Consider the following 71901-nt stretch of genomic DNA (forward strand, 5'->3'; position numbering starts at 1 on the left):
TCATAATATATAAGTTCCATATTCTTGGTTCGATAAAAAAAGAAAAAAACTTTCATATTGTTGGGTTTCTATATTTGGATTTGAATTTCTCTATTGTCTAATTGTGCAATATAAATTCAAAAGTTATATATAAATCATTCATTATATATACTCACTTCACACTATAAAAGTATCACAAATTCAATATTTTACTCATATCTCAACGTACAAATCTCTATATATTATTATAAAGGGAAGCTGATTCGTTTAGGGGTGCGGTCGGCATGAAATGTCCTCATGTTTTTCGAATTTCATGTTTGGATTGAGAAAGGACCATCTTCATTATACTATGTATTTGTATTGAATGTTTCTCATCTTAATTTATTAAATAAAATCCATCTTCTAAAAACAAAGAGCATAAAAAAACTGTAAAAAAAAACTGTAAGTGGACAATTTATTATGTAATATATATATAATATTGTTTTTTCTTTTCTATAAATAAACAGCTATTGACAGGCGTCAGGCTCCATAATATTCTAGAGAGAGAGAGAATATAGTGGTGACTGGTGAATGGGTGATGCACTTCACTTACAAATTACAGCCTATACATGCCATAATACATAAAATCATAATAATAGTAATAATAATAATAATATAATTAACGCACACCTCAAAATTTGAGAAAGAAAGCTCCGAGTTCTCACCGTACGTGTCTGATATCTCACTGACTCACTGTATATATATACATAATACACACACCTTTGCCTTTCTTCAACGCTAATATTCTTCATATCACGCCCAGATTCAGAAACCTCTCAGAGAGAAAGAGAGAAAGAGATCGAGAGCACCCAAAACAGAGAGACCTATCTGATCAGATCAGATCAGACGGCCCAGCTAGCTAATAGAGCTTCTTAATTAAACTAAGTCAACGTACAGCAGTAACTCATAGTTTTTCAGAGGAAGAAGAAGATGATGAAAGAGCGTCGTGCGCTTGTGGAACCTGGGTTCGTCTTCCAGGAAGACACCCATCTCACAGTTTCCAAGACCTCCCTCTTCTTCGCCGGCGACGGCTTCACCGTCTACGACTCCACAGGCCACCAAGTCTTCCGAGTCGACTCGTACGGCCCCGACGCCGGCGACGCCAGTGAACTCGTCCTCATGGACGCCCAGGGCCGCTGCCTCCTCACCGTCCGCCGCAAGGTACAAATACCAACCCAACGAGTCCACTCACTGAGTCAACTCACCGTTTTGTTCAGATTTCCTTGTTCAATGTCATGCACGTTGCACTGGAAACCGTTTTGTTTCTTATTTCCATTAATGGGTCTTAATTTTTTTCTATTTTTGCTTAATTTTATGACCCGTCCACGAAAATGGATCCTGGACTCACCGAGTTAACCCAAGCTTAATATTATTTAAACTTAGTTGACTCTCTGAGTCAACGCAGCAAGTTATCAAATATGTTTTGCAGGTGCACTGGAAATTATCAGAAAAATTGAAAATTAGTTAATCATGTTTTTATAATAACATTTTAGAAATTTAATTCTCAAGTTGTGATCGAGCAGTATTGAATGGTGTTCGAATATTTGACTGGAGTTCAAACACTTTTTGACGGAACTCGAACAATTGTCAATAATTAAATTTTTAAATTTCTTGATGAAAACAAAATAGACTAATTTTTAGAATTTCTTATTTTCAAATTCGTGTTGATGAATGAGTCCTAAATCCTAATTAATTTTTTTCCATTTAAACGGTAATAACTGAAAACGATTCCCGAACTCAGTGACTGTATTGTGTGAATCAGAGGCCGAGTCTGCATCACAGGTGGGAGGGGTTCGTGGGGGAGAGGACGGACGGCCAAAAACCCATCTTCAGCGTGCGTCGATCGTCGATCATCGGACGGTCCAGCGTGACGGTGGAGGTGTACGGAGACCCAGGCGAGGAGTACCAGATCGAAGGCTCCTTCGCACAACGTTGTTGTACGATTTTCGACGCGGACAAGGAACCGATGGCCGAGATCCGACGCAAAGTGGATGCTTCGACCCACGTGGTGCTTGGGAAGGACGTCTTCGCGCTCTGCCTCAAGAAAGGCTTCGATGCGGCCTTCGCCATGGGATTGGTGCTCGTGCTCGACCAGATCAACGGTGACGATTACATGGATGACCACGATAATGCGGTTGGGTTGGGCTCCACCGCAGCGGATTAGAAAAGTGACACGGTGCCGTTTTGGGGGTGTAATTTGAGTTGAGTGTAGTGTACGTGCTGTGTCTGGCTGGGTTTTTGGACTGGTTTAACAGCTGAATATTTGGGGTGTTTGCGGAGAGGGAACCTCTTGTCTTTAGATGTGGATCTCTCTCTCTCTTTGTATTTTTGTTGTTAATTTGCTAATTTGAAAAAAGAGATTATGTATAAAATTATACATTACTTTACGTGATCTCACTGATCAATATAAATTAAAAATATTAACAAGCACAAAATCTCATGTGGGATTGGACTTCGAGAACATCACCCACATGGATGGGTGTACAATTTTTTATGTTTGCATAATATATAATGAGTGCTGTTATTTGTACATCTTTTTTTTTTTGCACGTCATTTTCTTATTTTTTTCTCACTTTACACTCTACACTCTTCTCACAATTGAATTTTCTCACACACACACCCTTCCCAATTACCCTAATATCCCTATTTTATCTATTTAAAAAAAAAAAAAACCTAGCTAGCCCTCCCCCTCCCTCACCTGGCCACCTCCCCCCTTTACATGACCCACCCACTCACTCTCTCTCTCTCTCTCTCTCTCTCTCTCTCTCTCTCTCTCTCTCTCTCCACTCCGAACATCCACTTAAAAAAAAAATTGCAGGTTGGGCTGGACTTAAGCTTTCCGGTAGGTGGGGGTGGCTGACCGGTAAAGGGAGTTCTGGGAAGTGATGGTCGACCTCTAAGGAGTATTTTCTGACTGGTGGGGTGACTAGTGGTGGCCAGAGGAGGGAGTGGTGGTGTCGGGATAGCTGTGTGCGTTGGCTGGAAGTGGAGGCTGGGTTGGGGAGTCGATGAAGAGAGATGGATCTTTTGGCTGGGTTCTCGTCGGCAGCGAGAAAAAAGAGGGGCTGAGACTTGTAGAGAGAGAGTGAGGGGTTGGGGTTAGGTTTCGGGGAGAGAGAAAGAGGAAGGGACATGGTGGGGTGGTTAGCGGGTAAGAGGGAAGGAGAAAGAGAGAGGGTCGGGGCGGGGCTGGGGTGGTCGGCATGTGGCTTCTCACGGGGGTGGGGTGCTGTGACAGGGAGAATGTGGGAATGAAAGATAGAGGGATGAGGTTTTGGGTAATTTTATTTTGGGTGTTTTTTGTTATTTCACAAATTAAACTTTTGAGGTGTGCAAAGAGAAAAAAAAGAAAGAAAAAACGGTGTGCAAATAGCAGCACTCTATATAATAACACAACTTGGAATTTGAGTCAATTGACACACATTTTTTATGTTTACATAACATTATAAAAACACAATTAACTTGACTACTTGGAATGGACACAAGTATTGTTATTGGATTAGGTTTGGATATAAAAAAAAGGCATAAATTCAATTTAGACATATAACTATATAAGCTATTTCAACGGGGTCCATGAACTTTAAAATATTTCAAATATACACCCGATCTATTATCTAAATTGAAAAATGAATTTTTGTCCATTGATTCGTTGAGAAATCAGTTAAATGACAGCTTGGCTTTTGCTGACCGGGATTACTTGACTACGTGGCGCTATCTCAGCAAACATTTCCCGCCAAATGAGCGACACTTGCCCACAATTTAATAATAAAAAGAGAGTGAGAGTTTGTGGGCCCGTGTCAGGGGTTAGGTGGATCCGTGTCGCTCATTTCCCGCCAAATGAGCGACACAGGTCCACCTAACCCCTGACACGGGTCCACAAAGTCATCATCTCTTTCTCACTTGTTGAACACAAGTGAGAGATTTATATTCGAATTTGGGGGAAACGTGATGTTTTTTGGAAACTAAATGGTCAGGAGAGCGTTCGACGAGCGGGAAAGAGGTGATGGGTGTGTGGGCCCATGTCAAGTGGACATGTGTTGCTTATTTGGTGGGAAATGTATGCTGAGTTGGTGTCACGTCGCCAATTAATCCCCGTTAGTAAAAGTCAAGCTGACATTTAAGTGATCTCTCAATAAATTGATGGACGGAATTTCATTTTTCAATTTATATAATAAATCAGGTGTATATTTGAAATATTTGAAAGTTCGTGGATCCCGTTGAAATAGCATATATAGTTAGTGTCTAAATTGAATTTATGCCTAAAAAAAATTTTATCTAATTTTTAACCATTTATGATTATTAACGATTAGGATACTTTCCACATTGTATAAAAGTAATGTTATAATTAAATGGTGTGTTTTTTTGTCAATTTCAGTTGAAATAAATAAAAATTTATAATCACAAGTATATCATTATTAAAAAGTAAATAACAACGTAGACAAAACTTTGACATGCCATATTCACAAACTTTGACATATTCACATTGCTAATATGCAAGGAAGATTTGAGTTTCTCATTGATGATTTTTTTTTTTCAACTAACAAACACATTGAATGATGATTTGTATGAAGGTCCTTGAAAGTATACCTTATATAGCAAGTTTGAAACCAATCGCTCACGAGAGCGAGTTGTCAACTTGAATTAATGAGGCCTTCGATCATATACCTAACACCATTTTTTAATTTAAAATATGTCGATCAACTATGTTCTGATTAACTAGTTTAGAAAACGCACGCCAAGTTCTAATTCTTATTTAATTTATAATAATCACACTTACAGTGAGGACATACGCCTGCCTTTTATGAAGGTAGACTCTAAAGAGATTTTTTACACTATCATTTTAAAAAAGGATCTTTTAATTAGAAATTTAAAATAAGAAAGAAATTTAACCAGAACCCAAGCCGGCCAAAAATTTAGTAGAAGTCTAAACTGTTTACCGAATACTCGACAATTTTTACCGAGCGCTTGGTGGTACATATCGAGCGTTCGGCAATTCTTGCCAAACACACGACAGATGCATCTCCAACTTGCATCTGAAAAGCTCCATCTACAATCTAAATAAGTCATCTGCAACTTAAAAAAGACATGCAACCTAAAAAAAATGCATATGTAACGTAAAATTGTGCAGATGTAGGATGCATCTACAGTCGCCGAGCGCTCGGTAATTTCTTTTTTCACTCCGCATGCGCGTTCATAGACAGATTATGATTGAACTTAATTTTTTATTTGGCTGGATTTCTAGTTATAAATCTTTCAAAAACAAGATTTGAGAATAATTTATAATTTTAAAAAGGACTATGTTTTTTCCAAATTTTTTTAAAAAGTTTACAGTAGTTTTAAATCCTATCTTTAAAATTTTATATTTTTTGCTTTACTATTAAACTTCATATTTATGTGCTGGGCCAAAAAAAAAAATTCATATTTATGTGATCCACATACTTGAAAAGACTCTAATTTTCTACACCACATAATTTTATACCTTAACCTTAAATAATTGAACTTAATATTTGTTGTATTAAAGTTTCTACACGTACAATGTTTTGTCAATTGGGAAAATTGTTAAATGTTTTTGTGCCATTATCAGGACTTTTCTCACACATTTTGTTTTCTCTGTATTGTCTTTTCCTAATTAGTTTTGTCCGAAGGTATCGAACTTAATTAACCTGGATTACATATTTCTATAAGCATACTTGTAAAAGTGGTCACCAAATAAGTTGACTAATTAAAGCAGATATTTTCCCAAAATCATTACCATCGTTGAATCTCAGCCACAAAATTAAAATTAAGGATTATATTTCATGGTAATTAACGTTCAATTCTGAAGGCTAATTTGAAAAATTAGAAAATGGTAACAGGCAACATACTGATGGTGATACAAATGGACTGACAACATAGATTTCAAAAGGAAGTCGGGACATTATGCATTAATGCAACCAAATAAGATTAAGGTTTTCCAAACTGATCAGCATTCATAATGTACAGTACTTTATCCTCTACCCTCTTATAAATTTTTCTTTGAAAATTTCTAAACTTGTAATATATGATGCAGATTCAAAGTCAAATATAATAATAGTAAGATAGACAAACAAAATCGTTTGGAAATCTCTTAGCTCTATCATACCTTTTCTTTTCTGTTTTTTCTTTATAACCATAAGATTCATTTGCAAAATAATTATCTTTTTCTCAAAAGATATGCTTTTGTCATTAATAATAATTGTATGTGGTAGGCTAGCTGTTTTGAATATCAAGGCAGGGAGGGACAAGAAGCATTTCAATGGGCCAAGCTTTGTATGTATCGTCTCTTTCCAGTTTTTGGTCAATTAAATTGCATGTGTAGACCGATTCTCCACACTGTTTACAGTCCGATTCTTTGGAGGGACGTACGGTTGCTGTGCCGTCTCATATCACAAAAGTAGGATGTGCTTCACACGTATGAGTCGGTCGTGCATGTTTGTTAGATTTATTCTTTGATAATTATAATTTAAGTTTTTAAAATTTAGTGATCGTCTAACATATATGTTATCAGAGTTAATAGTTTCAAAAAATTCAGATTTGAAACTTTTAACTTTTCATCCTTCACTTGTCATTTATCGTATTAACCAATAGAATGAGGTTATACACTTATACCCATACTAATTACTTATGGTCTTATTTTGTACGCACATGATGAGGTTATATATTCATAAAAGTTGGAAAATATTAAATATTTAATATACATTGTTAGTTGATTGAACTTGATTCCCCGAAAATACCTTACTAAAAATTCTCATTCTATTTAGAAATTAGAATTACTTTTTGGCACCTGACATTAACACCACCAGAAGACCACAATTAATTGGAGAGGAAAATTAAGCAAACTGTTTCTGTTTTGATTTCACTTTCAAAAAGCAAATATGAACCCTACTTTCATTTTTTTTGGTATAGAACCCTACTTTCTATAATTGCTAATTGCATGGCAGTCTCGGGATCTTAAACGTGTGAGGAGCAATATATTTTGGCCAACATAAACAAAACTAAAAGGGATCGAATAGAAAAATGCAAAGCCAATGGTTTGGTTCATGGCGTATATAATATATACATATATATAGGGGCCTTCTAATGAGAGATTCTTCATTTAACGCTAAATGAGGGATTCCCTTGTGGAGCCCACACGAGTCATTTTATGTCAATTTGAACCGTTCATTTTTTACATTTCCATTGATAGATCATTCTTGTAAAAAATTAGCTAAATTGAAAATCATTTGCCTATTTAACTTTAATAAAACAAATAGATGGTTTCATCGAAAATATTTAGTTCGTCTATTTGTTTAATCAAAGTTAGATAGACAAATAATTTCCGATTTGACTGATTTTTTTGCAAGGATGACCTATCAATGAAAATGTAAAAAATGAACGATCAGATCGACACAAAACGACTCGTGTGGGCCCCACATGGGGATCTCTCATTTAACACTAAATGAGAGATCCCTCATTGGAAGACCCCTATATATATATCAGGCCCCTTCCGTTAATATATACCTTATCTCAAACATGATGAGGTATGGTTTGTGGGACCCACTCCGCATTGTAATTTGATGATCGAAACCGTCTTTTTTCTAAGTCTCTATATAATGATCATCCTTGCAAAAAATTAAGTAAATAAAAAACCATTAAGACACCTAATCGTGGTAGAATAAATAGATAAACATAGTGATTCCGTAAACACTTGAAATGATGGCTCTTTAATCAAATGATTAAACGATTTCCGATTTGTCTAGTTTTTTTGCAAGGATTATCCTTATATAGAGACTAAGAAATTAGACGGTTTCAATTATTGAATTACAATGCGAATAGGGTCCCACAAGCCATACTTCATCATGTTTGAGATGAGATATACCTCAATGGAAGGGCCTATATATATGTATATAGTAATGATTACTCGCTTATTACATAGTGGGGAATTTAATTTGCCCACTCACCTAACCACCTAATAACAAATTTCAATGATCAGAAGCATTCATATTTTAGGGCATCGTGTAAAGATTACCCTTGTAAAAAATTAGCTAAATCGAAAACTTTTTAGTCAGTATATTACTATTAACATCATTTTAACTTTATTTGACGAATTGTATTTATTTGCATAATTTGGATGATCAAACAATTATCGATTTAGCTTATTTTTCACCGGTACATTATTTATATTAATGTATAGATACGTATTATGTAATATTGAATTGTTAATTGCATGTTAACAAGTAACACATTTTGGAAGGTTAATTTGGTAGTATTGTGGGTTTTGTTTAATTTGTGTCACTTCTACATTGCAAAATTGGTAATTAAGATAATGCTTAATGGTACATATATGACCAAATTGATAGTACAAAATGGTACTTAATACATGCTTCTCTAAAGATAAGGAAGAAGTCACATATATACGGAAGTCATATGTACACTACTAAACAATCGGTCAATCGCTAGCTGTTAATATCCACATGTATATAAATACTTAAAACACTCACTCAATTAGACAAAACTCTATTTTGAAAGCCTCATTTTTTAATTTAACCAATATTTTTTCTTAGATGTCCCATTAATTTTTTGAATTTTCCATATAAGATTGTTTTATTTAGGGATGGCCAAAAAAAAAAATGGTGAATTAATTTGAGTATGGAGAGAAATTTTGGGTATGAAGATGAGTTTGGAGATTTTTTGAAAACACCCGATCGGATTACAATCCCCATTCGGCCCTAAAACCGCCCCGTAATAAATAAATAAATATATATATAGTCTGATTCAGGTGCAGACATATTATTATTTTATTTTATAATATTATCTTTGGTGGCCCGCTTTGTGTTGATGAGTCACATGTTACGTGTACTTATATGGAAACCATCACTTGCACCATTCGGTTTTGACTACCAAACTTAAATTTGAATAATTTTAGCAATTTGTATTTCACCAAAATTTTGTTGTCTACATATGGATTGAGCTATATATATTTTTAAATTGTTTTAAGGTGACTGTTATAGAACTAGCACAATTTAGTCTGGGGAAACTATTACATTGGATTTATTATTTGGAGCCTTAATTAAGGTTCTGAATGGTGGTTTCAATTTAATATGCAATTTCTTTGTGATTTGCTGATATGTTTGAAATATGTTTGGTTTTATATTTTCTACACTGATCATGATAGTACACATGAGCTTTGGACATTGCGTATTCTGTTAGAAGGGACGTCGCTCCTATATGTTTGAATGGTGTTGTTAATCAAGCTAGTTTTTATCAGTGGCCTTTGGCATGTCTTTGAGTGAATAAAATTAATTGACTTTAGAAGGTTTTGCTGATCATCATTTTGAGACTTTCGTTTAACTGTGGGGGTTGCCATTCTTTTGAACCTTGGTCTTTGTTGAAGGCAATGGTTTTTAATATTATATATATATATATGGTCATTCCTACATTCATTTTGTTAGTGTATAAGTTAGTAGTTAATAAGTTTTACTATTACAGTTAGTTACTAAGAGTATATAAATCTCTGTATGAGTTAGTTACTATTCTTTAATTCTCTCTATGGGGTCTTCGATTCTTCTCAAATTCTTGCTATAATCTTTGATTCTTGGAATCTTCGTATCTTCATTCTTTTGCACTTTCCTCGATTATCAATTCACATTCTTCGATTCTCAACATTTCTTGTCAATTTCTACAACCTGAAACCAAAACCCCAATTCTTGATTCTGAAATTTTCTTCTTTCTTCGATTCCTATCTTTCTTATTCTTTGATTTTGACAAATTATGAAATCCCAATTCAGTATTTCGATTTGCAGTTCTTGTTCTTCGTTTATCTGTCCATTTGCATATCCTTTCAGTAAGTTCCCCATTTTTCAACCCAGCCCCAATTCTTGGTTCGTGACATTTTCTCCATTCCTTGGATACCCATCGATTGAAATTTGGATTCTTTGAATACCCATTTTGTTATGTTCAATGGGTAGGACTGAAAGTCTGAAAGTCAGCTAATGGATGCCATGAGTGATGTCATCAAGCACAAAGGTTACCACTAAGCCTGATTCAATCCACTCTTCATGCTGCTAATTTGAGTTGATACAAAGCAGTAAAACTGAAGTTGTTGATCATGGGTACCAGAAATGCAATTGTTGTTTCAAGGCCCACACTTCATGGACTTCCAAGGCCCAGTATACCATATGCTAAAGGATGCAGCCAAGGGACCAGATGTCTAATGGTTGAACCCACTTGATTGTGTTTTCTTCTGCTTCACTTTCAATCATTGCACATGATTGGTTGTTGCTGCAAGCTACATTGCAGATTTGACTAAGGTGTACTTACAGCAGTGCATTCTCATCAACAGCTTTAGGAAGTTTTGCAAAGGATGCTGCAGATTGTGCACTTGTTTGAGCTTGTTTCCAACACTTTTTGTAGCCACTAAGGAACTAAAGACAATCTCATGCTAGGTTCCCTATCATGAGCTTGAGGGGGGCTGTTAGTGTATGAGTTAGTAGTTAATAAGTTATTGTTACAGTTAGTTACTAAGAGTATATAAAGTCATGTCCTCTCTCTCTGTAATACTTACATGAAGCAATGTAGTCTCTTTAGAATTTTCCTATTCACTCTCCTCTCTCTTACTCTCATTTTCTCGGCAATCCTAACACTTTTAAGTTGACTCCTAAAATTATTATTCTTGTAAGTTTCTAGTGGCAATTAATTATATGAGCTGTCATTATAATGACTTTGGGTTGGTCTGAAATGAGTTTTACTCATTTCTTCATTATTTGGGTTTCAGAATTCTTCCTTGTAAATTTGGGACTTTGGATTCTGAAGGAGATCATCGAGAAGACGTCGGCGACAGCTGGTTATGACGATGTGAAAGGGATATGTTTGGTGTGTTTAGTAGAATTATTGGGTGTGATGTTGGGTTTTAGTAAGGGTAGTTTAGGAAAACATGTTGAGTGTACTAATAAGTTTTAATATTTTTTAAAATGAAAGTGGTTGTAAAAAATATATCGAGGCTACTGATAAAAAAATTGGGTCCGATTAGCGGCATTGATAACCAAGTTTGGCCAACGATACAAAAGAAGAAGTTTTGGAAGAAGTTCAGGCCCTTTCTGTTGTATAAATATGATGAAAAATGGCTTGTGGGACCTACCCTACATTGTAATTTGATAATTGAAATCGTCTATTTTTTAAGTCTATGTACAAGGATTATTCTTGCAAAAAATTAAATAAATCAGAAATCGTTTAATAACCATTTGATTAAAGGGCCATCATTTTAAGTGGTAATGGAAACCATATATTCGTCTATTTATTCTACCACAATTAGACTTACAAGCATATCGGTTGGCCCTCATAGACAACTGTCCTAAATAAAACACATTTATTATCATATATATCATATTGTTTAGTTGATCACGTAATACTAAAGTTAATGAGATATTATTTTGAATAACCGTAATGCTATTATGTTGTATTCATATGATTAACTAATATGTGAATTGATTACACCACACTGTGATGTTATGATTATATAAAATAATTTTTATAGTTAATTAATGTGTACTTACTACATCAATTTGACCAATTATTAACACATCAACATGTTATATTGTGTGCTGAATCAGTTATGAACAAAGAAAAGTATGTTTCTTAATAACTACAGCTAGAATTGTAGAGATGAAATTAAATATATAAAAAAAATAGGATTTCGTTTATTGATGAATGATGATGCTCACTAAAAAAAATCATGGTTACAAAACATGCAGATCCAATAACACATGCATTTACCTTAATTATTCTAACAAAAAAATATCAAAATTAACGTATCGCCAATATGGTATAAGAATCTCCATTAATTCCCTCTCGAGTCTTCACAGTACTACGTACTGAATATCTAAAAAAGCAAACCCATCGCAAGGGACAACAAGGACACAAAGAAACCAGCCACAACAGCAGATGAAGAAGAACCAGCCGGAGGCGGAGGCGTGGTGCTCGCTGTGGGTCCCACAGTGGTCGTTGACGGCGATGGCTCAGGGACCGGAGCACAAGGGGTGGTAGGAGGGGTGTTAGTGGTGGTGGGTGGTGGCGGCGGCGGCGGCAGAGGAGTTGGTACCGAATGAGGAGATGGTGAGGCTCCTGGCGGCGAGGAGGCGGCTGAGTTGACGGCGATGGCTAACTTCTGGCCGAGCTGGCAGTGGGTGCCGTAGGTGCAGATGAAGTAGTGGTCTCCGGCGGAGGTGAGAGTGATGTTGGCTGGGCCGGCTGTGATAGCTGAGCCGATTGAGTTGTCGGAGCTGCATGAATCGAACGATGCTTTGGGTACCTGAACTACGTTGTGTGCGTTGGTGGCGAAGTTGAAAGCTGGACAATATATAACAATTAAGTACCAAATTAAGGAATTGAAAATTGTAATATTATACTAATGTAGATTCAAAATCTAAGTAAAACAAAAGTAATTAATTATATAAGCAAACTAAGAATGGAGGTGGGAATGAAATAAAGATCTTACTGAGAATATCACCAACGATGAAGTTGTTAGTAGAAGCCCAAGTTACATACTCTTGTGCATCAGTTTGTGGGATGGCCCAACCCATGCTATCTCCCACCACATGCCTTGTCTGTGCCGCCACACATTGCACAAACACTGCCACAACTAGTACACCAAAAACAACCATCTTCTTGCTCTCCATCTCTCTCTCTCTCTCTCTCTCTCTCTCTCTCTCTCTCTCTCTCTCTCTCTCTCTCTAAACACACCAAATATTAATATTTTAATCAGGGGACTGATGAGAATACATGCATCAATTGAAGCCTATAAATAGACAAGGCCAGCATATAGCTGGTCGAATTAAAATTAAGACTTGTTGGAGTCGTCTAAGCTATTGACCCAGCTGGGATATATGAAGCTAAGAATGAACGCCGGTCATCTTAATTTGCATTGCTAGCTTTGCATTGCATGAGTAATTATAGTCAGTCTAGCCTGTACGTGTGAAACGTACCAAGACTTCCCGAAAGTGGAAAGTTCTAATGACCTTCTATTATTCTACGTACGTTGCATACAAATAGAAAGAGTCTTTAAGAGACGAACTATTCAATCATGTTTGACTTTCTCTAATAATTAATATGGTAGCTAGGTGAACATTAATGCAAAGTTTACTTTGAATTTTAATCAGAGACAGGCCATAATAACTCGGGAAATTTTATAAAATAATCTTTTTTAATCAGACACCTATTATTTTGATTTATGTTTTGAAAAGTTAGCAACTTTGACTTATGTCAAAGGATTGAATCATCCAAATAGTTTAGAAAGTCGATATCACAGTTAAAATAATGGTGCGGTCGGGTGATATATTCATATGAGGATAATTCAGTCTAAAAAAAGTTTAGAGACTTAAAAATTATTTTTTCTTTTTCTTTATTTTGCCAAAAACAGTTAAAATCGTTAACTTTAAAAATAAGAGTTTAATTTGTAGGGACATCATTAAAATTGGATTTCGACCATTTGCTTGTTTCTGGCTTACTTTTAATTTTAGTTATTTATTTACCATCAAAGCGTGGGAAGTAAAAGATAATATGAATTTATAGCAATTTTTTGTTGTGAGTGAAGTTATATAAATTATTGTATTATACGGTTAAGATTTAAATAAATAAAAATAAGGAAAGCAGAAAATTCAACTCTAAATTAATGGTTTGAAGAATTCTAGTCATTTTTGCATGTTCAGTCCAGGATTTTGAAATTTGCGAACCTGCTTGGCTTTTAAGCACTTGTTGTCTTGTCTTGATGCAAAGAAGACTCTGGAGGAACCAAACAATTAATGAGATGCCCAAAAGTCAGTAATGACATGGAAGCTTCAATGCTCATACTGTCTTTGACAATCTTGCATTAGGCAGTATATATGTGTCTTATAACTTATAAGAAGGGGTTTAGGAACAACCATTGAAAAAAAAAAAAAAAATTGAGTGGTTACAAATATGTTTAAGAAAATTGTAATTATTTGGGTACATGTCATATTTTTAATTAGATTGTTAAACCTTGACTCTGTCACGTACTAAGAACAGTTCACACAAATTTTTCTCTTACATGAGAGATTATGAATTGAGCAACCTTGGGTACTAGACATGGTGCCAACACAGGCTACATGTGCTTACATTTTCTAGAGAACATTCTTTTTGAACGTTTTTTAAACTTTCATTCAATATATATAAAACGGTTAATTGGCGCATCAAAGCAATCTCCAATTTGAAGGAAACATAGTGATACCTAGAAGCTAGGACAAACCAAATTACCAAGAGCCATCAGTTCAGTACATTGGAAGATCATTCCTTCTTTTGTAATATCGGATTCTTTAGCTATCCCCCAAGTTATTCTCAACAACAGATGGTCTCTAAAATCCACCGTTTAGTCATGCATGGTACACAATTACAGATACAAGTTTTCGTTTTTTCAAATAAAGGATTAAGTAAATGATAAACTATTAAAAAGTCTTTGACAATTTTTGTTTTTAAGAAAACTTGAAGAATCAAATCCTCTTAAAATTACGACATGTGACAAGAAAGAAGAAATTTGATGCTGATGTTATTGTTAAGCCTCTTTGGTTATTTTGTAGTATTTTTTTGTCATCGGGCCTTGAGCATTGGGCCGCCAATTTTAAAGAGAAAACAAATTAAAAGAAGAGTGGGGTAGTTTAAGTGGTCATGGATAGTTTTATTCTGTAATATAGATAACATGAGAGTCATGAGACTAGGATCTTGGAGAAAAAAAAAAAAAAGAGAGTAAGAGTATTGTACACTGCTGGAATATTATTAAAAAAATCGTCAGCGATCTTGATTGTCATCTAATTTAACAATGAATGATAATGTAAGTACAGAAAATGACCAGTTGGCTATACATGGAGATGTCTACTTATGATGTTAACATTAAAAGCAGAACGGCAGCACAACTAGTGAAAACCCAAGAATGCGAAGATTGAAACCAGCCTCCAAATCCAATACCCTGCAAGCCAAAATTTTTGATAAATGAGAAAATGATAAACAATGGCAAATCAAAGAACTGTTTGACAATCATGTTTTATATGATTTGAACATTTTCTGTAAGATGCATATACTAGATTAGAGGATGTAAATGCATGGTTATAAATTGGACAAGTAAAATTTTACTTAATGTTTCATGCTCACCATTCCTAAATGCAGGGCAATTACTGTATGCATTGCTTTGATTAATCGGTTAACAGGGTCGTTTAACTATTCTCATAAAAGAATTATGCTGGGATGTTTACAACAATTGATTTATAACATTTTTGTGTGCGTGTGGGCTGTAAACATCCCAATATCCATGCCACGACTTTTAGCCCTGGTATGGTAAAAGAATCCTAGTTAACATCATACTTTGGACTGTTTGACAATCATATTCAGATGATTTACTGTTCCTACAATGCTGAAAGACATCTACATTCTCAATTGATGTGTAAAAGCATCCTACTTAGGCCTTGACTCAAAAGGGGTGGAGGAAATGTCTTTTGCCTTTGAAAAGAGGACACATTTATGAGTACTAAAGGGTATGATACATCAAATTCATTTACTTTTCATGAATGGGAATTTTAAAGAGATTTTATATGGTGGAGCTTAAAATTGTGATTGAGTTGAGTCCTAAAGACAGCATTTATATTCATCAAAAGTTCCCAAATCAACACTACAACTAAAGATGGTAATAGGAGTAATCTTGAAATTCATACCTTGTAAGTAAGAAGAGATGAGGATGCTGCAGAAGGTGCTACAAGTCCAGTGAACCCAATATCATATGCAATGCTCCCATCAGCTTTGAACAATCCGAAGTTCCTCTCAGAGGTTGGCCCCGGCTTCAAATTCTCATTGAACAATGCAAAGATATAAGCTCTCACCACCATCTTTGGCCTATGAGGAGTCCCCTTCTTCTTGGCCAGCCGTTTCTTCAAATTATAATTGTAAGTCTTGGCATGGTTTACATCTGCTCCTGCTTCGTTTTCATCCCCATTAGATGCCCAGCCGGTTTCAGAGACTATGACCTCCGTCTTCTCAAATCCGGCCTTCTCCAAAGCGAAATAAGCTGCATCAACCATGGCATCAAACATGTTGTCGTAGTGCAGATTAGTCTTTGTGTCTTGAATCCCGGGATTCGATTTGAAGAGAGCATAGTTGAGGTCAATGTGCTCAGGGTCACTCTTATAGGCCAGGAATGGATATGCATTTATGTAAAAAGGGGAATTAATTTGTGAGAAGAACTCCAAAAGTGGCTTCATGTATTGAGCAACATCCTCCCTGAAAATGCATGCAGATGGTGGGTAGGAATTGGCGAAAACAGCCTCTGAATGTGGACTTGAGACCTCAATGCTCTTCGCCAAACCCAGACGGGTAAGAGCATTGTAAACATTCTTTGCAGCAGGCAACAAGACCTCCCAGAGTTCCACATCAGTACCTCCCAAGATCTCATTCCCAACTGCTATTCCGGAAATACGAGTCCCGGGAAGGAATGGCTGCACATTTTCTTTTATCCAATTCATGGCTCGGTCCTCGCCAACACTAATGTCTTTCAGGAACTGATTTCCAAGTCCAACCACTATTTCAATTCCTGATCCCTTGAAGGCGCTGAGCACGTCGTGATCAGCATCATAGATCCTGGTGTTCTTTATCTTTGCTGCTTTGAGAAGTGTCACCACACTCTGTGGTGAAGGTATATTGTCTGCTATCCTGCCATAGTTTATTCCATATGTTCCTGTAAAAGATGCATCCACTGGAAGAAAGATACAAAGCTCCATTAGCCCGAGAGTATAGTTTAATAGACATGGGACATGAACACGTACACACTGCTTTCCAAGAGAGAAATTAAATTTAAACTACTAATCCTCCATTTGCAGGGTGGGGCTGCATAGAAATTTTGAGGAAAGCTAAAAGATTTGTATAGCTATGCATGGCACATGACTTCCAAGTTCAATAAAGCATTGGAAGGCAGAATAATTTGGAAAATGTAAATTTCATTTAACATCTAGAAGACCAATTTTTAAAGCCCATCAGATAACAAGTGTGTTAGCATGAGAAGGCTAGCCTGTATTAACATATGGGTATTGTTCTCTTGCCACCTATCTGACAAGTTATTTTGTCGACTGGCAATCTCAACTATACATTTAAACAAGATTTTACATGATTAATGGTCTAAATTGATAGTATAACAACATAACATTTGTAGACTGTAGAGATAATTTCTTATTAACATCTAATATCAAAATCTAAAGCATTGAGCAACTTAAAAGCATAGCACATGTTATATCTTTCCTATCCACCATTGTTGGAGTGCAATGGTTTCTATTTCAGCTTTTGTTGTCCTATCCACCATTGTTGTACTATATCAACCATGGAACTGATAATCAATATAGGTGGCCATACAGTTCATAAGAGACTCCATGTACTATTACTTACAACACCCAGTAGGTAATATAAATTCAACAAAAAGCTGAAGAAGCACTTACCATTGAGAAATGTAGTAGTGGTGGAGAAGAGAAGGAACCAGAGGCAGAAGGAAGAGAACTCCATTTGTCTTTTGGGCGTATTAACAATGAAAGAGCATTCCATTTGTAGAAAAGAACTGGACATGTCTTAATAATAATAGTGTAACCCAACAACGTCGGTAACCTCAACCACGAAACCACCATAAACAATCCTTTGGATGATGCAATACTTTTCCTCCAGGCATGCCATAAGATCCAAGATTCTTAGCCTTCCTTGTCTAGAGATTGTGATTCTGTGAACAAAGAATACAAGATTCTTAGCCTTAATACAAAGGTGACAAATGTTTTTTGGGGGGCATAGAATAGATTCTTACTTCGCTCTCACTAATTTTACATGTCTCTCTCAAAGTATACCTTTTCCACTTTCTGATGTTGTTTCCATCCGGCTACTTTCTCTGTCTTTTTAAAAAGCTCTTCCTCTGTTCATAACCTTTAGGATGGATAGTTTATAGTTATGTATACCTTTCGTGGGAAAGGAGGAGTTTGAGACATGAAGTTCTTTTGGTTGTCCAAACTCCAAAATTATATTGTTGGAAAAGAGAAAAAATCACAACTAAGATTAAGAAAGAGTAATGATATTGCTGAAAAAAAAAAAAAAAAAGTAAAACGTAATGATGAACCGAAGTAAAAGTAAAACGTAATGATGAACGGAATTCTACCGCTTTCTTTCTAATATATTTGTTCAGAGCAGAATGAAAAGGAAAAATAGGTATTGCAAAGAAAGAACAAACGGAAAGACAAAAAAGCTCAAAAATATGATCAAGTGCTGACCTAAAGGGTATTTGAAATTTAAACTTTTTGTAATTCTAAGGGCATGAGTACTAACAAGGCATAGAGAATTTGACATTGACAAATTAAAGGCTAAAAGTCCAGCATTTTGAGCACCCTGCATCGTTCCCCCCATGCTCCCCCATACAATCTCTGCACAACATAATAAAGCAGCAGAATCTACAACCTATACATCATATTTTTCTCTCTTTTTCTTTTATTTTTTCTTCGACAAAAACAGCTCAAAATAGCACTCCTCCAAGTATGGGAAGGGTTATGCATTTTCAATTTTAATAACACAAGCAGCCCAAGAAATGTAACACTTTAATCACATAACAAAAGAAGTGGACTGAATGACCGTCTACAACAAATAAAAGCGGTCAGCCCAATAAGGGTCTCTTACATTCTACAATCTAAGCTCTTGCATAACACAAAGCTGCAGAATCTACAAGTTACGACCTATTCTACCAGAAAGTACAGATTGGTTCCCTACATACTACTAAATCTAACATTAACAAGACTAACATTACAACCATCCATAAGTCCAGAGTTAAAAAGAGGGAAAAAGTTAACAGATATGACATACTGCCCAAGGGCCATAAATGGTAGTGCAGTACATTCAACAGCTCACATGAGAGGTAATACAGTATATTCAGCAGCTCAAACGAGAAGTCTATGCATGTTGTGGGGCATCTGCATGCGCCACTTGGTCAACCTTACCATTTTCAACAACCTCCCCATCCTTTGTCTTTATTTTCTCCTCAGCCTGAGCATTGCATTTTCCATCGTTCTCTGGTACATCATGCTTCTCTTTGATCTCTCCCTCCATAGAAGGTGCTGGTGCATTGGGATTCTCTTTCTCTGCTTCAACAGTAACAGCAGCTGTGTCATCCTGTTTCTTGTCACTAGTGCCATTTGCTTGCTCTCCCTCAGCTTGTGGAACCTTTTCTTTGTTGTTTTCAGTTACCTCAGTAGCCAAGGCTTCTTCTGCAGGTTTTTCCTCTGCTGCTACAACTCTTTGCTTTTCATCTGTTTCCTCACCTTGAGTTTCCTTAGCAGCAGTCTCGGTCTTATCCTTACCATCCTCTGGGCTAATTTCTTCAATACTGGCACCTGTGTTCTTAGTTTCAGTTTCTTCTTGTGATTTTCCTCCATTCTCAACCTGATTTTCCTGGGAAGCATGTTTTTCTTTCTCAGCCTCTGCATCCTTCTTCTCAACTACCTCTGCATCCTTCTTCTCAGCTACCTCTGAATCTTTCATTTGAACTTCATTTGTACCATCAGTTTCTCCAGCTTCCACTTTGTTATCCTTTGAACCTGATGATTTTCGGCCTCTTTTCTTTGGGGGGTCACTCTCTGGTGTTGGAGTCGACTTGACCTTTTCGCTGATCCTTGCTGATCTCCTAGGGGTTTCACCAGTGCCCCAATCAAACTCCGATATTGCAGGATTACCAGGATGTGATTTTAGGTACTGCTCCAATTGTTTTCTATTATTAATCTCCTCCCCCGTTGGAGAAACAAATATGACCTCATTTTTCCTTGGTGTGCCTCCCTTCTTGGGAAAAAACTGCAAAACAAAGAGAAAGAAAATGTCAACAACCATATAACAAGGATTGCGTACAATCAATAACCACATTGACTTCACTCACTCAACCTTCCTTGATAATTCCAACAATATTGGCACGGTATAGTTATAATACAAATGCATATGTCCTGATTTTGAAACATATTAAAATTGAAGAGAGAGAGAGAGAGAGAGAGAGAGAGAGAGAGAGAGAGAGATGGTTAAGCAAATAGTTTTGCAGCATGCACTACAAATGATTATTAACAACACTTTATCAATGTCACCAGAATGTCATCCAATTTTCATGAGCTGTATTGAGTAGATTATCTCTGGATTCTACAAGGAAACTCAGATAACCTTAATTTCTTTGGAACTTCTCCATAATTAGGTTGCCCTCCACCTGAACAAACCACCACACTAAAATCTCACATCTTCTCAAATCTACGGATCTAACCTTAGGTTTCTCTTGAGTTCATTTCAACATGTGTGCTAATCATTGTTGCTATAAATGAAATCATAACATTCTCCATAGGAACGTTTCTCACTGAATTTTTAACTCAACAGCATGAAGGTTTTTCACAAATACATGGCCTTCATGATGATTTTCATGTGGAAGTCTACTTCTAAGGTGGTTGGCATTCATACAATGACATGATCTCCTCCAGCACTGTGATGAGACAGTTCTTCATTTGTATATCACAACCTTCGAGTTTTAGGTATAGTTTTTTTACCGGTTAGCTATCAAAATCTTTTCCAGAAAATTCCCACAGAATATTTATTGCTTATGCTCTATCAGGATCCAACTTATTGTAAAAACCATATACATCCCTCAGTTTATTAATTTTTGTACTTAAGCTACAAAACATATACACAAGGTACGCACTATCTGATGAACACCAACATCAAGCAAATATACCAACATAGTGTGTTTTCTTTTGAGCAATTATCTTGTTTATGATTGGATAATAAGATAACTAATTTATATGTTATAGTAGCAAAAAGTATGTTATAGGCATACAAACATCGGCAGAAACAGAATGGCTTCCCAAGCAACCTGATGGTCATGGGTTTGGGTTGCGGAAAAAGCCTCTCTGAAAACAGGGTATGGCTGTGTACATCTTGCCATCCTAAAACCCCATATTGGCGGGAGCCTCATGCAGTGGGCTGCCTTTTTTTTTTTTTAAATAGACATACATATATACATGCAAGAGAGAGGAAGAGAGGAGAGAAAGAGGGGAGAAGGAGGAACTTATGGAAATAGCTTCTCTATGTGTTAAAATTTCATAACCATTTTATGTTCAATTTCATTAGTTTTCACATTTCCTTTCAAGACAGACAAGGGTAATGATGGGGAAATTTCTGGGATTATCAGAACTCAACAATAGATATAAAGTGTGCAGTGTTTTCAATCATAAGATCTGAAATGCATACTGCTAGAATAGCGGTGAATTGTGTCGGCAGTAAACTAAAAATCATTTCCTTGCTGTTGTCACACATACATCTTGTCAGTGTATACATTGATTTTCTATATAACTATTGTAAAAACACAACACATCTATTTCAACACTTTATTATCTAGCGCTCTCTTTAACTGAAAATAACCTGTACTGCATTTCATCTCGTCTTCTCTTAATAAACACATGCATCTACTTTACAAGTATGGCTTTTAAACTAAGTGCAAGTGTATAGTAAATATAGTACATATTAAGGAATAAAAGCATAGGAAACATCAGCAAATCAACACATTACAGATTTCCAATTCAATTCAACACAGGGGATAGACCTATTTCTTGGGCCTAAATCTAAATCTAAATTTAAATCATATTTCAACAGTTTAAATCTAAACCAAATCATATTTCAAGGCAGAGTTTTGCAATTTAAGGTTAAGCTAAAGCAGCTGGCGAGGGCTGCCAGCTGGGTGTCGTTGCCGAAGAAAAGGAAACCTGTCAAAGCGGAAAAGAGTTGCAACTTTCTGTTGGAAATGTTCAGAGCAACTACCAGTGGAAATGGAATCACCAGGGGTGCCCAATTTGAAGAAAAATCCTAGGTTCAGGAATCACCAGGGTGCCAAATTTGAAGAAAAGTTCTAGGTTTGTGGAAATGTGTGGCTTTCGGGCAATTGCTCATATCCATGGTTTAGCCTAAGCACATTCTTTTGGGTAATGACCAAATTTAGTTAATAATTTACCCTAACAAGAGAGCAAAGTAGCAAACAATTACAGCAACAATCAGCATTGAATGCCCTTCAAAGGAAATCTTAAAAATAAAAGTTACGGCCTTTTTTGGGCATACAAGAATTACTACTTTGAATACCAAAATTAATATGCAAAAAACCCTAGCTTTGAAAAAACAAGCATTACTAAACAAAATTCTACCACATAACACTGAGAACAACTAAAATTTAGGCAAATTAAGCAAACCCAGAAACAAAAGACTAACCCAAGCACCCAAGAAACAAAAAAGTAAAAAAAACTAAACAAAAATTGAGGCAAATTAAGAAAACCCAGAAAAAACTAACCCCAACAGCCAAGAAACACACAAAAAAAAAAAAAAAAAAACCTTTTAACTAGAAGCAAAGATAAAGCTACAAGAAAATAATATAGCATGGAAATAGCTGGTGGGTACCCAAAAATAAAGAAGAAATAAAATTTTGAGTGTGTGAAAGAGTGTTAGAGAGAGAGAGAGAGAGAGAGAGAGAGACCATTTTCTTCCAAGCAGGAGGAGCTTGGAGCTCAACAGAAACAAGCTCATCCACTATGCTATCCATTTCTTCAGCACCTCTACTCTTTCTTCGCCAGAGAATACACACAAAGCCAAAAGGCCCAAAACTCTCTCGCTCTCTCTCTCTCTCTGTGAAAACACTTTCTCTCTCTAAAAGACTTATGCTTGAGTAGCTGTGTAGTTGTGTTGTTTGTGTGCGTGTGGGGGTTAGAAGACGTGCTTATGGAAACCGTTGAGGCCTCTCTCTCTCTCTCTCCCTCTCTCTCTTCAGTACTAAAACCGTCACAAAATCCAGTGGGATGTGATAAACTTACCCATGAAGGTACGCAATGAGGGGCAACTTTGATTTGATTAATGCTGTCTAATCTAATTAGTATATTAAAAGCTGATTTTGCCTCGCAAATACTATTCTACTAATTTTCTTCTCTTTCTTTTATAAATATTCTTGTCTCTTTTTGGACTTGAGCAGCTACACTGCAATCTTTATATGAACACGTGTCACATGGACAGAGTGAAGGTTCGGTCTGTCAATTACTAGTAGGAGTAGCTTTATCACGCTATTTCACTTTTGTTGAACTTATTATTTTGCAAAAAAGAATGCTATCCACTTTTTTTCATCGATCTTTTTATTTGATCTTTTTATTTATTAATTTTATTCTATTGTATATTTAGATGATTGAGACTGCTCATTTTTTTAGATAATTATTTAAAAATTATATTTATAAAAAAATAATTAAATTGAAAATCATTTGGTCATGTAATCGTTATCAAATAAACAAATGATAAATTAAATTATTACTAAAATCGTCTGTTTATTTGATTACAGTTACATAATCAAATAATTTCTAATTTTGTTGATTTTTTACATAAATGATCTTTATAGTTAAATCTAAAAAATGAACGGTTCAGATCATAAATTTACACTACAAAATGAGAATAATTAAAGAGAATGTCAATAAAAAATGTGGATTAAAGAACATTGATAACATTCCTCTTTTGCAAAATTACGCACTTCTAATCTGCCTAGTTTGCTGAGGTTTTTATTTTCATTTTTTTAGTTTACAACTTTACAATCTCATGAGTTTGTTATAAATTGCAACCAAATTCAAAACATTATAATTTGGAAACTGATCAAAGGAATTTATGATAATGGCGAATTGGTCGTAGAGAGGTTCTAAAAGTATACAAAATGAGGTAAATGCCTCTATTAGTGGCAAATACGTGATTATCATGTCATTTTTTCATTTATTTTATTGATAATATTAACGATTTGAGTTTGGTTATAATCTAAAACGAACAATGAGGTATAATTGTAAGTTTTTAGATTATAAACGAAACCTTAGTGATTTATACGAACTAAAATTTTAATATAACTTTAAAATTTTAAATAGAGACGAAGATTACTCTCAATGAAGCTTTTTTTTCTCAGTTAAAAAAAATATACCTTATAACATTAAAAAAAAATACTCCTTACTAAACTTAATTTTCTCCCTAAACTCACTATCACCCAAACATCTTCAATTCCCTCACTGATAAGTCCTCCAAACAAGCATGATGGCGTTTTAGATTCCTTGATCTTGAGGTAGATTATGAGTTAGAACACGCATATGTGAAACAAATATTAAAATGGGGTTTTCAGAAGAATCTAAGCATATGCTTTAGTGAACCAATCAAGGCCAATCAAAGAGGAACTTGGGAAAATTCAAACCAAATAACAAGCACCCACGCCATAATAGAAGACTCTTAAACAATGGCATGTCTAAGAATTCTTAAACGAATATCACTTCTGATGTATAAAAATTAAAAAAAACAATCAAAATAAATTTTTTTGTAATAAAAATATGGCTAATTTGATATTCCAATTCAATAACATAATGGCACATATGTTCTTATATTTTAGAGTGCTGCTATTTGCACACTATTTTTTTCTCTTTGCACACCCTTTCCTAAAAAAAAAAAAAAAACTTCAAAGGAAAGGACCCTTATACCCCATCTATTTTTCTTTTTGCACACCCTTCCTAAACAAAAAAAAAAAAAAAAAAGAAACACACACCCAAAAATCACACACCCTATCCCCCATCTCCCCCCCGTACACACTCCCTCACCCACACACCCCATCCCCACCTCTCCTCTCTCCGGCACCACCTCTCCTCTCTTCGGAAATGTGAAGGTTTAATTCAGCTGAAACTTCATACTTTTGGGAACTAAACAATGGAAAACAGAAGACCCAGGATTTTTTTTCTTCGTTTTATTTTCCTGCATTTTTATTGGAAACAGAGAAGGGTTCGGTGAAAAAGGATTGGTTCTGTTTTTTCAGATCAAGGATATGGCATTGAAGGCCTCAGGAGCCTACAAGAATTGCAAGCCATGTTCACGGTCATGCAATGACCACCGGAACCGAAACTATGCTGAATCTGATACCGCCTCGGAGTCTGCGAGGTTCCATTGCTCGTACCGCAGAACCGCGAGCTCAAATTCGACCCCGAGGCTGTGGGGGAAGGAGATGGACAGTAGACTCAAAGCCCTTTCAAGTGGGGAAGGGACGCCGGCGTCGGTGAGTGGGAGGACTGAGTCAGTTGTGTTAATGGAGGAAGATGAGCCTAAAGAATGGGTGGCACAAGTGGAGCCTGGTGTGCTCATCACTTTTGTTTCTTTGCCCCAAGGAGGAAATGATCTCAAGCGTATTCGATTCAGGTACTTTCTCTTGTTTGGAGTTGATATGATAGTGAGGATTCTGATTTGGTTGAGCGTGGATGTGTGTGATCACATGAACCACTGTATCTTTTGTGATCACAGAGGGCTGCGTGGGTGGGTGGGTGTGGTCGGGTGAGGGAGATGAAGGGGGGTGTGTGTGGCTGGGTGTGTGTGTTTTTTTTTTGTCTGTTGATGTGGTGTGCAAAAGAGAAAAAATGGAGTTGGGGTGTGTTGGGTGAGGGTAAGTGTGTCTTTTTTTTTAATTTTTTATTGTTTTTTTATAAAAGGGTGTGCAAAAAGAAAAAAAAGAGTGTGCAAATAGCAGCACTCATATTTTATTACATAAAATTTTCTCCAATTTTAAGATAAAACATATCTCATGGGATGCCAAATCAGTCCCTATCTCTATTATAGGTAAGCTTTTTCCAAAACAATCTATTAACACTTTTGCTATTCTGGTCAATACACATACTAGTCATCAAGATATATGTCATATAGTTTGTCTACTCTTATTTGTAAAGTTAAATTAATTGTCTCTCTAATATTAAAAAGACGCATATTCTATATAAGTGGATCTTACCAAATTACCTTTATTAAAGAATACAATTTTCAAATAGAAAAAAAAAAACAAAAACAAAAGAGGAGAATTCGGTATCAAAATTATTCATACATTCTTTTTTTAATATCGTCAATTTTATTAAATTATTCACTAAATAATGTTAGACTTGTGAGTACATATTATTTCCTTTTTCTTTTACTAAAAGAAGCTGAATGGAAAATTAATTGTAGAAAAGTTGGAATTTGGGTTTCAAGCGCTTAACGAGGAGAGTGGCGTATTATTATGACAAGGGCGTGAGAGGAGCGTGGATTTTAAGACGTCCAAGGAAGTAACGAAGACCCGATGTGTCTCGTCTCTTTCGGATTTGGATAATCTTCTTTTTTCTTGTTTTGTCTTAATTCAATTGAAATGTGGATTTGGGTCCGAATGTGCAGAAACCCAGTGCTTGAGAACCTTTCTAACCACGTGTTCACTAATATGCTTGAGAACCTTTCTAACCACGTGTTCACTAATATGTAGATCAACTTTACGGAAATGGTTTAAATCTAATGGACTACAATACAAGGCCCATGTCATCAGCAATCGAAAAACAGAACCCAAAGCCCAAAACTTTGGCCCTCTCACATCTCTTTCAAGCTTACATGTTTTTTTTCCCCTACCCAAAACATAAACAACCACAATGGTTTTTATCTTTATAATTAGGTAGAAAGCACATTGAATTTTAGAAGCATATACCTTTTCTTTTCTTTTTTTGTCACAAGAAAACTGAATCTGATATCTACCTTTCATCCAACCCTACTCATATTACTTGAATTAAGACTTATAGACCTTTTCAAACAATCCAAACATATTCATACGGATCATATATCAGACATATTGGTGCTTGGACTTGAAATTTCGCTGTGGCCATTTCTGGTGTGATAGTAAAATCCACCTTATTACACATGAATTGCGACCACATACACTACCTTGGTCATGCCAAACCATTCACACACAAGCATTGCGACCAAAAGATGAGGTTCCATACTTAATAAAGCGTAATTGAGCTCATATGGGAAATGTTGTTTGATATATATATAGTTGGTTTATTTTATGTTTAAATATTTAAGATCTAGTGACTGGCGTAACATGGTACCGGTGTATGGTTCCAAAAAGTTTTAGATTCGAAACTTCCAACCCGTATCCCCAACTTATTTCTATTTATTTCCTACAATATGAGGCTGCACTATTATCTCTCCATATCAAAGATGAGGATGCATAATAGTTTACATCTTTGGGTTTAGTGTTTATCTAGCACTAAGTCATTACTTGTTTAGATACAAAGAGAAAGGATAAGAATGGCAAACATGACTCTGTTGTGTTGTCATTCCTAAATCAACACATAAAGTCGTATATTGAAATGAAACATATAAATTTTTGCGGATTTAATTTATTATACAGGTTTTAATGATCTTTAATCTCACTCTAAAAACTATTGTCGCTATCCAATAACTTAAGAATGTAACATAAAAAATTATATATTTGAATCTAGCCCTAATTGTTCCTTGATAAAAACTGACTATATTAAGAACTAGAACCCAGAAAAAACCAATTACTCCTATTGGATGGTAGAGGTAAGCCAATCAGACCCATCCTCCCGCCAAAGTAGAGTCTTGATCAATAAGAGAGTGCAAGCTTTGGAAAACTAGTGCCTTGAATTTTCAAACCCAAATTGGGCCATTTCATGATCAGCACTTCAGTAGTACTTTTAACCTTCAATTAAGGACAAAACTCCAAAGCAATGTTGTTTGGTGGGCAGTTGGGAACTCAACAATTGTATATTTTTTTTCCTTTTTCTTTCAATTATCTGGGCCAGATTTTCCAGTGCAACTTGATTGCCTTAAACTTTTACTTACTAACACACCGCACTAGCCATGCAAATATTACCTACCACAATATTAATTTTTGTCCATAGCTCCCATTTTGGATCATCCAGAATTTTTGGGCCTGATTGATCTGCTAGTGCTGTTACACATTTCTAGGAATATTCTGTATAAAATTCTAAAATAGGTTGGACGCACACAAGTCAATGAAACTTTTAACCTAAAACCACTTTAACCTTCATGGGTGGGGTTGTGGGTGTATATTCAATTTTTTTCTTGCCAGCTAAGGGTCCTTTTACCAGATTTGAAAGAACAAGAAAACTTAGGAAGAACTGAAGAAGGAAACATTATTAATAAAGAAAGATCATTAGATTTTTGGATATATTTGTTTATATATTAGTGATGTGATCGTCTTTAGTTAAATGTTAACCTAATCTTTGAGGGTATAGGGATCATATATACATTCTAGAATAGTCTTTGTTTATGATTATATCATGAGCCATCATGAGTAAAACTTACTTCTACAAAATCAGTTTATATAGGAAAGGTGCTCAAGAGCTTATATATTTTAATGAATTGTTCTAATGTGCATGCCTATACTAATTTTCATTTTTATCAGAACAATTGATAATCGTTGAACCAACACAAGAATGATAGATTCATAACAATTTTTTATTAGGTGCGTATATAAAATCATATGCGAGTGCACATACACATCCGTACGAATAAAAAAAATCTAAGAAGTTTCCTATCTTAAAGCATTTTATCTTATCAATTGGGGGGCCAATTGAGACATGACAGATTGTGGAAACATTAGGTGAAGGTAGACCCTAGATCCAAGCATGATGCTACCTAATCAAATTTTTAAGTTCAAAGTTCTATTGAAGGTGGTTTGAACCTTTGGCCATCAAAAGATATTCAAGCAAGGCGGACTCTGCCTTTAATAATATGACTTTCCACAAAAAAATGAATTTAAGATTGAGCCAATATTTCAGATACCAATTTATCATGCTATTTTTCATTTTGAACCGTACAAAAAAAAAAAAAAAAACGATATATGTGTAAAACCAAATAGAGTGGGGGAATAAAATAGATAAGCAGAGAGGACTATAAAAGGATTGACGAATTAGTGTCCGACAGAGAAATTCCAATGAGAAATGTGAAAACCACACCAACAAAATTTCTCCAATAATTGGCTGTGCCAAATTGACTTTTACCTCTTATTCACACGTGTCGCTTGGAGATCTCCTGCTTTCAACTAACATCACTCTATAAGTCCATATATAAAGTGACGAAAGAGAAGGGGCTTTCTTTTGTATCCATTAAGTTTTGGCTTTCACATTCGTACCCCAACATTATGCAAAACTACTGAACTAGCACAAAACTTGAATTTTCCAATCTGACAAATATATGTCTTTTACGAAGGTATGACCGTATGAGTAATGTTTTTCTTCGTAAAGTTTAAGGATATAAAAATTATGTTACGTGAATTCAAATTGCATATTTTGAACAATAATGCTAGTTGTCCCACATTTTTTTACTGTATTTTGAAACTCAATATAATTAATAATTCAAATTTACAGTTTAATAATATAAATATAAATATAAGCATTTTATGTTGTTATTTTGTATGGTAAGAGAATATTTTCAATAAATGAACATTTTGATTATGTTGTTAAAGCTTGAAGCAATTAGAAGATGAAGATCTGATAACACAAATGAGAAGAGAGGGAATAGAAACTAAGATAAAGGATAAACTCTGAATTTTTTTTAATAAAAGAGCTTCTTTTTTTATAAAGAAAAAAAAAAAAAAAAAGCTAAACTTTGAAAACTTTCTTTTCTCTGTTTTGGAATATACTAAAAGAACTGATTTGATTGAGTTTGTTTATTCCATTTTTTATTTTCCTCGCAAAAAAAAACAACTTTATTCAATAGTGCATTATATATATTCCATTTGAACGTATTGTTTTTATTCTTTAAAATACGTAAGCTTAATGTTTAAAACTCAAGAATTAAAGCATAACTTTAAACTCTTAAGATTTTACACTCTAAAATTATCAAAACATTAGCATAAATGAGTATTCTAATAAGATCTAAGTAACTCTAAGAAAATACTAATCAATCTCATATGATAAAGCACCAAAACTACGATAGTAATCAATGGTACTCGCATTTGCAATAATCATTGTACAATTGGAAGTCGGAATGCATTAAGAAAAGAAAGAAAAACTTTGTACGTAATTACTTTTTTGGATAATGAAGAAATTAAACTCACACTATATGTTTCTCTTATCAAAGTATAAAGTCTTCGGTTAAATTTCAAATACGTGCAATCAAATTTACAGCTTCTCCTACCAGGGACGGATGCAGGATCCCCAACCTGGGGGGTCAAACCCAGGTAGAGCCTGGCGCCGCGAAGCGGCGGCAAAATTTTTAGGGACCGGGCACTGCAGCAGGGGCGACGGCGTCACGGCTGGCTGGGTTGGGCACTTCAGCTCTGACCTCTGTGTGTGGCTGTGTGGCGACTGGGTTTGCTGTTAATGAATAGGATTGATTATTTGATATTGACGAAGAGCGGAAGTGGCTGGGAGCAAAAGCCATTCTGTTTTGTTTTAATTCCTAGCTCAAAACGACGTCGTTTTGAGTAGGAAGTGAAAAAAAAATTACACAGCCCACTAGCCCAGCCCACTAGCCCAGTAGCCCAGCCCCTTATTCAGTCTTTTTTTTTTTTTTGGCCACGCAGCCCACGCCCCCACGCAGCTCCTCTTCTCCTCTCTCTCTGTTTTTCAATTTTCAATTTCTCAGTGGAGCAGCGGAGCTTTCATGGCGTTTCATCACCTGGAAGGCTGGAGGCTGGAGCAGCGGAGCCCTGGAGGTCGCCTTCTTCACGTGATCACGTCGGGCCGTCGTCGGGGTCGGGGGGTCGCCTTCTTCACGTCGGGGGGTCGCTGGTGTCGCCGTCCAGAGGTCCAAGCCTTCGTGCTCCGCCGTTCGGGGGGTCGCCCGACCCCCCAAGCTTGGCCGTGCGTCCGTCCCTGTCTCCTACACTCACCTTTTATCACTAAGCTATTTATGTGGGTCCGCTCTGAAAAGTAATTTGCTCAGCCAAAATCAGTTTACCTAATTACATTGAGACAGAAAAAAATACGAAAAATATAATTGTGGGGAAGTACACAAAAAACTCACAGCAAGGACACCAATGCAAAAGACAATAATACACCTTCTTCCCACCACACGACAATTACATGTTCACACATAAAGACTTTGAACACGTGTTTGATCGTTTTATGTGCAGTGTCATATTAATGCTTTTTATTTAGAAATACGTCAAAAAGATGCAGAGCAAGGAAAAATTGGGTACATTACATAGAGCCAAAAAATGTCATGTTATCAAATTTCACTACCTGCCCTGCCATTTCCTCTCTCTCTCTCTCTCTCTCTCTTGCAAATCGGGAGAAACATATAGATTCATCAATATTCATATTCCCTCCAAGAACCCACATCTGCAAATCCATTGGTTTCTGTAACTGTGCCAAGAATTGTGGTCAGTCATATTTTTCTAATCTGTTCTGGGACTTGTTCCTTTCTTGGCTATCTATTGCTACTGTTGTTTTGCTTTATGAAACCCTCTTTGTTTTACCTGATTTTATATTTTCAAACTGTCAGCAAAGAACACCCATCAATGATCACCAATGATTCTCTCATTTTCTAGTTTTTTTTTGGGTCTCAACTTTCTAGTTTGTTTGTTGTAGATTTTGTTGCTCTGTTTGCTTTCCTTCACAAGCATATATATATATATATATCTATATATATATAGGATCACATATAGTTTGCAATAAATATATTTCCTTTTTTGTTTGCTGCTACACTCAGTACTTTTGTGATCACGCCTTTTATAGGTAAATATAGTCTATAATTCTTTTCAACTTCAGGCTGGTCTTTCTGTCTTTCATATCTTTTGTTTGAGAGAAACTTCCCATATGGGTTTCTGATTTTGACTGCACTTCAATCATAGTAGACATATTGCTCAACTTAGAGACACTTAGTGGCCCTACTATTTCCTTGTTTTAAAATGGTTTTACACATTAATTCACCCAAAGCCTGAAACTTTTATAAAGATTTAGCGAAGTCCAGAGAGTTGGTGCAGCCTATTATGGGTTTGTTCCAATTCAGAACCTTGTGTTTCTGTATCCTCCTCGTGTTCAAAACCTGCATAGCTGGGGTACAACATTCAGGTCGGATTTACCCTGGGTTCCAAGCATCTCAGGTGGAATGGAATGACAATGTGGGGCTGTTCCTGCTGTCCAAGAACTCGACATTCGCTTTTGGATTCTACCAAAGCCTGGATGTCAAGTTGTACCTACTTGTAGTCATTCACTTGGGCACTTCTAAAGTGGTTTGGACTGCTAATAGAGGCTTAATGGTTGCAAATTCGGATAAGTTTGTCTTTGGCAAAAATGGGAATGTCTACTTGGATAGTAGTGATGGAGTGGTCTGGTCCACGAACACAACCGGAGAAGTAGTCACAGCCATGGAATTGCAGGATTCAGGAAACTTGGTATTGCTTGGAGACAAAGGAAGCATTCTCTGGCAGAGCTTTAGCCATCCCACTGATACACTTTTACCTGGCCAGCAGTTCTTGGAAGGAATGAAACTCAAAAGCTTTCGAAACCACAATAACATGTCTCATTATCTTGAAATTCAGTCAGGTGAGCTAGTGTTGTATGCAGGATATCAAACTCCACAACTCTATTGGTCCATGACAGATGACGCCCGGAAAAGCAATAACAATGTCAGTGGCAAGGTTCACTCTGTGTCTTTGGTGTCCAATTCATGGAGTTTCTATGATCTAAAAGGATCCTTGCTTTGGAAATTTGTCTTCTCTGACAATGAGGATCCAAATGCCTTCTGGGCTGCTGTTTTAGGTTCCAATGGCTTAATCTCCTTCTTTAATTTTCAGAAAGGGAAGAGTGTTGTTGCTGAAGCAACTAAGATCCCACAAAATTTCTGCAGCATTCCTGAGCCTTGTGACCCTTATTTTGTGTGCTATTTTGACAGTTGGTGCCAATGCCCTTCGCTTCTCAGCTCTCGCTTTAATTGCAAACCTCAAGCACTCCCAACTTGTAATACCTCCCACAGTTCAGTGGACCTCTTATACGTGGGTGAGAAGCTTGATTACTTTGCTCTTGGTTTTACTAAACCCTCTCTAAAATCCAATCTGAATTCCTGCAAAGAAGCTTGCCTCAGTGATTGTTCTTGCCTTGTGCTGTTCTTTGAAAGCAGTTCTGGACATTGCTTTCTGTTTGATCAGATAGGGAGTTTGCAACGCTCTGGCACAAATTATACTGGTTATGTCTCATATATGAAGGTCTTTAGTAATGGAGATGGAGGGCCAAGGGAAGGACACAAAAATGGAAGCAAGCACATCCTAATAATCATGGTCATTTTGATTGCAACAATCTTGGCTGCTGTTGGTCTGCTTTATGTGGGGTTCTCGTACTACAAAAAGAAGAGATTTTTGGATTATTCTAAAGAAATCTTGGAAGAGGATAATTTCTTGGACAGTCTTTCTGGAATGCCTATTCGGTTCACATATAGTGATCTCAGCAGAGCAACTAAAAATTTTTCCTCAAAAATTGGCCAAGGAGGGTTTGGTTCAGTCTACCTAGGTGTGCTTTCAGATGGCACACAACTGGCTGTGAAAAAATTGGAGGGTGTTGGGCAGGGGAAGAAAGAGTTTAGAGCTGAAGTCACAATTATTGGGAGAATCCGACATGTCCATCTGGTGAAGCTCAGAGGCTTCTGTGCAGAAGGGCCTCACAGGCTTCTTGTTTATGAGTACATGGGAAAAGGGTCTTTAGATAAATGGATATTCAAGAACAAAAAGGATGACTTGTTGGATTGGAACACAAGATTCAACATTGCATTGGGCACAGCAAAGGGTTTGGCTTATCTCCATGAAGAATGTGAAGAGAAGATTGTCCACTGTGATATAAAGCCTGAAAATGTTCTTCTTGATGACAACTTTGTTGCCAAGGTTTCGGATTTTGGTTTGGCTAAGCTAATGAACCGGGAGGAAAGCCTTGTGCATACGACGCTGAGGGGCACAAGAGGGTACCTTGCACCAGAATGGATCACCAATTATGCCATATCAGAGAAGAGTGATGTATACAGTTATGGCATGGTCTTGCTTGAGATCATTGGTGGAAAGAGGAATTTTGATCCAGCGGAGAGTTCGGGGAAAGCCCATTTCCCTTCTTATGCCTTTAAGAAGTTGGAAGAGGGAAATTTGAAAGACTTCCTTGATCCAAAGCTTGATGTTGATGAAAACGATGAACGAGTTGTAACTGTAATTAAAGTTGCATTGTGGTGCATTCAAGATGAGATGCAGTTAAGGCCTCCGATGACTAAAGTAGTCCAGATGCTTGAAGGTCTTTGCGATTTACCACCACCCCCGACGTCCTCCTCTCTGTCAGATCATGATTTGAGTTTCTTAAATTGGAGCAGCAAAGAAGTTTCTTCATCAACAGGACTCATTGGATGCTATAGTGATGTACCCATGTCAGAAGTCAGGCTTTCAGGGCCAAGATGATGGCAGCAAACTTTATGGATGAAGATGTATGCATGAAATTTTAAGCTTTCAAGGAAGCTTTTATGTTGGCTTATTTATCATTAGCAGTTAAAAGTTTTGATGCCTTAATGTATGTTCCCGTTTCATTATGATATAGATCTTATATTGCATGACTCAATTGTACACACCCTAGCTGCTCATCAAGTTTTCACTTTTCAATTTGAAGCGCCATGACTATTTGTTTTTGTTAATGGTTTTAGGCAGAGACTAGCAGCTCTTTGTGCTCTGATTCACCTTCTTTCTGAATCTAAAAAACATCTCTTCATTGCTTGCCCTTCATTGCTTGCTATGAGCCTATGACTAGTAGTTATGGTCCAATGGAAGCTCCTTACTGATATCTTCATATTTTTTCAAGCTTGATCCTCCGCAGATTCTGAGCTAGAAAACCAATGGGGATTTGTTTACATCTATAAGCTTCACGGTTCAAAAGATCCAAAAAAATCAGCACAAAGCTGGACCCACCAATCCAATTGCCAAGAATGGTGCATATATATATATATATATATCCACACCCATATCCAAATGCCCATTTTATCAATCTTAGCACACATTTCACTGGGAGATCACTTTCAATTAAATGGTGCTGTAATTGTAAGCTGTGGGAGAAGTGTTCAGAGTAATTATTAACAAAGACTGTTCATTAAGTTAGGCTTAGTTTGGGATTACTGTGAGACAAAACAGCTGTGAAGTAAAGCAGCTGTGAAGTAAACTCAGCTGTGAAGTAAAGCAGTTGAGTTTTGGTAAACTATATTTTCAAAAGTGTTGTGAGTACAAAAAGCAGTATGAAGGTGCTTGGTAAATTGTAATGTAAAACTGCTGTAGCTATTTATAATTACTAAAATGAGGACATTATGGGTAAAATAAAATTTGCATTGTTGCTGTGATTCACTGCAGCTTTCAAAAGCACTTACAAACTTGCTTTCTATTTTTGCTGTGGGGAGTTGAGAATTGTGGGGCAAAGCACGTTTTCATTTTTTTACCAAACACCAAAACTGCTGTGGGTGATTGAGAATTGTCATCCACAGCAGCTTTTGTGACGCAGCAGGATCGCTGAGAAGACTAGCTCTCGTGCTAGGGACGGTTCTCTTTGACGCACAAAGAGGAAGAGAGAATACTCTCAGAATTTGGAACCAGTTGTCTTCAATATTCATTGACTTCAAATTACACACAAGCTATCCCTTTTATAGGGAGGTTACAATCAAAAGAGAACTAAGTGACTAACACTCAATCAACCACCATCATGGTGGAGCTAGCTGAAACACTAATTACAAAATGGAAGAGAGAACTTATCACGTACCAACGGTCCAACAGTAAGGCACATCTCAACACAAGGAGCAATCCTTAAAAACAGGGGAAGACAATCGGCATGACTAATGAAAATAAGTAAGGCAGCCATCACTGAGTAGACAAGTCAAAAAGTTGTTTTCTCAACAACTAGGTGTACTGGCAGAGGAACAACTAGGTGTACTGGCAGAGGATCTAAGGACCGGTCTTTGGACTGGTGGACCGGTCCTCCAATTCCTTCAATTCCTTCTCATGCATTTGTCCTACATCAGTCCCTCCCTCTTGAAAAGAACTCGACCTCGAGTTCTCCATTGGTAAGAATTGATACTCCGGGGTGTGATACTCAAATAAATCTTTCACATTGAAGGTTTTGGAGATATTGTACTCACTTGGTAGGTCCACCACATAAGCATTGTCATTAACCTTTTGTAGGATTTGAAATCGGCCAATCTTCTTCTGCTTAAGTTTGTTGTACGTACCAACAGGAAATCGTTCTTTTCGCAAATGAACCATTACCATGTCTCCAACATCAAAGAGCTTCTCACGGCGGTGTTTGTCTGCATTCTCTTTATATTTGATAGTTGATTTTTCCAGCTTTTCTTTTACCTCCGCATGAACTGTTGCAAACTTCTCAATCATGTGTTCTGCCACAATGTTCATTCCTGGAAATTTTGGTAGTGGAACTAAATCAAGAGTGTGTGAAGGACGACGACCGTACACAATCTCAAATGGTGTCTTGCCAGTGGAACGATTTGGCATGTTGTTGAAGGCAAATTCTGCTTTAGACAATGTAACATCTCATTGCTTCGGTTTCGCCCTTGTGAGGCTCCGTAAGATGTTCCCCAATGTTCGGTTTACCACTTCAGTTTGGCCGTCGGTTTGGGGATGGCATGTAGTGCTATACTTCAAAGAAGTATCCAATCGTTTCCATAAATCACGCCAAAAGTGGCTAAGGAATTTGCTATCACGATCCGAGACAATTGTCTTAGGTAAGCCGTGCAAACGAACCACTTCTCGGAAGAATAACTGGGCAATGTGACTTGCGTCTGATGTCTTTTTGCAAGGTATGAAATGTACCATTTTTGAAAATCTATCAACAACAACAAAGATAGAATCCATACCACGTTGAGTTCGCGGAAGACCCAAGACGAAGTCCATGGATAAATCCTCCCAAGGAGCTTCTGGGATTGGGAGTGGCGTGTATAATCCAGTATTTTGAGCTACACCCTTGGCAGTTTGGCAAGAGTAACAACGCCGAACATACTTGTCTACTTCGCGCTTCAACTGAGGCCAATAATATCGATCCTCCACCATAGAAATGCTCTTATCTCTACCCATATGTCCTCCTAGACCTCCACCATGAACCTCCCTGATGATATGTTCACGCAAGGAACCTCTTGGAATGCAGAGGCGTGCATCCATGAAGAGATACCCTTCTTGAATCTGAAATTGCCCATTGGTAGGTTCTCCTGAATTGCATTGTTCCCATTTTTCCTTGAAATCTTCATCATCTGCATATAAACCTTTCAAGTACTCAAAACCAATTACCTCATTGCGCACGGTGGTAAGTAACAAGGTTCGACGACTCAAGGCATCCGCCACTTTGTTGAGTTTTCCGGATTTGTGTTTCTGGGAGAAGGTAAACCGTTGAATGTAGGCAACCCACCGAGCGTGCATACGGTTTAACTTCGTGGTATTGTTGAGGTATTTAAGGGCCTCATGGTCTGTGTTTAACACAAACTCCCTTTGAATCAAATATTGCTCCCAATGATGTAGGGTCTGAACCACTGCATACAACTCAAGTTCATAAGTTGTCCATTTCTGTCGAGATTCACTAAGCTTTTCGCTAAAGTAAGCCACAGGTCTGCCTTCTTGGGATAGAACAGCCCCAATGCCCACAATAGATGCATCACAATCAATTTCAAACACCTTGTCAAAGCTGGGCAGAATTAAGACTGGTGCAGTTGTCAATTTCTCCTTGATGTCAGAAAAGCTCTGTTCAGTGGCTTTATTCCACTGGAGTTATTTTTGTTTCAAGCAGTCAGTGAGAGGGGCAGCCACAATGCTAAAATTCCTCACAAACCTTCGGTAGAAGGTAGCAAGGCCATGAAAACTTCAAACATCACTAATTATTTTTGGTGTAGGCCATTCTCGGATTGCCTTTACTTTGGATTCATCAACTTTAATGCCTTCAGCACTTATCACATAACCCAAAAAGATTAGGCTATCTGTTAAGAAGGTGCACTTCTTCATGTTAGCAAACAAGTTGTTTTGCCTTAATGCCATAAACACCTTTCTCAAATGATGTAGATGATCGGCTTTATTGTGGCTATAAATCAAGATATCATCAAAGTAGACAACAACAAATTTTCCAATAAAGGGCTTAAATACCTGATTCATAAGCCTCATGAATGTACTTGGTGCGTTAGATAATCCGAAAGGCATGACTAGCCACTCAAAGAGCCCATCTCTTGTTTTGAAAGCCGTCTTCCACTCATCACCCGGTCGAATACGAATTTGGTGATAGCCACTCTTGAGATCAATCTTGGAGAACACTTTGGAACCAGCCAATTGATCCAACATATCATCTAATCGTGGTATAGGGAACCTATACTTCACCGTAATTTTGTTGATAGCTCGGCTGTCAACACACATACGCCAACTACCATCTTTCTTTGGAGTGAGTAAAGCGGGCACGGCACATGGACTCATACTCTCCCGAATTAGTCCTTTCTTTAACAAGTCGTCTACTTGTCCTTGCAAGATCTCGAATTCTTTCGGACACGTTCGGTAATGGGGAAGGTTTGGCAAGCTCGCTCCCGGTATGAGGTCAATATGGTGTTGGATGTCGCGCATGGGTGGTAGTTCATCCGGCAAGTCTTTTGGCACCAAATCCATGAATTCGGCTAACAATGGCTTTACCTCATCTGGAATCTCGAGCCCTCCTCCTGGAACCTCCATTTCTCCTTTTACTACTACAGCAAAGACTTGCTTGGACTCTCCCATTTCCTTAGCAATATCCGGGACTACCAAGAAGGAATTGACCTCTGATTGTGGTGGTAAAGGGCGAATTCCCGCTCTCACAGGAGCAAGGACAATCTTTGTAATACCTTGGTAAAAGGTATATGTGTTATCTCTGCCCCTATGAATGGTATTTTTGTCAAATTGCCATGGCCTCCCAAGTAACATATGGCAAGCATCCATATCCACTACATCACAAATCACAACATCTTGATAATTTTTACCAATGGAAAAGGAGATGTCACATTGTTCAGTTACCTCTGTTTTGCCAACCTCCTTGATCCACCCGATGCTATAGGGGTACTTGTGCTTCTTGGTACTTAGGCCCAATTTCTCCACCATAGCCTTTGAGACTATGTTTTCACTACTCCCACCATCGATGATCACGTCACAAACTCGCCCATTGACGGTAGATCGAGTTTTGAAGATGCTGTGTCGCTGAGTATCAGCCTCCTTCCGCGGGGTGTATAATAAGTGTCTAACCACAAGGGATAGGCCCTCATCTCCAAAAGTCCATGTTGATGGATCTTCCTCCTGCGTGTGTTCATCTTTTGGGTAGTAATCTTCGGTGTTGCCGTCTCCATTTTCATGGGTGGCTATGTTAACAGTACGGTTGGGACAACGGTTAGAGTAATGGCCAGGTTAACCACATCTAAAACAAGTGCTTCCTCTAGGGACTGCATAGGGGTTGGTGTTGTTAGGCTTGTAGTTGGAAGAACTTGCATCTTGCTTAGCACCAACAGGGTTACGAGCGGGGGCTCGGTTTTGTGATTGGCTTGACTCTGGAGCTCGGGTTGCTGTCTTACTCTTATCTTGCTCTAGATTAGGAAGTGGGGAAGGTGGAGCATTATACGTCCTTCCAGGGGGTGGAACACGAGAAAAGCGCCGACTCAACTGTAACTCAGCCCTCTTTGCTAACTGAACTGCCATATTCAAAGTAGAAACAGGGTGCAAAGAGACTAAGTCTTGTACATCTCGCCTCAACCCTCCAATGAATCGGGAAACCAACTGACCTTCTGTTTCTGTCAAGGCGTTACGAACCGACAAACGGTTGAACTCAAAATCATAATCTTGTACAGATCGATTACCTTGCTGACAACTCTGATATTGCTGGAATAAGATTTGATCATAGTCAATGGGAAGAAATCGGCCTCTCAGTAGTTGTTTCATCCGGTGCCAAGACCGTATTCGAGCTTTTTGTTGTCGAGTTCGCATCATTTGCAGTTGTTCCCACCAGGCTGATGCTCCTCCTTTAAGTTTGTATGAGACAAACTTAACTTTCTTCTCTTCTGGAATTTCCATGTATTCAAAGAAACTTTCAACCTCAACTAACCAATCAAGGAATTCTTCAACTCCCAGTTTGCCATTGAAAGATGGAAGGTCCATCTTCATTCGAAAATCACCATGGTTGTTCTCTCGGGGTGGCACTTCGTTAAAGAGTGCATCTTCAATCTCTTCGTCGGTAGAATCACCATTATCTTCTTGATGAGGGGCATTCACTACCCTTGGACCACGATCGCGCTCACGTGGTGGTGGTGGCAGGAGGCGCTCCATGGTGGTCGTTAATCGTTCAAGTCGTCGCTCGATTCTCTGCTCCAACGTCTCGAACAATTGGGTGATCACAACTCGGGTCTCCTCGGGTAACTCCGCGAGGTTAGCCAAATCGGGATTGTCGCCGGCGGCCATCGATGCAAGGGTAGTCCTTGCTCTGATACCACTTTTGACGCAGCAGGATCGCTGAGAAGACTAGCTCTCGTGCTAGGGACGGTTCTCTTTGACGCACAAAGAGGAAGAGAGAATACTCTCAGAATTTGGAACCAGTTGTCTTCAATATTCATTGACTTCAAATTACACACAAGCTATCCCTTTTATAGGGAGGTTACAATCAAAAGAGAACTAAGTGACTAACACTCAATCAACCACCATCATGGTGGAGCTAGCTGAAACACTAATTACAAAATGGAAGAGAGAACTTATCACGTACCAACGGTCCAACAGTAAGGCACATCTCAACACAAGGAGCAATCCTTAAAAACAGGGGAAGACAATCAGCATGACTAATGAAAATAAGTAAGGCAGCCATCACTGAGTAGACAAGTCAAAAAGTTGTTTTCTGAACAACTAGGTGTACTGGCAGAGGAACAACTAGGTGTACTGGCAGAGGATCTAAGGACCGGTCTTTGGACTGGTGGACCGGTCCTCCAATTCCTTCAATTCCTTCTCATGCATTTGTCCTACATCATTTTGGGTCCTCCACAACAATCCCAAACGGGGCCTTATACCAATTTCAAGAAAACGCTATTGATGAAAATTATGCCTTTTGCTTACAAGCAATACTTTTCAGTTTTTTCATTATTAAATTACCTAGCCCTCTTATGCAATAGCTAGCTAATTATAAGGAAAAACAATACTTGTGGATTTAATTAACAAAAAGGGAATACATTGAAAATATTTTTTTTGTTATATCCATTGAAGGAAATCAAGCCATTCACTTATCTTAATTCTAACCATCAACCCACTCTCTATCACCACTTAGGCTAACCCCAAAGGACTTCAAATAAATAATATCTTGAATAAGTGGCTGCACAAGGATGCTTCGACACCAAACCATATGAAAAAACAAAAATGGAATAAAGTGGGGAAAAGGGAAAAGGAATGAATAAAATGAAAAAACAAAAAACAAAGAAAAGATAGAAAGAACAGGTAAGGAATACATTCCATTCTTGTACAAGTGTCATGCGTGTGTAGTGGTACCTTAATTGCCTTAGAAGCAATCGGCAGCCTCGATCATAATCATAAAACTGGTTGGGGATGCATGTTATGAAAAAGTAAGGAATAAATTATTAAGTAGGAAAAAGAAAAAATAAAAGAGTAAGTTCCATGCTTGGTAATGGCTCATCCCGCATTCTCATTGGTGCTTGAATTGTCTTGCAAACATTCTTCAGTCTTCTCATTATATATATATATACAGAAATGATCGTCCGCTCACCATAAAGTAGGGAATTCTCCGCTCATCTAACCACCCGCTCACTACGATACGGAGAATTTGAATATGAGAATTTTGTCTTGCAGAAATGTGTGCTAAGATTGATAAAATGGGCATTTGGATATGCGTGTGGATATATCACTACAAGAAAAATGTCAATAGATATCACCCATTTTATATCAGATTTGAATGTGACTGATATTATAAAAATTATAATATCAGATAATTTTTTAACTGATATCTAAACTTTATTAGATATCACATGGTTTTTTTCAACTGATATATAATATTGTCATTTTTTTAAGAACTTATAAAGACATCAGTATAAATTGTTAACTGATATGTTAAGTTTACATTTTTTAATTTTTTTTCCCATCCACCCAAACACCTGATATAAAAAATTTTTACTTTTTCTTATATATTTTTATCATATCACTGTAACATGTCAACTGATATCTTAAGATCAATTGACCTCATTTTTGTATTTCCGCATCTAGGGTTAATTTAAACAACCCAAATCTTTTTTTATATTCTCTCTCCTCTCACCCGCATATCTCTCTTTCTCTCTATTCTCTCGCCTCTCTCTCTCTCTTGCGCCGATCGTCTTCCTCAGAAAATTCGTCGTTGTTGTCGTCCGAAGGCCAACGACGACGAGAGTACCACCAAAAGGCTCGATCGTCTTCTTCTACTCTCCCTCCTCGTGTCTCTCTCCGTCCCAAACAACCGTTGATCATGGCGAATCGAAGCCACAGGGCCGATGGCCACTCCTGCGGCAATCCATCGATCCCGGCGAAGTTGAAATGCCAGGCCTTGTGGGTTTTGAAGCTGTCGTCGTTCTGTTAGGGTTTTGAAGCTGTCGTCGTTCCCGGCGAAGTTGAGATGCCACAGGATCTATTAGGGATTTAGGGTTTCTATTTCTAATTCTCTGTTTGGGTCTTCAATTTTTAGTCTTATTTTGATGTTAATTTGCTAATTTTGTGTCTCAGATCTTGCTCCCTCTCTCATTGAGCTACCTCCCTCTCTTAGTTGTTAAGGTTCATCTGCTTGACTACATAAATAATTACTGATTATAATTCTGGGGGATGGTTGATTACATGACTCGTTTTTTTTTTCTTATTTTGTACCAAATTATTTCTTTGTCTAGGTCTGAGTATGGAAGAACTGGAGAAGCTTGCCAATCTGGTCCTAGAGCTCAGAAGACGACTCGAAGAGACATAGCACATGTTGTGAGTAACTAATATACTGCACTTGTTGTGACTAACAGATGCATTTCGATTATTGTAGCTAATGTTATTGGCCAATGAGATCAATTGATCATGTTGATTGATCTTAGCTTTAGATTTTGTGTTGACAAATACACCTGCATAAATTATGAAAACACACCCCAATTCTTCTACCACCATTCATTGTTAGGTGAGAAATGTGTTGTGCAGTCAAGACTAATATAGATCATGTGATGCAATAAAAGTCATTATACTCATGACTGGTAGCATATATATATATATATATATTTTTTTTTTCTTTTTGAATTTTATTTGGATACTTGAGTTTGATGTGGTATGTGGTATAAGTCAGTAATACTTTGAGTGGTATGCTTGGTATTTTCCACACTAGATTTTGTATGTAATTTAGTAAACATTCTTTGCAGGTATTAGAGTTCCAGCAAAAGAAATGCAGTGTCATATTTGATCTTTCACGCAATCTTGCAAGGGTTTTGGAGTTCTGTACCCAAAAGAAATGCAATGCCAAGTCTGCTGTCAGTTTCCATTTTATCTTTAATACTCTTATCTTGCCTTTCTTTATCTTTTTTATCTCTTTTTTGTTTGCTTTGATTTGATAATTCTGCTGTAAACTACCATTGCTCTTTATGGCAGATTTGGTACTTAAAAGATATGTGCATCTGTTACATTTATTAATAAAAAAAATATGTCTAAATGAGCATAGCATTATATATTACTGTCTTAAATTAATTAAAAGTTCTGAAAATGTTGTTTGCAGAGATTAGCAAGATGGAAAGTAACTTATAATATGCAGAATACAAAGTATGATACATTTGAGTAAATTGAGTCATGCAATTTATTGTTGTTAGAATAGTTTAAATGTTGATGTTAGTTGCCTTTTTATTAACTCATTTCAGGAGCATTTTCTATCTCTTCTTTCTGTGGATGCATGCTGATGATGATGGCTGTTTTACTGGTGAGAGCATCTTCTTACTTAAGAATGATATTCTTCTGTGTGTGCCTTTGTAGGTGGGTAGGTGGGTGTAGTGAGTTATGGTTTAAATGTAGTTTTAGTATAAAATCAGGCTTTCATTAAACATGGAATCCTTTATCTTTTATATTAATTAATTCATCGCTTGGTTTCAGGTTGGTGGATGAACTTGCTGCTTTGTACAAGGTATGAGAATGCACTTTTTTGTATGTGCATGTGCAGCATGTCCTATTTCCCTATGTTTAAAGTTGCTGTTCTTTTCTTTTTATTTCAGCTCATAGATTTTTGTATGCATCAGTTTTCAGTTTTCAGTTTTCATTTTAGCATCATTTTGCATGCATCAGTTTTCAGTTTCTTGGAATGAGTCGCTGTTATCACGTGATTTGCACATATACTCGCCATCAGTTTTGACTATCCAAGATAACAGAGGAGGTTATTTAAACAGACCTAAAATATAAAAGGATATTGATTGATTTTGAAGTTAAGGAGACAAAATTCAGGGGTAATCTTTTATGTTTCCCTGAAAGAAAAATTATGTACAAAGTGAAACTGTCAATAATGAGAATGAAAATGTTAATAGCCAAAACTTGGTTAAACATTGCACTTTTAGTTTTATACTTATCATAATAGAGAGAGTAAATATGTTATAATAACAAAAGTTTCTGTTAACTTTATCAAAGTTTTGAAGTATTCAGTTACCATTTTCTTTTGCTTGTTTGCAGTGATTCTAATGATTTGTGTTACAAGAGTTGCCAAGGCTGCTTTGGATAAAGCTTTGGCTGAAAATGAGGATATTGATAGCATCATGACTCCACCCGAGTTACCTGTTGTCGATGAAACACCTGGGCAGCTCCACCAGCCCCTTATAATCAAGATAGACCCGTCTGGAGACAATCATGAAAAATGAAATTCATCTTCTTTTGTAAATTCTTCTTCCTACCTTCTTTCAAAGGGCCATGCTCTATTTGATACTCCCAGCATCTGGTACTTTTCATTTATGACCTTGTACAGTCTCCCCATCTTTTTAGATTGTAATTTTGGACAAATATCCTATTTTACCATTTATTATTTGAGTGTAGCTTGTCTTTTCAACTTGAAATAAAATATTAAAAGATCATTGAGATTATGTTGTGAGTCTTGTGACTTTACATGTATAAAGATTAATTCATTTACTCTCTAGATAGTGAGAGGTTTAGTCTTGAAAGACTTTGTATCTCACTGACTACTGTAACATGTCAAGTGTCAACAGAAAATTATAACAAGCATAGGCAGTAGCCAGTACTACAATCCTCCTGTAAAGTTTGCTTTTCTTTTCTTTTTATTTCAGCTCATAGATTTTTGTGGTGCAGTTGATTCTGAAAATGAGATAATCATGGATCTTAATTATTGCAGATTTGGTACTGTTTCCACATCTCATGGATCAGAAGCATCTAAAAAGTTAGAGGATCAGCAGAAGAGAAAGGCTAGAGCAGAGAGGTTTGGTCTCATGCCTCTTTTAATTTGGTGCTTGAACAGCTTCAAGAATTTGAATATTGAAAATCTCTAGTTATTTTGTTTCATTTATGTTGCAAAATGTTCTTAATGTATTTCTTGTTGATCAGGTTTGGGCTTGCTGGTTCCTATTGCATTTGCTTATCGACATGGACAACGCCTCAAGGAAAAGTGAAGCCTTTCAAGTGACAAGCCCCTTATTATTCGAGTCATATATACTTTGTAGGTGATGTGTAGCTTTAATTTGGTATATTACAACTTGTGTTTTGGTTTTGTAAAGGTCTTCACAAGCATGTTTTGGTTATCTTATTAGATATTTGTACTGTAAACCTTTTGGGGCAGCTTTGAATATTGTTATTGGTAATTATTGAAATATATATATGGAATGAGAATGAAAGATTTTGTGTCTGCATAAATTTCTGGCCATTTCAATTTACTGGCTCAAATTTATGTATTGATATCCTTTTTAGGTGAAAAAAAACTGATATATAATGTACATAACAACTGGTCTAAAGGATGTTTTGATATCAGTTTTGGACTAATAATTGATATTTTATAACGCTTTGATATCAGGTTCTTTCTCAGATCTGATATAAAAACAATATTTAGATATCAGAACCTATTCCATACCTGATATTGATATCAAGATTATATATATCAGATTCTACTATAGACCTGATATTGATACTATAATTTTATATCATATTTTACCTCAAACCTGATATTGATATCGAGTTATATGTCAGTATTAGTATCCAATACGATATCTATTGACCAATTCTGTTGGTACTTGGATTTTATAGATATCAGAAATAATATCAAATTGGATATCCATTTTGTATTTAGGATATCAGGTTGAAAAAGAAAAATGATATAATAAACAATGTTTACATATCAGTTTAAAACTGATATCTAAAATACCATACATTAGATATCACGACGCCCTATATCAGACGGCTACCCAAATAGATATCAGTCCACGACTGATATCTATCGACATTTTTCTTGTAGTGTATGTGTGCTAAGTTGTTCAATACTCATATCGTTGACAGTAATACACTAGCTAAACAGTTTTCGATTTGGCTAATTTTTTGCAAGGATGATCTTTGAATGATGCCCTAAAATATGGACGGTTCCGATCATTGAAATTCGTTGTTGAGTGGTTAGGTGAGCGGGAAATTCCCCGCTTTATGGTAAGCGAGTGATCATTACTGTGTATATATATATATATATATAATACTTGGGTCATCCTTGGGGTACCCCAAGGTCACTCCATCACCCAAAATTACAAATTTGGTAATGTCGGCGCGATCAAATGATCGAAACCGTTCACTTTTTAAATAACTTCTTAAAAATTATTTCTGCAAAAAATCAAATCAATCGGAAATCGTTTGATTATAAAATTGTTGTCAATTAAGTAAAAAAAATCGATGGTTTTCAATTAAAGAGTGATTTTTTGATCAAATTATTAATTTTTTCTATTTAATTGACAATAGTTATAGAATTAAAAGATTTTTGATTGATTTGATTTTTTACAGAGATAATCTTTAATAAGTGATCTAAAAAGTGAACGATTTCGATCATGTATCGGCATTACCGAATTTGTAATTTTGGCGGGTAGGGTTGGGCTACCCCAAAGGTGACCCAAGTACTGCCCTATATATATATATCCCGGAAAGCCATCACTACTTTATTGTCTTTCCCATTCCATATTTCTCCTTTTCTTCATTGCTTTATCTACAAATTTTAACTCCAACAATGGCTGATGCACTTGTTTCCCTAATCCTAGAACAGTTGCATCAATCACCGGTCAACAAAAGGTGAAACTAGTCGGGGATGCTAAGAAAGAAGTTGTAAAGCTCATCTACAATTTCAAAGCAATTGGAGCTGCGCTCGAGGATGCAGAAGAGAGGCAAGTTACGGAGGCCAGCGTGAGAAATTGGTTGAATAATCTGAAAGATGTATCCTATGAGATGGAGGACGTGCTAGATGAGTGGAAGACTGAAATTCTGAAACAGCAAATTGAAAAGCAAGAAAAAGGTGATGCAAATCCTCGAGTTACTAAGAAGAAGGTATGTTTCTGCATTCCTGCGCCTTGGTTTTGTTTTGGCCAAATTAATCAAGTAATTATCCGTCATGACATTGCTTTGAAGATAAAAGATGTAAATGAAAGGTTAAGTTTGATTGCTAACGAAAGACAAAATTATAACTTTCAATACACAAAAAGAGGTAGTGAACAACTTGAACGACCAAAAAGCACTTCTTTTGTTGATAGGACATTTGGTCGAGTAGATGAAAAGGAAATATTAGTAAGCAAATTGTTGAGTGAGAGTAGTCAAGGAAGTACAGCCCCCCTTGTCATCCCTATTGTACGGATGGGAGGAATTAGCAAGACAACTCTTGCCCAATTGGCCTATAATGATGAAAAAGTGAAGGCTCATTTCCAAAATAGAGTATGGGTTTGTGTCTCAGACCCTTTTAATGAAATTAGGGTTGCCAAAGCCATTATTGAATGTCTCAATAAAAATGATAGTATTCTAAATTCAAATGAGTTGGAACCCTTATTACAATGTATAAATGAATACATCAAGTTCCTCCTTGTCTTGGATGATGTGTGGGCCGAAGACAACAATGAGTGGGATAAATTAAAAGTGCTGCTATTTGCACACCCTTAAATTTCTTTTTGCACACCCTTAAATTTCTTTTTGCACACCCTTTCCTCACTTTTTCTCACTTCACACCCCCACACTTCTCCCACAATTAACATTTCTCATATACACACCCCTCCCAATTACCAAAATATCCCAACTTATACACACCCCTCCCAAAACCCAGACAACACACACCACACCCCGACACCTCCCTCAGCCACCCCCATCGCCGGCAAGGTCGCCGGCGGGGTTGCCGGCGGCTCAACCCTTCCGTTCTCTTCTCTCTCTCCCCTTCTCCTTTCCTTTTTCGCCTTCCATTTCTCTTCTTCCCTCTGCCATCGCCCTCCCCTCCCCCTGCCACACCCCCACAGCCCACCCCCACAGACCACAAACTTCCATACACAACCCACCCCCTCCCTCGCTCCTCCCCCCCAACTTGCACACATGCATGCAGAGCCGCCAAGACCACGCCGACCACCTAACCTACCCAGCTCGCCGGAGAAGAAAACCAAAAAAAAAAAAAAAATTGGAGCGGGTTCGGTGGACCAGTGCCGAACCCGGTGGTTTCGTTCGGTAGGTACCCACCGAACAATCCTATTCTATTCGGTGGGTACCTGTCGAACAAAACCACCGGGTTCGGCACTGGTCCGCTGAACCCGCTGCAATTTTTTTTGGTTGTCTGCTTGGGTGAGAGAGAGAGAGAGAGAGAGAGAGAGAGAGAGAGAGAGGAGGGTGGAGGGTGGAAGGTGGAGGGTGGGGGGTGGGCTTCGACAATGAAGAAGAAAAAAAAAAGATGGAGATGGGAAGATGGGAAGATGGGAAGATGGGGTGTGTACGGGGGAGGGGGGGAGATGGGGATGGGGGTGTGTGGGTGTGTGGGTGAGGGGAGGGCCAAATGGTCTTTTCCCTTGAGTTTTTTTTTTTTTTTTTTTGAAAGGGTGTGCAAAAAGAAATTTAAGGGTGTGCAAATAGCAGCCCTCTAAATTAAAGCTGCCTTTGCAAAGTGGTGCTATAGGTAGTAGGATAGTGGTGACAACAAGAAAAGCGGAGGTAGCTAGGATGATGGGAGCAGTTACTCATATGATCCATTTGAAAGAGTTAAATGAACAAAATTGTTGGTCATTGTTCTATCACATTGCATTGGTTGACAGGGAAGGAGGTGAGTCTAAATTGTTTGAAGCTATTGGCAAGGAAATTGTGAAAAAGTGCAAGGGTTTGCCACTTACTACAAAGACTTTAGGTAGTCTCCTGTGCTATAAGAAAACGATGAAAGAATGGCAAGATGTTTTGAACAGCAAGATATGGGAATTAGACGTGGTTCAAAAACAAGTTTTCAGACCGTTATTATTAAGTTATAATGATTTGTCCCCGCTTATCAAACGTTGTCTCTTATATTGTGTTACTTTTTCAAAAGATTATATGATTGATAAAGACGATTTAATTTAGTTGTGGATGTCACAAAATTATCTAAATTCAAATGGAAACAAAGAGCAGGAAATAGTGGGTCAAATGTATTTCGATGATTTGTTAATGCGGTCTTTCTTTCAAGATTTTAAGAAAGATGCATTTCATGGAATAATTAAAAGTTGCAAAATGCATGATATTGTGCATGACTTTCTACAGTTTCTGACCAAAGATGAATGTTTTGTTATGGAGGTTAAGGGTGGTAATGGGAGAATGGAGTTGCCGGGTGATAAAGTTCATCATTTTTCCTCAATGTTTGCACCCAAGGGTCCGCTTGCTGTTTCTTTTCAGAATTGCAAAAGCATGCGGACTCTCGCAACTTTTAATTCAAAAATTACTACATTTGGCGCATAGTTAGTTTGACAATTGAAATGCCTTAGGACACTCAATTTGAGTGAGAACAGCATCCAAGTACTTCCTGAGAAGGTTGGTGGGTTGGTACACTTAAGGTATCTTGATTTATCTAATAACCCAGTTTTGGAGAAATTACCCGACAGTGTGTGTAATTTATTTAATCTCCAAACCCTGCGACTTATGGTGTGCCGTGGACTTAAAACTTTACCTGAGGCCATGGAAAACCTTATTAACTTAAAGCATCTTCATGTTATGTTTAGTGACTCTCTAAAGTTGCCAAAAGGGATTGAGAGGTTAACAAGTCTGCGAACGCTAGATGAGCTTTATATTGATGGTGATGAGAACAAGGGAGCATTCAACTTCAGTGATCTGAGAAACATGGATCAGCTTCAGGGGCGTCTTTCCTTAATTTTGAGGAATGTGAAAGATGCGAGTGATGCTGAGAAAGCACAATTGGTGAATAAGAAACACCTTCTCTCTTTGCAACTATGGTTTTCTAGAAGAGAAGAGCTGCCCGACATCCATGAAAAAATACTGAATGCCTTACAACCAAATCCAAATTTGGAATGTTTACATATCGGGGAATACAAAGGCACCACACTGTCTCCCAATTGGATGATGTCTTTAAACAATTTGACAAGGCTTAGGATCTGCGACCGTGATTGTGAAGTTGTGACTCTTTTGGGGAAATTGGTGTCCCTTGAATGGCTGAGAATTGAGTTTATGTATAATGTGAGAAAGGTGGGATTTGGGTTGTCAAGAATAGAATTAGAAAGCAGGGCATCATCGTCGTCACTTGTTTTATTCCCAAATTTGAAAAGACTTGAATTCTTCTTCATGCCGTGTTGGGAAGAGTGGAAAGTAATGGCAGGTGGGCAGGAGGAGGATTCTCAAATTACAATAATGTCATGCCTTTCTTCCTTACAACTGTCTGGTTGCTATGAACTACAAACACTTCCAGAGTTTCTACGGAAGACACCACTGCAGAATTTGACCATCAATCATTGTGACATTCTAGCAGCAGGATGCCAGAAAGGCAGAGGAAAGGAGTGGCCCATGATTTCTCACATCCCAAACATCAGAATCCATTTCAAGACTGTTCAAAAAGACGGAGTTTGGATCCAGCAAGACGATGAAGCCGAGGAGAATGATTCCACGGATTCAATGTCATCCGAGGAGAATGCAGATTGAGTTTAGCTGAACTCGTCCCATCAGTGTTCCAATGTATTCAATCTCATCCTCCTCTTCTTTCTGGTAATTAATTAAAGGTTTTTTTACACTTTATCCACCTGAATTTTAACCTCAATCTCACTTTACCACCTGAAAAAAAAAAAAAAAAATTGTGTCAATTTACCACCTAAATTAAATATTTGTTGCAATGTAGGACCTCAAGCTCATTCTGTTTAAACTTCCGTTAAAAATGTCCATGTGCTGCGCACATGACTCCCTTTTAAGGGGTTTTTTCGTCATTTTATGTCTAAACCATCACTGTACCAGATTTGGCGCTTCACCCCTTCCCTAACCTATTAGAATCCTGCCATTTTTGGGGTTCTTTCCCTCCAAAACTCACCATTTTACTCATAACTACAGTTTGGGCCATTAGTCGTTGACTCACGAAGTATCTGCGATGGACGACGACGCTGTGTTGCATCGCTGCTCATACTGTCTTCCACCATTGCTCATACTGTCTTCCACCATTGCTCATAGCGTCGTCCTTCGCTGCTCATAGTGTTCCCCACCGCGGCTAATAGCGTCGTCCACCACTGCCCAATATTAGGATTACTTAAATTATCAGCATCGTCCCCCGCTGCCCAATATTAGGATTACTCAAATTATCAAATAAAATACAGTTTGAGTGGAGTAATGGTAGATACTACTAAGTGGAGAAAAGAAATATAAAAAAAATATATCTTTTGTTTAAAAACAATTTGATTTTTGAAATTAAATCTTTGGTCTAGAAACAAAAGAGAAAGCTCGTTTAAAACTGGATGCAAAGAATGTAACTAAATAAAGTTAGAGAAACTTCAATAAGAGGCATTAATATTCAATTTGTGATGTTTTACCAAATGAAAGACATTCATCAACAAAGTAAGAGCAGAGTAGAATTCTAACTCTGCGAGGTGCTGTATGAAGACCAACTTGTTGTTTTACACCAACATAATTAATTAATAAATGAGCTTGTTTAATGTTTACCTCTATAATAAATTAGCATAATATGAAAGTTGTAGTAATTTTGACATAATTGGAGTTTTATTGATACACAATTGGATGCATAATTGGAACTTAATTGATGCATAATTTCACTATAATTTCACTATAATTTATGTAAATAAATGACCATCAAATAGAGGCAAAATTTGCACTTCCATATTTCACCAACATTTTTCCATCTAAAATTCATCCCAAAATACAAAATGATATTAGCAAACTTCCAAAATAATCATGTGGACCTACAAGTTTTAGAACATACACATCTCAAAATGAGTATATAAACATTAGCAGAGTTTCAAAACATATACATCTCAAAAAAAGAATAGACTAATGAACCAAACACTCTGTCACAATGAGTTCAAAATCCTTAACAAGCATTTCTTCCCACATTTATTCATGTCAAGGCATCCAAGGGATTGACTTTTTCAGTGTTGCGTGCGTGGTTTTCTGCAATTGCTTCTTTGCAGGGGACATTACTCTCTTGTTCTTTGTTAAGGAACCACTTCCACTGGTCTAGGGCAGAGGTTGTGAACCAGTTAGAGGGTATTGAGGCTGAGATTGGGATCCACTTATGTCATGTTGGGGCAAAGGCTGTGAATATGATGGATTGGGTCTACCTATTTTTCTTGTCACTTTGCCTCCTCTTTGAACCTACAAACACATCCACAAGATGAATTTTATCACATATAAAGCCTAAGATCACACCACCCAAATCCCTAAAGACAATACTTACTAAGCCTTTTCTCCTTTGCACATTTGTTGGCTGAGTTTCAGCTACTTGACTTACTCTAGTAACCTTAATGGACTCATTTTGTGTTGTTTGCACCTAGTACATCAATTCAGTGTTAGAAAAATCATACAAAATGACAACCAACAAGACTGCTTAATTCATGCACAATGCCATAAAAGTTAAACTAGAGTACCACTAGTGTTGAATATGAAGTTTGCTCAGTGGCCTGTGAATTGGATTCTGCTTCAGGCTGCATTAACCACAAAAATTAATAATTTAGCAGTAATTTTAACAACACAAACATTAAAGTTGACAAGTTCTAACCTGTTTATTAGTTGAGCTTCCTTGTCCCTTATTCTTACCACATGACCTAATATTGTGGCCTTCTTCTTGGCCACATTTTTTGCATTTTATCTTCACATAATGCCTAGGTAGTCTTGACTGAGCTTGTGATGGTGGTGGTGGCTCATTATGCTCTCTAATCCTAGTCTTTTTGGGCCTCCCAGTCTGTTTGTGATAAGCAGGGGGCATGATTTGTGTGTTATCAGATCTGGGCCAAAACTTATGACTAGCCATGGGCCTAATATAAGGTTGATATGCTCTCATGTATGCCTCTTTCTTGTAGCATTCATTCACATACTGAATTGGATCCCCTTGTCTTTTCCAGATTACAGAAATTGCATGGCAACATGGAATCCCAGTTAGGTCTCATCTTTTACAGGTGCATGTGTTGGTTGCCAAATCAACAGTAAACGAAAATCCACCAATATGAAACACTTGGTAGATCTTATCACCAGCAAGGTATAAAACACATGAGCCACTATCCACTTTGTTTTTCTCAATGATTTTTTGAATTCTAGGCCCAATATGTACCCATTTGTTTGCTAGTTCTCTCATTCTTGCCATTCTAACCATGATATATGTCCTAACCCTCTCCAACATGGTCAAGATGGGTTTATCTCTGGTTTTCAATATTGCCTTGTTGAATGCCTCACAGAGGTTATTCAGCAAGATGTTACACTTGGTTGTTTCTCTAAAATGACTCATGCTCCAATGAGCTGCAAGTTTGTCATCAAACTAGCCAGCAACTCTTCCATCTTCTTCTTGCATCCTTCTCATCTCAGTATTGAACCAAGGGATTGTTGTTGCTCTGGCAGCTACCCACACTCTATTCTTCAAACCAAGTCCAGGATGAGACCCCTTGAAATTATTGTACAAATGTCTAACACAATGTCTATGTTCTGCATTTGGGACAAGATCTTGCAAAGCATGTAACAGCTCTTTCTGCTTATCTGTTATGAAAACATAATGGTGACTGTTCTCGATCAATACCAACATCAACTATGAACTGCCTCAAAAACCAAGTCCATGTACTCATGTTCTCAATCTCAACAATGGCATAAGCTATTGGATACATGCCATTGTTGGCATCTATGCCAATAGCAGCTAGAAGTTGTCCTGGGTGGGGTTCTTTAATATGGCACACATCCAACCTTACAACTGGTCTACATCCTTCTCTAAAGCCCTTTTTCAATGCTCCAAAGCAACAATAAAACCTCTCAAATCTAGGTCTACCTCCCTCCAAGTTAGTCTTTACCAATACAGTACTCTCAGGATTTTTTCTCATAAGTTCCTCTGCATAGTCCCACAACTTTGCATATTACTCCTTATAGCAACCCTCAAGTTTCAACGAGGCCTTTCTCTTTGCTATATAACACTTGGTCCTTGTGACATTGATTGAATATTGCTTCCTCACAGTGTTTTGGAAGGCTATCACATCCCAATCTGGATTGTTCAATAAGTCTTCAGCATATTTGCTTGCCAACCATTTAGCAGTGCAGTTGTGGTTACTTTCCAATCTGCTACAGAATTCATTATCACTCACATAGGTCTTAACCACAATCGTACATGTCTCATCTATCTTAGATGCATAGATCCTCCATGGACACGCAGTTGTAAACTTATTCTTATTTTTCCCTTTCTTATTGGTCTATTTCTCCTTGTTGTTATTCTCTTTACTATTTTTATCTTTTGGCTCACAGGGTGTCTCACATCTTGCCAACACTTTATAGCCTTCATTCAAGATGAACTTAATGTTCTTTCCATTCTTAATCGCATACTCTCTAACTCCCTCTCTAAACTCATCAGTAGATGCAAACATCAACCCCACCTTAAACTTAGGATCCTTTAAATCAATTTCCCTCCTCCACTGAGTGTATTTCAAAATCTTCCTTCTAGGTTTCTTGGACACTTGGGAAGCCTCATCAGCAGATGACCCATCCAAACTTCTCAATTCATCTGAATCTTCATATTCTGATTCAACATCCCCAAACCCAAGATCTAATGGAACAACATTTGTTAGAACATTCTCTTCAAACAAAAAGTCATCTAGTGATTCAACTACTCTATCTTCTTCACCTGCACTTTGTTCATAGTCAGAGTCTCTCAAATCTGAATCTTCTTCATCTCCATCACCAACTTGAACATCATATTGCACTGGTTCATTTTCTTCTCCATTCACCTCTACAACAGCCTCAACTTCAACATCAAGTAAGGTTTAGAAAGAGTCTGATATGTGTTGAGAAGGCACTTGTGTGGATTGGTTTAACTGTGAGGTGAGCCGGTTTATCTGTAGAGTGGGTTGGATTATAAATGGGTTTAGTTAGTTTATTTGTGGGGTAGGTTGATTCTCTATAAAACCTGCATTCCCATGATCAAAATAACATACAGCCACATGGTTTGATGGCAAGTCAACTGTAACCATCTTAAACAAAACAACATCATTGACCACATGTACCCACCCCTGATCATCTTCACTACCTAAGAGTCTGTACCAATAACCCACAAAGCTTTTATACCCAAGAAACCTGGTTGTATCATCCAAATCCAATAATGACATGCAATCAGGGCTCAACCAATCAACCCAAAACTACCTCTCCACCATAATACAACTTACCCCCATCACTTAAATTTATAAACTTACCTTCATGATAAATTTCTAAGGTAAAGTTATTAAGATCACCTAAGACAGACAGAACATGTTAAATAAAGTTAACTATTAAAAAACTATTTAATAGAGTTAACTATTGAATAAACATAGCACATAAAATAAAGTTAACACATAGGTTACATATATAACACCACAACCATTGAACTCAAATTGACCACAAAACCATGAAATAGATATGTGTAGTACATGATTAATTAATAGCCACAAAACCACAAATTCCTAGTTTTCCATAATCTCTTTATTATGGAGTTAAGCACTAAATAACTTCTACAGAAAATTAACTAAAGTACTATAATTAGCTAGAATTTTCATGGCAAATTGAATAAGTCCCAGTCAATAAAGCCCGGACCTTACTCATCCATTCCTAGTAATTCCTACTACAAATCAAATTCTTAGTACTTCAATAATCTCTTAAGTATTCAATTCACTTGCAATAAAAAACTATTATCAATCCAGCCACCAACCAAAAAATAATACTACATTCAATAAAGCCAACAACACCTAAAGCAATATTCAATACACTTCAACAAAAGTCCAAATAAAAAAAAAATGCTCATAAGAGTACAAAACTCATGCAATAAAGAACCTAAACTACTGATACCCACATACTTATAACACATTAAACAATTCCATCTCCTGCCACAGAAAACACCTATATGCCATAAGCTACTCTAATATAAAAAAGTCACAAGTGTTTTCGAATCAGGGGCCACACCACAAAAAAGGTTATCAAATCACAAAGTAACCACATACCACACAACCCACACTGCAAAAAATCAAGGGGACCACAGAAAAAGGGAACTCACCGTATTTTGGAGGGTCCCCAGAATCTCTAATTCTATCTTTCATCTTCAAATCGACACTAAATCGTACCTAATTGAACAAAAAATGATTGATTTTTTTACCCCAATCACAAAAAGAGTCGATCGAGATTTTCTGCAACATCTTTCAACCATAAAGACCAGCTGATTTTCCCTAGAATTTGAAACTCTGATTAAAAAAACCATCTAAACCCTTTTCTTATTCCATTTAGACATAAAATAACGAAAAAACCTTTTCAAAGGGAGTCACGTGTGCTGCACGTGGACATTTTTAACGGAAGTTTAGACGGAATGGGCTTGAGGTCCTATTATTGCAACAAATATTTAATTCAGGTGGTAAATTGATACAATTTTTTTTTCAGGTGGTAAAGTGAGATTGAGGTCAAAATTCAGGTGGGTAAAGTGTAAAAAAGCCTTAATTAAATAATTAAGCTCTTATATTGTTTTTTGTTTTCTCACTGCATATTTTATTTGTAAATTAGCTGAATTTCCTTTCTTTGGAGGAGATGGAGTTGTCAAGCTGATGAGATTTTTGCTAGCTCAATACCTCTCTGTATATAATTAAGACTAGCTACGTATCATTGTTTAGTCATCAATTAATTAATTGCATCTTCTATTTGCTGCAATCCAATCAAGTAACATGTATAGAGGCCAACTCTTTTAACTCTATCTAGCTGTTCTTGAGATTTGAGAAACGCATTCGATATACATGCAGTGCAGGAAGATTTTCATTTATCAACAAGTGAAGTGATTGATGCAATGATGCACCATCAATTTGACCGATTGATGATGAAGATCCTACCTAAACTTTATAGGTAACTTAATTATATATCATCAGTATCACCATCTCTAGTAATGCCTATACATTTATATATGTAATATATATTAAACAGTTTAATGGCTTGAAATTGCACTTGCTTGCTAGTTTGTTGTCAATTAATTCTAGATTAATTACTACATGGGTTTGACATCATATGATTTTCTTATCTCAGCGGCCCAAGATTTTCATGGCATGGAATTAGAGAGAAGAGTACTGGATCAAGTGACCCCAAAGTCTCATTTGAATTCGATCATCATCAACTAATTTCAAGATTTTCTTGTCATATGTTGACCTCTGTACAGTAGCTAGTATGACCATTTGAACTCTCTGTCTTGTGTTTAACTCCATCTGTACATAAACTCTAATTATTAGCACCCTCCAGGATTTCATCGTTTCTCTTGGATTTCTGGGGTTCATAACTTCGATCATGGAGTCATAGAACATTTTTGTTACACTGCGGACAAAAGGCCGATTCTCAACTAGTCCAAAGTCTCTGAGTCTAATAATATAACTCGAAAACAATTCTAAACAAAAATATTATAAAAATGTCTGATATATGAAAATGACAAAGCAATATAATATGTACGTCAGGCAATAATCATCAGATTCAATTGATTATTATTATCTCATACATGCATTAAAATTTTTCTCAACCCATGTAACAGTGTACTTAGATATTTTGAGAAATAAAGTTAGAAAACTCTACATTCTAAGAGGTTATCAAATTGTCATTGAAGTGCCATGACAACTTGTTTTTGCAATGGTTTTAGGCAGAGACTAACAGCACTTTGTGCTCTGATTCACCTTCTGAATCTACAAAACATGACTCTTCATTGCATGCTATGCACCTTTGACTAGTAGTTATGGTCCTATGGAAGCTCACTGTTTCTTGTAAGCATGATCCTCCACAGATTCTGAGCTACAAAACCATTAGGGATTTATCCACATCTGCAAGCTTGATGGCTCAAAAGATCCAAAATCAGCTAGCACAAAGCTGAACCAACCACCAATCCAATTGCCAAGAAAGGTGCATATATATCCACAACCATATCCACCTTTGCTAATACGTCACTAGTCAAATGCCCATTTTCTAAATCTTAGCACACATTTCACATGGTGTAACTGCAAGTTGTGTGACAAGTGGACAGACTAAAAGCTGCGCCATGCAGTCCAATGCAGCCTTTTTTTCAGGAAGTCTCCAATGCATAAATTACAGTCCAACTTTCCCAACAAATCCAAAAACTTTTAGTTGTCATCAGCAGCAGCTATTAAGTATTAAGTACTAATTCTGAAGAAGATTTCTCAGTTATTTATCCTATTCCTATAGCAATTGACAACTTTCTTGCTGCTCCTTTAAGTATGTGTAGCTTTGCATTTGGTTCATATCCATTATAGATTCAATTTTTCACTCTCTATGACAGAAATTTGGATTCAGGCTGTAAGCCTGTATGCAATTTAATAAAGTTTACAATTACTATATCTCATCTATAGTAATTTGGATATTTTGAGCTAGTTATAGTGAACTGCCTGGCTTCACTAGTTATAGCACTAATGGTTTGTATATTTTGAGCTTCTCATAAAGTTAGAAACCTCCAAGTTCTAGAACTTATCAGGAGCCAGCTAGCAAGCAAATTGTCGGGTAGAAATGATCTTAATTGCGATAATCTAAAGAATTTTGAGCTTATCTTATCCATTGGGCCACAAAAGGGCAAAATTTTCTTCATGTACTATACTCATCAACAAAAGCCATCATGAAGAAGCATCTCTTGATAATCAAATCAAAACAAATGTGAACTGCAGCGTACCACTGAGTTAAAGGTCATATTTTATAGTGTATTTTTTTAAAAAAATATTAAAAGGGATCGAATCATTGATTTATCTTAGTTTTATTGTATCTTCTCACATTTTCTCCACTTAAAGTTAACAAATTAGTTGTTTACAATTTTATTCACATATGATAATTGTTTTCTGTAACATTTAATTCATATATATATATATATAGAAATAATGAAATGTAAATAATTGATAATGTAATAATATGATCTATGTGCCATTACTCCAGTTGCAATTATCATCTCAGCAAGATTTTTCTTCTCTTTTTAGCTTTACCAACTTATTTGATATTTTTCATGTGTTCCTGGCCAAAAAAAAAGATATTTTTCATGTGAAGACAAGAAAAAAATGGCCGGCCTACTACTAGTGGCCCCAGTGTTAAAAGATGAACACTCAACCAATTTGTGAATAAAAGCCAAGTAGTGTAGAATGAAAGATTAAAAAAGGTCCAAGCTTTTGAAGCATTCTGACCATTCAACTACCAAGTATGGCTGAATAATGACCTTATTCTTCTGACTTGAGGGCAGGTCCATGCCTAATAATAACTAAAGATATAATAAGATCGAAACGAAGTAAATAAATAAATATAAACAATGGAAAAATAAATCAATCAATCAATTTGGAGAATGACATCGGCTTATCACTAACAGACTAAAGACAAAGATGTATATATCATATCAAGCGACCCATTGAACAGGGTGATATATAAAACATTACAAACCACAAGGAAAGAATATATCTGAACACCCAGAAAGGAAATAGATCTTATTTTGGAAATCTACCTGCTCCCAATACGTAACTCTTTGATATTTTTTTAGATCTTAATCTTTCTCCACATCTTTCTTTTTCCATCCATTTCATTGCTACTTATTTGAAGGTAAAGGGAGCATTGCTAGTCAGGTTTTCATTGAGTGATGAAAATCCAAGTATATCAACTCAAGCATTAGAAACACTTTTTTGCTAAAAAAAATCTCTTTTGATTGATTACTAGCATTCTTGAGCACTTCGTCGAGTTCTAATAAAAATATGATAATGACATTGACATATTGGAATAGACCAACGACTTTAGGCTATATCTTGTTTAAATAATGCTAGGAATCTTGAATTTGTGTTTTAAATTTAACCCTAAATGACGTGACAATATATTTGTCGATGTTTTTTGATCATAAATAACTAAGTTTTAAAATAGACTAAGATATAAATCTCTGAAACATTGTTACGTCATTTTAGATCTAAACTTAAGACATAAATTTGAGATCCGTAATAATAGTCCAATAATGCTAAGAGTCTCAACTTTACTAAACATGATTTTTTTTTTAATGTTCAATATATGAATACCACATAAGATGAGAAATACAAGTCATTGCGATCTCTAGCACTCATCATAATACTCTTACAAGCTCAACAATGAGAAGGAAAAGATAAATTAGGGAGGAAAAAGTGCCGTGAGAGCAAATTATTAGCACAGAGGAAAAAGTACTGCTCCTTTTAAGATCATACATAGGCCTTTACCTTTCTCTAATCGCATAAACCCTTATTGGCTTATAATTCAATACTACAGAAGAAAAGTCCAAAAAGTCCTGCCTACTATTTTTCTTATTTTGGATGAAGCTTATTAAAAGAAAAGTAACAGTCAGGATTCAGGAAGAGGACCACCGCAACATGTTATTTTAACTATCTTACAAGTCACAGGCTCACAGCTAGCTATTATATTAATATTAGGGGACATAGTTGTCTAAGAGGCTGCAGTTAAAGGAGAGCGGTGAGGAGCTCCAGGGAAGAAACTGGGGGAAGATGTATGGCTGCGGTCGGTTTCATGCTGAACCCCTTCATCTTCTTCATCTTCTTCTTCTTCTTCTTCAGCATCCCAAAGAAATTCAGCATATGAAGCCAGGACATAACTGCAAAAAGAGGAGTTGATACATTAATCTAAACAATAATCAGCCATGATAAGATCCAAAACTGTGAAATTACAGAACAAAAGATCTACTAAAATCCCAATTCCAAGTAATTAACTTCCCAAAAGTATATTCCTATAGAATACTACGTGAGAAATTTAATCAAATCATCTTGACATATGACAGAAAAACTTGACTAAATAGAGCATATTCTAAGCCACTCTTAAATAAAACAACCTCAGAATATCCTACACTTGTCCACATTCAAGCAAGATTATAGTAAATTAATAACATCCAACTTAAATTCGTTCATGCATACTCCAAAGCACTAATTAAGTTGTTTGTCATTGAAAAACATGGCACATGATTGTTTACAGAATCAAAGACAGTATGTTAGTATAACTATTTGATCAAATAGGAGATCAATGAGCTATAAAAGAAAGAGAAATTGGCAAATTCGATACTTGCAATAAGATCTGTGAAGTGTTCAAATTGAAAAGATATATCTTTAAACATGAACAAGAAAATTTGATCATACAGGAGCTTGTTTCTCACCTGTCGTCTGGGGAAGTTTTAACAGCTTGATCAAAATAAGTCTCAGCTCGTTGAGCATCCTTCTGTGTCTTCCATATTATATCAGCATATAGTGATAAGACATTGGCATCATTCGGATTAGCCAAAATTGCTCTTCCACAGTACTCCTCTGCTTTAGCATAATCTCCTCGGACCTATTCACATTATAACTAATCAGAAAAACTCCCAATTGATCAAAGATCAAATGTTCACAGAAAATTATACTGAAGAATTATTTTATTTTTTAAAAAAGGCATTTAATCATTTACTTGTTCTGAGTGTTAACCTTACCCACCATGTGGTTTCAGAGACAGAAAGCATATGCCAAAGTAGCTGAGTTAGACTTATACCCAATTGTCATCAAAACCTGAATTGTTTAGTAATCTATCTTTTTTCTTCTTAATCAATTAATTAAGATGACAATTTCCATTCTATGTCAGTTTTCTCAGCAACCAAACATGAACTCATAATCCAAGAAAGTGGGAAGCTAGCTGTTCTTTAGTTGAGCAATTACCTCTTTTAGAAACTTTGCATAGTTTCCAAGTAAGAGTGGATTGCCTGGGTTTGCTTCAATCATCTTCTGGTAATAAGCATCAGTACTGCCACCACTCCCATGATTATTAATACTCTCGAAGAAACCTGACCCATCTCCATGTCCACCGTCCGATCCTTTCCTCCCACCACCACCACCACAGATCTTACCCCCATTACTTCCCACCCCACCACCCGCCACTAGTGTCTGCAAAGCACTGTCTTTCCTCCCCACAACACACCATTCATCCTCCATGAGTTTCTCACCCAACCCAGAGCTTGAAAACAGTCTCTGGGTTAAAGATGATGATAATACAGAACTGGGTTCTAGCTCTTGTCCTTGTTGGTCACCTTCTATGCCTCTGGTTTTAGATTGTTGTTTTCTGTGGATTTGGGGTATGGGGTTCTTCTTTTTGGGCTTTGGTGGGTTTTGGGGGTCTGATTCTAATAGGACTTGGGTTGTTTTCTTGGTTGGGTCACCGGTGGGTGAGTGAATAGAACAGTTTAAGGAAACTGACCTGGTTATAGGAAGATGGAGAAGTGGCTCTGGCTCTGGTGAGGAGTAGGAGTCTTTGGAGTGGGGTAGCCATGAGTTCAAGATCGGTGTTGAGGAGCTTCTAAGAAGCATGTTTATGGCTTAAGAAAGGTAGGGTTGAAAAAAGTTGTTCAGGTATATATAAGGCAGAGAAGAAGAGAAGTACAGAGATGGTGGAGAGAAGGAGAGAGGGGGAGAGAGAGGAAGAGGTTTAGGAAAACCTCACTCTTTGGGGCAGTCAGCTGCTAAGTCGTCTTTTTAAGATATATTATAATATTCTAACCACAATTTTATTACGGGTCAATTAGATTTAAGAGTTGGACCACCATTGTTGGCTTAAAAGACAAATCGGCCCAAAATATTGAGTTGCAGGCCAAAATTGCACAGGGTCTTTCTCACCAAGTTTATTAGTAATTTAGTACTAATATTTAATTTACTAATTTTATTATGGATTAATTAAGATTAAATACTAAGATAGCTACATTCTCCGTCTACAATTTTTTAGGACTTTCTCTTTGATCCTGATCAGGTCTCTTATACGAATTGTTTATTTATATAGTAGTATACAAATTTTCTTTAGTTTAGGCATGTACCAAGCCAAAGAAAAAGAAAACATTTAGCGCCGAGAATCTCGTTTAATGAGAAAAATTTCTCTATTCATGTTATAGTAATGTGGCATCACACATGTGTGAGGGAAAGATTAATCCCAAATAATAATATCTCAAATTTTCCTCCTAGATGTGTGATACCATGTTACTACAAGGATAAGGAGGTTCTTCTGCTAGTTCAACTTCGAACACTAGTCTTGGCGATTGAAAGCTCATCCAATTTTTTTTTTTTTAGTAAACCAAATTCTAACTACATGACAATCACACTACCATGACTGAGTGATAATCACACCATACTTTATTTATTGTTTGTTAATATTTGGATTTCAACTTTAGAGTGTATCCTCTAGTCTTTAGGGCATAAATCCTATGCTTTGAATCATTATAAATCTTATATCTTTATAAACTTTAATGTAATTGCATTGGTGTGACTATTGAGTAATCACAACTATAAGATCTTATGTTATTATTCAACTGTTATTTTATGTGATGGTTATTCTCAAGCTACACTATAAATTTGGATACCACGCGTTCAATTAATAGTCTACCTAATCAATTATTTAGATTAATAGTCTAACCAAACTGTCCAATACGAGAACATTTATATATATATATTAGAATTAATTAACGTATGATACATGACAAACATTTTATTTAACCACTACTATACCTATTGTTCAAATTTAACAATAAGGAGACCTTTGTAAGCATTAGTCACATAGCATATGGTCATACTGTTCATGTCAAATCCTTTCATGTGTCATTTTGCTTTGTTGTCTCTGGGTGGAAAATTTATTAGCTATCTTTGACTTCAACCATACACTATTTAATAATAAAGAATGTTGAATTAATGGATTGAAGCATTAATATTAGCTTGCCGTGTACCTTTTGAGTTGAGCTTCAGTTTACACACAGAGAGATCGAGAGTAGGTGAAGAGAAAAAAAGTAGTAGAATATTGTCAGAAACTATGGTCGTCCTTTTTGTTTCATAGCAACTTTCGTTTTCAATTTTATAGTTTGTTTGATTTCGATTGCAGATTCATATTTATCTATTTTTTTAGCTTATTTGATTGCATTGAAATCGATTTTTCAGTTCGCAGTTTCAATTTTAGTTCGTAGTTGTAGTTTGCAGTTTCAGTTTCAATTTCAGTTTCAGTTCACAGTTTCAGTTTGCAGTTTCAGTTTCAGTTTCAGTTTCAGTTCATAGTTTCAGTTCACAGTTTCAGTTTCAGTTTGCAGTTTTAGTTTCAGTTTCAGTTTCAGTTCATAGTTTCAGTTTTCAGTTGCAGTTTCAGGTTCAATTCATAGTTTCAGTTCACTGTTTCAGTTTCAGTTTGCAGTTTCAGTTTCAATTCACAGTTTCAGTTGAAGTTGAAATTTCAATTGCAGTTTCAGTTTCAATTGTAATTTTATTTATGAAAATTCTCAAATTTGATGTACTAGTTTGAATTTAAAGTCTAATAATTCTTAAATTATTCATTACTGTAACATTTTCATAAAGGCTTTCTTATTCTGTATGTGTGTGTGTGTGTGTGTGTGTGTTTTTTTTTTTTTTTTTTTTTCATTTTTTTGGGTTTGCATATCTAATAATTTTCTGAAATATGGAGTCCTCCTTTTAATATTTTTAGATTTGGGCGCGCACTCAAAAGAATTTGTTTGCATGTGTCGTTAGTTTGCAGGTAGTGTTCATCACTTTCCGCTTTCACGGTTAATTAGATTCAATTTTAAAGTTGAAATTTGGGTTAATATATATTACTTGGAAGTTAGTTTTTGTGGGCTTGTGTATTTTTGTGTCCCTTTTTATCTTTGTATCACGTGTTTTCTATTGGGCTTTATAGGGGTGGGGCTGCAAGTAAGTAAAAGGTGGGGTTTGAGTAATTATTTTTGTTTGGGTGCTTTTAGTTAATTTAAAAAATGGTGAATACCTTATAATTAACGAACTCTATATATTATGTACGAAAATTCTCTCTGCAAGACATATATTCTTAACGAAAGAATGGCATGCAAGTCTTTTTATGATATTTGACCATTTTTTATAGGGTTCAACATTTTAAGGTACAAGGTTCTATGTTTAGAGTATAATATAGCCCAAGAGTATCTAAAGTCTAACTAAGGAATAAAGGCCCAAAACTATGAGAGTTAAAACTGAGGAATGAATCTCACTTAATGATTTATACTAAAAGTATTAAACTTTGCCAATAATAAAATTAAACGGTAAAAAAAAAACTCTAGAGAGAGAGAGAGAGATAGAAAGAAAGACTAATATTATGTATATATATATACACATTTACATGTTTATGGTCTTTTAGTTAAGGTAGATCCCTTAATTATAAGCAAAATGGATCTAATTATTGAAGATAACGATCTAGAGATCCTAATAATTTAAAATTTTAATCCCTTTCTAAGAATCAATCTTATAAAAAAGCAACGGAGTTTGAACTGTTTTACAAATTAATTATCACGATGATCATTTTAGTATTTATCAAAAATACTTTTATTTATTTATTTAATCAAAATTAGATGACAAAAATAATTTTTCATCTAATTAATGTTTTTAACAATAATTTTTAAAGACAACCTAACAAATAAATAATTACATATCATTAGATTAAAGTGAGGATTACACCCAGATGAGATCCATTTTCCTTGTCCAAATGATCTCTAAGTTGATTTCTATAGTCATAAATCATAATCAAGAATCCCTATAGGCTATACATAAAAATGTGAAGAAAGTAAGAAACTCAAATGAAATGAAGTGAGTTGAAGACTTGAAGCCCACCTATCAGATCAAGGCAACACCAAATTAGCATCAAGTGGCAGGCGACAAAGGTACAGCTGCTGAGCCTGTTGATGATTGTGTGCTGTGTTGTCATTTAATGAACACAGCACGCAATCATCAACAGCAAATAAGGCCAAGGACGTTGCCCAAACTCTAAAGTACACTAAGCCCTCACCACCTCTGCCAAACCAATTAACAAGCTGACTACATCTCACGTGAAGGTAGGACTCACCTCTGCTTTGCCATTGGCCTAATTGGACGGTCTACATTCACCTTTTGGAAGTGTCACCCAAAATGTGATATGACTTGCTGTCGTTTTAGCTCAATTTCTCTCAACTTGTGGATCTTGTGCAGTGGACCGCTGCATGCTATTGGTTGAAGGAAAGAGGGAACGAACATGACCAAATATTTTTTTATTTTTTTTTTAAACATTGGTTTCTAGTTTAGATTATCACCAAATAGAGACATTATAAAATGTACAAGAGGGATGGGCAGTTTTGTGCATGCCAGTATGCCACACATTATTTAGTCCATTGGCATTTTAGTGGGAAACAGATTTGCTTAATTTGCTTACACTCTCTGTGTTGATGTCGTGTTTGTAATCAAAATTACAACTTTTTATTATTTAGATCTTTGTTTTGAGTTTAGAATTTAGTACAGGCAAATCCTGTTTACACTCCTAGTTTGTCATCAAAATGACCACAATGTGACATGTTGATATTGTTTTACCTTAATTTCTCTCATGTCGTGGCAGTTGTGCAGTGGATTGCTGCATGTTTTTGGTTGAAGGAATGGGGAAATGGGAATGATGTAGAGCCGTGATGAGGAAATGTTTTTTACATTGTAGCCAGGGACGGAAGAGTGTCTTGATGGGTGATTTTTTTGTTGAGATTGGACCATCACCAAACAAAGAAACATGAGTAAATAAACAAAAGGGATTGATTGGTTTTTTTATGCATGCCACACAATTTAATCCATAGCATTTTAGTGGGAAATAGATTTGTTTGATGGTACTTTTTGTGCTAATTTTGTGTTCATGTCCAAAATAGGATCCATAATTGAGCATTTTGAGTTAAAAATATTAAATGAAAGCCTAAAAAGATACAGTTTTATACATATAACACCATATCATCATAGAAAAAAATAAAAATAAAAAGTAGCTGAGGATATGAACTTATTTTAGTGACTGTTGAGAGGGCTAGTGATTTGGTGTGCAACTTCTATTCCTTTTTGGGTATTATGGGGGCCAAAGCTCACAAACACAAACTACCTAGAAATAAATATTGGTTGATCAATTTATTGACACCAAGTGTATGCTAAAATGGTGTTATCAATTTATTTAAATTATAATAAGTGTACAATTTTTACGAGTATTATTTAAGGATTAGTGTTTTAAATATTAATAATTTCAAATGCATTATAATCTGGATGAACTAATAACACTACATCAACATGTCATATAATGTTCCATCACATGAAAAAATATCTCCTCCAAAAGAGGACCGAAAGCCAACATCAAAGATGTAACAACCCCAGTTCAAAGACAACCCAGATTAATCAACCTATCAGCCACCAGGTTCTGCTCTCTATACACACGGTTCACAAAACACTCATCCAATCTCTGAATGTGACTCTAAATAATAGTAACGAATAGGGATCTTTAGTGATTGCCATCCACACCATAAGAAAGCATGTCCATTGCAGAGAGAATCGACTTCCACCACAACAGGTAACTTCTACTTCCACCAGCATAAAAGTTCACAATACCCAATTACTGTTTAAACTCATAAAAATTTAAAGATTTTAGGTTTTCTAGTGAAACCCCCATAATTTTCAAAATAGCTTCCACATACAATTTCTTTTGCGTTACTGCAACCATGATCACGTCATCATACTGACATAATGAGTCTAACCATTCATAAAAAAACTTATTTGTTAATATTTCATTTCTGCATAAAAAAAATTTAAAAATTTATTCTACATTTGCAACGTATGGTGCATTGAAAGTGAAATTTTTTTTGAAATCTTAAATTGCCAAACCCACTACTACATTAATATAATGAAATGGTATGACTATCCTGCACAAAAATCTTCCGGTACCAGCACCTTGGCCAACCCCACGATGTTGGCAAGAGCTTCAATGCCAACCAAGATGGCTAACATCTTTGTAGTGGCCAAGAAGGCTAGCATCTATGCGCAGGCCAAGAGGGTCAACCTCTAGGCTCTAGCCGACATAGCAGCCATGCCTTAAAAAATAAATTAACTGTAATAAAAAATTTCATTAAGAGATGTTTTTCACTGAGCATTTTGATGGGGTACTTCAGTTTCTATCAGTTTATTCTCATGTACATTGTTATACGTGTGGATGCAATCTCATTATGTTTCCAATACAGATTTTCTGTTTTTATCAGATCTAAAATACATGTTACTTAGTTTTACATTAAAAGTACTATTTTATTACTACTTTCTTGAGTGACTGACACCTAATTTCTCCTAGTATATTGTTCTCTTATTGAGGTTATATGTACCATATGTGCCATGTGTGAGTGTATGAGAGTTCCTATATTATAAGAGGGAATAGCAAATCAACATCAACAGCTACAATCACATTCCACATGGTGATTTTAGTTTGTTCTAGAGAGGAAGGCAATCAGTAAGTCAAGCTTAATTGAGTTGGGTTGATGGAATGTAAACCCAAGAATCACTCAGCATACAAACTACAATGCACAATATGAAGCAGCAGCAGATCAGAGGCATGTAACAGTTAAAAGTGCAAATTGTCTTCATCTATTATTGGTTAGTTAAAGTGCAAGACACAATATCACGGGTTGGTACCACCCAAATGTTCCCTGGTGGACTCGGTAATTTGGTACCTGTCATCTTCTGCGGGGCACATTTCCATTTTGGGTCTAACCTCAGTACCAAATTTGTAATACTATCACTAGTTGGAGTTAGAGTATCATGCATAACTAGCTGTACAACAAAGAAAGAAGAGTATCATACACAACTACAACTAGGACAATATTGATGTACAAGCAGCACATGATGACAGATCAAGGCATTTCCAGCCCTATTCCTATTTAGATCATTAGAACCCTACTTCACAGTTGTAATAAGCCTCTCTAGTTTGAACTAATGCAGTAATCAGTTAGCAATACTACCAAATATTTCGGTTGTTTCATTTCACTTTCCAATGAAATTTTTCTTTCTGCTTTTCTACTTCTGTCCCCTCTATCAGTTTTGACAGTATCTTCCAACTAGCTTTGACTTGGTAAGTAATTTAAACCACACCTCATATCCCTAGAAAATTCTGGTTGATAGAAACTGAACATGGGTCTAATAGAACTTCAAGAATTTGCTTTAACGTGCATGAGGGGTTGGGGTGTCTATAATAATGTACTTTTTCATGTCTTAGTTAAAACTCACATACATGCCCATTAAGTGCACAAGGAAATCAAAAACCACTACTCATCCATCATTTACTAATTACAACATTTGAAACTAAGGTTTTGTGTATATACTCATACTATTTTATCCCAAGAGACTGTTCCTCTTTTAATGTATATGCTAATGCTACCCATCCAACCTATCATTATATACAAATAAATGCTTACTCATCGTCTAAATCGTGAGCCCTTGTCCGGTCTACTCCTTTCATCCCATACAGAGGCCCAGAAGAAAAGAGACATCCAAAAAAGAACAGCAAAGAAGATCTGTACTTTATCCTGAAATTTAGAGAGAGTTGCTACAAGACCTGTTCCAACCAAAATGTGAAAGAGGTCAGTGAGAAACTTCATGTCAGTATTTTATACAAACTGCACCAAAGTAGGGAAAAAACAGGGTCGTAAGGTGCTGACAAGCTTGAATCACCATGTCATCTAACTAATTTTATAGGCGATAGACAAGTAGTTCTATGACAAAATGTGAACATGCATATGATTTGTCAGAAAAAATAAATAAATAAAATTAACTTAAGGAAAGTAAATAAATAAATCAGCATCATGTTTCTTTGGAAACTATAACTTGATCAATCATTTACAACCTAAACCACCATACCGGTCAACCAAAAGAAAAAGTAGAAAAAATATTCCCTCGGATCCCAGACTCGAACCTCAGACCCAGAACCTGAACGCAAATCCCAAACTCAGAACAAAGGCTCTGGACCCCGGACTCCTCATTCAGGACCAAACTGGCCTTATGAATCATTATTCTAAATAGGTTAGCCAGACATGAAAATTTATAAATTCTGGGACTTTATATCTTGAAATTCCTTAGTACTTCCAAGTACCTCATCCAAACACAACATTACTGTATTGAGGGTTTGGTATGAGATAATTCCACTAGAGCACTTGCTAATACAAAGTGAAAAAAAGACAGAATTCAATTGCATTAACAGAGGAAAGACAAAACCAGCTACCGGACATTGTTTATAGAAAAACATGTCTCAAGAACAAATCCTGCAGTGAAACTCATGGGACCAAAACTAATGCACCCATGTCTACAAACAGCATGTGACATATCTAAATATGTCTACAACTCCAAGCATACCCTAGCTTGATCAAAAGAATTCAGGCAGGACGCAGAGAAATTAACCATAAATTAGTGAATGGTATTGCAGGTGATGCTCTATAAAGGGAAAGAAAAATGAAAATTAGGCTTCTCATTTACTTTAAGTCATATATTTAGGCTTGAACTGGAAACAGGTATATAGCCCCAAATAATAGGGAAGAGCCCTGGATAAGGAATTTGGATATGTACCATCAAACTTGGGATCTCATTTAAGATCAATTACACGAAAATTTCCTAACTCCCAAGTAGTAACAACCCATCTATTGGGGCACAACTCAGTTCCGAAAACAACTTTGCTTATACGCCATCGATAATAGATGAGAAAGAATTCTTTGCCATGGGATTTGCCTGTAATCAGTCCATCAATCCCTCAACAGTTAATGGTACCTCAGTTAAAAGTTGTCATCAACCAGAAGAAATAGAACCAGCCATTTTACCTTCTTAAAACCAATCTTCTATTGAAGAATGATGATTTTTTATAACTACCAGAAGACTCTATGTTTTCACAAGAAGTTTCCCCTCTAATGCTTCTAAACCATACCAACTGAACTTTAATAATGATGAACATTAAAGCCATATGCTTTATCCACCTTTACAAAAGAAAATTTCCTTTCCACTACGATTCTAGTTCAAATATTTTCCCTAAAGAAACTATTCAAAGGAAAATTGTTTCGTAAATATAAGTCCAACCGGAATTCACATGACTTTTGGCTAAAAGTTTGCATACCAACAAGTAGCAACGACATCCATGGGAAAGGGTATGATCACATAACACATTTCATAATCCAGTTCTCCTATCACTTAGACGCCTATTGAAGATGCAAAATATTTTATATTATACTCTTGCAAAGAAGCAACGCTTCCATAATGCTATACATTACTTTAACCATGTCAATAAGAACAAAACTCTTCTAAGAATAAAGGTCCTACATCAGTTGTTCAAAAATAATAGTTGTACGTATTTTAATTAGGTTAACAAGTAAAATCAACATTTAGAATGTCCAACCTCAAACTGATTATACTAAAAATCAAGAACCTTTCCCATCCCAACCTGAAAATGCTACTCAATTTATTGATTTTCACATTCCTAGTTATTATAATTGTTAAAAATAATAACCAAAAAAAAACAAACTTTAGCAAATATCAACACCAGTATACCACACTTCCGTCTCTGATATATAATAAAAA

General features: G+C 36.4%; 5 protein-coding genes, 1 long non-coding RNA gene and 3 pseudogenes across 6 annotated transcripts; 5 read left to right on the top strand and 4 right to left on the bottom strand.

The window, feature by feature from the left end:
* Window positions 1-669: 669 nt before the first annotated feature.
* Window positions 670-2405, top strand: LOC147287041 (protein LURP-one-related 12-like). Its single transcript, XM_086241188.1, has 2 exons — window positions 670-1179; window positions 1781-2405. The coding sequence occupies exons 1-2, from the start codon at window positions 949-951 to the stop codon at window positions 2180-2182; spliced, it is 633 nt and encodes a 210-aa protein (XP_086097314.1). The 5' UTR covers window positions 670-948; the 3' UTR covers window positions 2183-2405.
* A 9287-nt stretch (window positions 2406-11692) lies between these two features.
* Window positions 11693-12738, bottom strand: LOC147287042 (umecyanin-like). Its single transcript, XM_086242104.1, has 2 exons — window positions 12509-12738; window positions 11693-12360 (listed from the first exon to the last, which is right to left on the bottom strand). The coding sequence occupies exons 1-2, from the start codon at window positions 12687-12689 to the stop codon at window positions 11894-11896; spliced, it is 648 nt and encodes a 215-aa protein (XP_086098230.1). The 5' UTR covers window positions 12690-12738; the 3' UTR covers window positions 11693-11893.
* Window positions 12739-14782: 2044 nt separating this feature from the next.
* On the bottom strand, window positions 14783-18008 carry LOC147287043 (Glycosyl hydrolase superfamily protein). Its single transcript, XM_086241955.1, has 4 exons — window positions 17889-18008; window positions 17496-17767; window positions 15729-16762; window positions 14783-14989 (listed from the first exon to the last, which is right to left on the bottom strand). Exons 2-4 carry the CDS (start codon window positions 17617-17619, stop codon window positions 14900-14902), a joined length of 1248 nt encoding a protein of 415 aa, XP_086098081.1. The 5' UTR covers window positions 17620-17767; window positions 17889-18008; the 3' UTR covers window positions 14783-14899.
* A 604-nt stretch (window positions 18009-18612) lies between these two features.
* On the bottom strand, window positions 18613-22776 carry MBD11 (methyl-CPG-binding domain 11). Its single transcript, XM_086242622.1, has 2 exons — window positions 22568-22776; window positions 18613-19869 (listed from the first exon to the last, which is right to left on the bottom strand). Exons 1-2 carry the CDS (start codon window positions 22631-22633, stop codon window positions 18976-18978), a joined length of 960 nt encoding a protein of 319 aa, XP_086098748.1. The 5' UTR covers window positions 22634-22776; the 3' UTR covers window positions 18613-18975.
* Window positions 22777-24913: 2137 nt separating this feature from the next.
* On the top strand, window positions 24914-26359 carry LOC147287045 (protein Brevis radix-like 3 pseudogene; annotated as a pseudogene).
* Window positions 26360-31575: 5216 nt separating this feature from the next.
* Window positions 31576-34598, top strand: LOC147287046 (G-type lectin S-receptor-like serine/threonine-protein kinase SD2-5 pseudogene; annotated as a pseudogene).
* An 8213-nt stretch (window positions 34599-42811) lies between these two features.
* On the top strand, window positions 42812-43667 carry LOC147287047 (uncharacterized). Its single transcript, XR_015121824.1, has 3 exons — window positions 42812-42850; window positions 43273-43380; window positions 43623-43667. It is a non-coding gene; the product is annotated as an uncharacterized LOC147287047 (long non-coding RNA).
* A 3417-nt stretch (window positions 43668-47084) lies between these two features.
* Window positions 47085-50986, top strand: LOC147287048 (putative disease resistance protein RGA3; annotated as a pseudogene).
* A 9642-nt stretch (window positions 50987-60628) lies between these two features.
* Window positions 60629-63002, bottom strand: LOC147287049 (uncharacterized). Its single transcript, XM_086242009.1, has 3 exons — window positions 62206-63002; window positions 61674-61846; window positions 60629-61121 (listed from the first exon to the last, which is right to left on the bottom strand). The coding sequence occupies exons 1-3, from the start codon at window positions 62848-62850 to the stop codon at window positions 60956-60958; spliced, it is 984 nt and encodes a 327-aa protein (XP_086098135.1). The 5' UTR covers window positions 62851-63002; the 3' UTR covers window positions 60629-60955.
* Between the last annotated feature and the right edge of the window lie 8899 nt (window positions 63003-71901).

This window comes from Dryas octopetala, chromosome 4 (assembly GCF_963921425.1).
Source record: "Dryas octopetala chromosome 4, drDryOcto1.1, whole genome shotgun sequence".
NCBI lineage: Eukaryota > Viridiplantae > Streptophyta > Magnoliopsida > Rosales > Rosaceae > Dryas > Dryas octopetala.

Bases quoted from the DNA above. Each gene is read 5' to 3' on its own strand.
- LOC147287041 (XM_086241188.1), top strand. From the start codon at position 949: ATGATGAAAGAGCGTCGTGCGCTTGTGGAACCTGGGTTCGTCTTCCAG. The intron at 1,180-1,780 runs GTACAAATACCA...TGTGTGAATCAG, and splicing joins TCCTCACCGTCCGCCGCAAG to AGGCCGAGTCTGCATCACAG.
- LOC147287042 (XM_086242104.1), bottom strand. From the start codon at position 12,689: ATGGAGAGCAAGAAGATGGTTGTTTTTGGTGTACTAGTTGTGGCAGTG. The intron at 12,361-12,508 runs GTAAGATCTTTA...TATATTGTCCAG, and splicing joins CATCGTTGGTGATATTCTCA to CTTTCAACTTCGCCACCAAC.
- LOC147287043 (XM_086241955.1), bottom strand. From the start codon at position 17,619: ATGTCCAGTTCTTTTCTACAAATGGAATGCTCTTTCATTGTTAATACG. The intron at 16,763-17,495 runs GTAAGTGCTTCT...TCTTTCTTCCAG, and splicing joins CACTACTACATTTCTCAATG to TGGATGCATCTTTTACAGGA. The intron at 14,990-15,728 runs GTATGAATTTCA...TTTGGCTTGCAG, and splicing joins CATCTCTTCTTACTTACAAG to GGTATTGGATTTGGAGGCTG.
- MBD11 (XM_086242622.1), bottom strand. From the start codon at position 22,633: ATGGATAGCATAGTGGATGAGCTTGTTTCTGTTGAGCTCCAAGCTCCT. The intron at 19,870-22,567 runs GTCTCTCTCTCT...TTTGTTTTGCAG, and splicing joins CTCCTGCTTGGAAGAAAATG to TTTTTTCCCAAGAAGGGAGG.
- LOC147287049 (XM_086242009.1), bottom strand. From the start codon at position 62,850: ATGCTTCTTAGAAGCTCCTCAACACCGATCTTGAACTCATGGCTACCC. The intron at 61,847-62,205 runs GTAATTGCTCAA...TAATGTGAATAG, and splicing joins ATGCAAAGTTTCTAAAAGAG to GTCCGAGGAGATTATGCTAA. The intron at 61,122-61,673 runs GTGAGAAACAAG...CTCTTTTTGCAG, and splicing joins AAAACTTCCCCAGACGACAG to TTATGTCCTGGCTTCATATG.